Here is a 69934-nt window from a genome sequence, read left to right on the forward strand (position 1 = left end):
CTGCCCAAAGCCCGGTCTCTCCCGGGGGGCGTGTGTGCAAAAATCTGCTGTGTCCGCCAAGGATGGGGAGGGCTGGTGAGGGGATGGGATAGGGGAGAGGGTGGGCAGAGAGGGGTGCCGCTGCCTCTAACCCCCCGCCCCGCCTCGCAAAGGGGCTGCGCCCCGGGGCGGGGGCGGCTCCCCGGGGCGGGCAGCGGAGCGGGGCCGGTCCCGGCCGTGTCCCCTCCCCGCACCGCCCCCGCGCCGCTCCGCAGTGCTGCCGGCGGAGCCGCGCTGCGCCGAGCCCAGCCCAGCCCAGCCGAGCCCAGCCCAGCCGAGCCGAGCCCAGCCCAGCGCGGGGGGAGAGGGCTGCGGCCCCCGGCCCGGCGGGACCCCGGCCCAGGTAAGGGGGTGTCGGGGCTCCCCGCGGCGCTGGAGCCGGGGGTGGGTGCGGGGACAGCGGCAGCCGGAGGGAGGGGGGGGTCTCGCCGCTCCTCTGGAGCCCCGGGGCGGGCAGGGGGGAGCGGGGATGGCGCTGGGGGGGGGTCCCCGCTGCGGAAGGGCAGGGGTCGGGGCTGCAGATCCGGGGATGCTCGGCCAAAGGCAAAATCGCCTCGCAACCCTGCTCGCCTGCCCGCGGGGAGCAGCCGGCCGGGGAAAGTTGCAGCGTCCCGGAGCTGTGCGGGCGGTGGGTGACCTTCCCCCGGCCGCGGCTGCCGTGGGAGGCCGGGGGCAGCGGCCGGAGCTGGCACCCGGTCCGTGTGCGGGGCTGGCATCGCCCCTTCGGCGCCTTGCCGCAGGTGGAGGCTTGCTCTGCTCGTTTCTTTTGGACTTCGCCGTGTGCGGGCAACTTTGGAGCACGTTGGGCATTTGGGGGTTTCTAAGCCCCTGAAATTGTCCCTTGACCCTTTTCCCGGAGCGTGAGCAGCCAGAGCTGCGATGGCAGCGGGCGCTGAGCCCCAGCCCCGGGCGCCTGGCAGCCGTGGGATGCAGAGCCCATCCTGTCCCCGGAGCAGGGAGCGTGCTGCGACGGTGCTTTGGGTTTTTTGCTCCCTGTTAGGGCTCTGAAAGGGCATCGCTGCCCAGCTCAGGGCTGGCTCAAGGGCTTTGGCAGGTGCCTTCTCTGCTCCTTTCCCAGGACAGGCAAAAGTGTTGCAAACGGCATTAAAAGCTATTTGGAGTCGTAGCCTGAGACCTTCTGGGGGCAAAACAGCACCACGGAAAATAGGCTGAGGCTGCTAATGCTGCTGTTCCTAGGGACAGATTGGTTCAGAGGGGACCGGATTATCTTTCTCGCTGGTGTCTTTCTATTAATTCTGGTTTCAGGTAAAAACTGGAGCAGCAATTTAGCTTTGAGCAATTAACATTTCTTCATTTCACCGCTAAAAAGCTCCGAGTAAGGTGGCTGCCCTGAACATGGCTCTGCTTTCGGCTCGGTCCATGCTGTACTGTTCCTGGGATCTAAAAAGTGCGTGTGGATCAGCCCGATCCCCCCCTTCTTGGGAGGCTGCAATAAAAGAAAGATAATACAGGGCTTCAAAACACGGACAGTTGGCTCCAGGGATGCAAAGATTATAACAGATGAACCATTTGCTTTAATTACTGGTATCAAAAGCCCAGGCTGCAGCTTAGCCTGAAAATAAATATTGTTAATGTTGTGATACTGGGCTTTATTTGATGATGCATCATTCATCTGGTAGGGATTTAGCGAGCTGCTCGGTTTTGCTGTAGGGGCTGACTAAGGAGATCTGTGTTCAGCCCTTCCGTGGGGATCAGCCTGGGGTAGGTGGGGCTGAGCCCCACGTGCTGAATTGGGGGTTGCTGTGGCATCCCGTGGGCACTTTGCTGGGCATCCCCCAGGAGAGTAGTGCTGGGTGGGCGATGCTTGTCCGCAGCAGCCCCGCAGCCGGGCGAGCGCCAGCCGCCTCCGGCAGCGCTGCGCCGGCTCCGTGCCATGCGGTGGGAGCTCTTTGCCATCACCTGTGTGTGTGGTCTGTGGGATGGGCTTCCAGCAAAGCCCCCCTGCATCAGGCCCACCAACCCCCTGAGGAGCAACCCACCTGGGTGCAAATACCGTCCCCTGCTTGGCACTGGCTCCAGCCTGCTCTTTTACTTTCTCCTCCTTCACAGTCTTGCTTTTACGCTGCCCCAGCTCCCAAGGAGAGCCGAGAAGCACGCTGAATGTGGAAAAGGCACGTTTTATTTATGGAAGCACCCTTTGCAGCGAGGGTGAAACCTAGGAGCCCATTGCAGGACTCTGCTGCGCATCTGTGGCCGCGTGGGTACGTGCATGCTGGTGTTAAATGTTCCCCGGTATTGGAAATACCTCCCCTGGCAAGGGGAGGAAAACTGCTGAGGAAGGGTGAGGGGACTCACAGCTCCGGAGTCTCTTTTTGTGCTTAAGTTTTGAGGGACTTTTTCTGGGACCTGAAAACGAGATGGTCTTCTGTGCCTGCTGCAGGTCCTGGGGGCTGTGCTGGCAGTGGAGACCCCCTGCCTGCTCGCCAGTTCTGCTGATGGCCCTGGCCTGGTGCCCTCCTCCTACCCACAGACAGGTGACGGTGTCACTGCAGTCATTGCCAATTAGTGACAATAGGTGATGATTTGCTCCAGGTGGTCCCAGCCGAGCACTCAAGGTCTGGGTGGGGAGGAGAGCTCTGCTCCCCAAGGCAGTGCCCCCAGGGCCAGCCTGATTAATTCCTCCATTCTCCTTGAAGCTGGAGACTGGGGAGTGGCTGGGGCTAACGAGCATGATGGTTTATAACGTTCATGTGTTGGAAGAAGCCATGGCTCCGTCCCTGTTGGTACCTGCGTGGGTCTGAGCAGCATTGCTCTCCTCCAGCCCTGGGAGGTGGGTATGGACTCTCCCCTTTGGGCCCAGTGCATCGGTGATGGGGGGCAGGCCCAGCTGTGTGAAACCAGATGCTTAACGAGGGTGTGTGGGGAGAGAAAGGAGCTGGATTTAGTGACTGGGGAAGTTGGGAGCCCGGCATCTCCCAGGGTGGTGTGGATGCCGAGCCGGGTGGCCACGTGCTTGTCTCTGCTGGTGGCTGGGCTTCCCGTGGCTCTTGGGGAGGGTCGGGCTGTGGTGCCGGGGGGACCCCTTCTGCAGAGGCGTGTTGTGGGGTGCCTGGCTCCGCATGGCTCTTCTGGCCCTCGCTGAGCATCCCTGCTGCCCCCGAGGCAGGCAGGTTTGCAGCTGTGAGCATCCTTCGCCCAGGGACGTGGTCCGGGGATGGGGCATGCACCCACCCCTGGCTATCGCTGCTGTGGCGCAGCGCGATGCTGTGGTCCTCAACCACCGCTGGAGCATCTTGTGGGGACTGTCACTGCCTTCGGGAAACAGCCCCCGGCAGCGAGCAGGACCTGCCACTTCCGAGCACGCTTTGCATCGCCGGACTCACGGGTGCTTCCCAGCCTTCTCACATCGCTGAACTTCCTTCAGCTGCTGCTGCCGTCGTTGTATGGGGGTCCCTGCACCGGCACCCCTGATGCGGCCAGTTCATCCTGGTGGCTTCAGCCGCATGCCCTGTCCCTGGCAGTGCCCAAATCGAGGGCGGCGTGCCGGATCGGTGCAGCGATCTGTTGCTAAGCAGCCTTTGGAGCAGCTCTGCCGCGGTGAGAGGAGCGATGGCAACGCTGCCACTGCATTTAATAGCATCAGGTAGGCTTGGGGTGTGCTCGGGCATCACCTGGCCGGGGACCCCCAGCTCCAGCGGCCACGGGTAAGTCGTAGAAACCCAGAAGTAATTTTTCTCTTTTTTTTTTTTTTTTTTCACCATTGTCTTTCCTGCAATTAATCAACAAGAGTAAATCCTTGTGACAGCATCATAACAGTGTTTGGTTTGTGAAGGAACTGCTGAGGAAATGTCAATGTGCTGCTTAAATAAAATTGACTGTGCGCTGCTGCTCAGCTGCCTTGGGACGGATCTTTGTCTGGAGGATGACAGGGAGCTGGGAATTAAAGGGGAAGAAAAAAAGGCATCTCAGCACCTTTTGTGAGTTTAAAGGCAGCAGAGGTGTTGGCCAAATTAAAGGCATTGGCATTTGGGAGGGCTCCTAGCCCTGTTGCTCTGGGCTGGGCTGTGGTGTGGATTTAGCTGGAGGGTAGCGGAGGCAGGAGCAGCCCCGTGGGCTCCTGCGTGCCCCATGGGTGAATGCCCCATGCTGTCGAGCGGTGTGCTGGGTCGTGGTGGTCCCGTCCCGGCGTGCCATGGGGCTGGGGCTGGGTGGATGGGTGCTGTGGGGAGGCTGTGAGCTCGCGGGGTCAGCCATGGGACTGGGGCACCAGAGGATGGCCAGGACTTTCATTGCTTTGCATTTCTTGTACGCCTCTGATCTGTGGATTGCTGTCACCTGTGGACTGTGGCCATCACCATCGTTACCTGTGGGGCCACATTTAGCCTTAATTAACCAACTGGTGCCAAGCTGGCCTGGGGAGTTGCAGGGCCTTGGTTTCCTGTAAGGGTCTGGCATGGGGACAAAGGATGAAATGACCTGGGTTTAGGACTCACCAGTTCTGGGTCTTTCCTGAAAGCTGAATTTCCAGGACCCCCAGCCCTCACTTTGCCGCAATGTGGTCGGAGGGCTCTGCATCCCGTGGTCTGGTCCCACCTCGCGCCGTCTCGCATCGGAGCAGCGTTGCCGGGCGGTTGGGGTGCGCAGGTCCCCGCGGGAGCATGGGCAGCGCATGCTGCCACGGCTGTGGGTCACTCGGTGGTTCTCCTGGAGTCACAGGGTGACTGTCCTGCTGTCCCGTTCCCCAGTGCCAGACCTGTCCGGGTGTCCGCGGGCGGCTTCAGGCCAAGCAGCTTCAGTTTGTCACTTCCATGTGTTTCTGCCAGCTGAGATCTGCCTTTTTTCTTTCTTTTTTTAAAGGAAAGTCTCGAACGTGGGCTGTTTCCTGAAGTGCCATCCATAAAGCAGCTTGCCCAATTTTGCCTGAACTTTCTAAAACGATTTACATCAGAGATGAGACAAAGCGGGGGTGCTGGGTGCCCGGGGAAGTCAGGATTTGAGGGATTTTTGGTGCATGGGACCCTATGGGGCTGGGCTGCCCTCCGGCCCCTCCATCTGGTCTGCTGATTATTGTGCAGCATTACACAGCTGCTTCAGCAGTTGTTTTGGGGCTATTTACACATCTTTTTTTTTTTCCCCCCTTTGCAGGTAAATTCATTAGTACCAAACCCTGTCTGACCCTGGAGGGGAGAGAGCACACTGCTGCCTGCTCAGTCAGGGACTCTGTGGCCCCTATAGCCACGCACGTACGCACGCCATAGGGGATGCTGTGGGGTGCGTGTGGCTCCTGTGCTGGGCAAACTCCTTTTCCTGGGAAAGGAAGAGCCTGGGTGTTGTGAGATGCTCGGGGCAGAGCCAGACACAGGGAGCGCAGTGTCTGCACCAGGGCTCCAGTCGGGACCCGGGGTCCCCTGTGGCTTGCACAGCTCTCCTGGGTGCCAGGCGCTGGTCCTGGGGCATGGAGGAGGGCAGGATCTGGCCCTGATGGACTCGTGAGATGGCTGTGAATGTCACCGCTAGCTGGGAGAGAGCTCCAGCTAAAAATGGTGTGTGGGAATGCGTGTGCCTGCTGAGAAGTACGGAGGCACGGTTCCCATCCCGGGGCTGCCAGCACGTCCCGGCTTCTCCATTTGCTCTTCTCACAGCTCACTGGAGGGGTTCCCACTGGGTCCTTATCGCCCCAAAATACACACCCGTTCTCCCTGGGCATGGGGCTGGGGAGCCCCATCAGGCAATCGCATGCTCATACCCTATTTTTCCCTCCCCATCCCCAGTTCCACCATCCAGCTGGGGAGCGTAAATCGGCTCCTGTGCCCAGGCTGGCCTTGGAGCTGGCGCGAGAACCCCATCAGCCTGGTGTTTGGATCCATTCAAGTTCAAAACCTCCTGTTTGGTGATGACACGCAGAAATAATCTCTCACTTGGCATCCGAGTAGCAGTTTGGGTTATTTGTTTGGGGTCTGGCTGCTGGCGGTGAATAAGAAGCTGCCACCGATGCTCTGTCTGCAAGTGTGTTTCGCCGAGTGAATGGACAGGCTCTAAAACCTGCTCTTTCAAACCAGATTAATTGCATTAGGCTTTGTCAATGCAAAAATTACCTCATCATTGGCACTGGCAGGTGGTGTAGAGCAGCAGACTTATTCAATATTTAAGAAAGCTGCATTGCAGAGCTGAGAAGGCTGGAGAAATAGGTTGCCGGTGTCAGTATCTTTGCTGGTGGAGATGATCTCTGCAGGCACCGCCAAGTGTGAAACGTTGAGCTCACTGTAAAAACCTGATTATTGCACTGGGAGTCTTTAAAATACTGAATTTCCTGTTTTCTACCTCGGTATGTTATTTCCAGACGGCTAAACCAGTGTGTTTGGGCAGCCCTGGAATGGTCTCTCGTTGCAGATGCCCAGTCGGTGGTGGCGGTGTGGGTGCCTCTGGTGGCTTCAGGTCCTGCTGGGGGCACCTGCTGCCCCGTGTCCCTCCTGGTGCCCACGGAGCAGGATGGGCTCCCGCCGTGGGGCTCCCACTGCCTTTCCCTGCCTCCCCAGGGCTGCTGGAGGGCGAGGGGGACCTACCGGCTGCTGGCGCTGCAGCCGCCAGGTTTTGGGTGCTGGCGATGGGCCCGTGAATCGGCGCCTCTTGGCTCAGAGCGAGCGGCGTCTGTGTGCGGGATGACAGTGCCGGTGGCTCGGGGAGAGGCAGAGTGATTCATGGAAGACGTTCAATCCCTTTTTATTAAGGCATGATCAAATTCATGGGCTCTGTCATACAGAAGTAATGGAGCGGTGTGATTAGAGTCATGTGGCTCTTCCTTAAGGCCAGAAATTAAGACCTTGCTTCTATTCCTGGCTCTGCCTGGGACGCGCCGTGTTCACGCCGGCGGGAGCTGCTGCCTCGCTCCTCCCGACCTCCGCTTGCAATTGGGGAACCTCGAGCAGCCAGCACCACACGGGGACAAGAGGGACCGGGAGAGCAGGTCCTGGGACCCTTTGGGGATAGCCAAACCCTGGAAGGTCTTGGCATCCTCCTAGGGTGGGATATTTCCATTTCATTAACTAAATGCTGCTGCAGCCCATCGATCACGACTTGGATTGCCACATCCTTTTGCTTCTTGCGAGTAAGGATTTGGTGGGGGCAAAAAGCCACCGTAAGCTGTTATTTTGTTCTTTACTGTGCGCTAAAAATGCAGAACCAAGCGTTAGGACAAGCAAGAGTAGTTGCTGGAAGTAATGCAAAGTAGATCTTCAAAATCTATTATTTATAGGCGGAGGGAAAGGCTTGTGTATTCCTCCAGGAGCTGTCCCCGGGCTCTTCTCCATCCACAACAAAGCGAGACACCCGTGGCCTCTCTGTTACTAGCAGAAAGTTCTAGTTGGGGGAAGGAGTTTTCCTCCCCGCCGGCTGAAGTGCTGGTGATTACCCTCTTCACTAGGAAAAAACAGGGATTTTCCCCTATTCTTTGCAGGGCCAGGGTGGCCACTCCTGCTCTGTGTGACCTTGGGCAAGTCCCTTATCCACCTGCACCTCCCCAAAAATGGGTGCCGGCGGCATGGTGCTGCCCTTCCAGGGCACCCCATTAAATCTGCCTGCAGCCCTGTGAGAGCCCCCGCTCCCGGCTGCGGTGGGACCCTAAATCCCCGGCAGGAGTTTGCTGCTGCAGTGCAGATTGTGGAGGTGGCAGTGGGGATGTAAATGAACAATTTGCTTATTTAACTGACCTTGTCAATCAGAGCCTTCTGGTTTGGCACAGGAATAGTCGCTGTATGAAACCAGCGGAGCACTAATTACCCCATGTGCTTCACTTCCCTCCCCCCCCCCATATTTTTTGGAAGCTATCAGTGAAGCAAAGGTGATTCTCAAATCTCTGCTGACTCTTCAGAGACTGATGGAGAAACCCCTGCAATATTGCAGAGCAGAAAGTGGAGGATGGGAATTATATTTTTTCCCCCTTTCTGGGAACGTTGCGCATTTTTTCGTGGCTCAGTTTGTGATTTCAGTGGGGTGGTTTTGCAAGCTCCTGTTTTCCATCCTTTCCTTGGGACAACCTCCCTAGTGCTCCCGTGGGAGTTTTCCTGGGAGCTGGAGTTGCTTTGTGCCCTGCAAAGGTGTATTTGCCAGGTTTGGGCTGAGCTTTGGTCCTGCTGGGGTCCACTGGCAGCTCTGGGATGCTGGCTTTGGTGCTGGGACCCAGCGGGATGTGGGCGGCTGAGTGGTCCCTTCCAGTCGGCGAGGAGTCTGGGGGCAGCATCTTCCCGGGGCAGCAGGTTTGGGAGGATGAATGGACCACAGGCTGGGTGCAGCCCCAGTGCCCATGGGCCAGGCTTTGCAGAGGGGCTTGGGGGTTTTATGTTTTGGGTTTTTGGGGGTTTTTTTTAGGTTTGTTTGGGGTTTTTTTTTTGTTTTTGTTTTTTTTTGTTCTGCTGCAGGCAGGAGGAAGCAATTCAAATGCAGGTGCTGCGAGCGATGCAGGCGGGAGGCTGCTGCTGTGGGGGGATCCCAGCTGGTACCCCGTGCTGGCTCTGCTTCAGCATTCCACAGAGGAGGTGGATGGGGGGGAAAACCTGTGGATGGGAAATAGTTGAACTCACAAAAACTTCCCCCGTTGGCGGGGGGCCCTAATGAAGGGGTGATTCATGTCCTCCTCTGTGCCTTGCGCTCTCCTTAGTGCTGCAGCAAAGCCAAGCCCTTCGTGGATGGATTGCCTTTTCTCTTTTATTTCCACAATAATGACTGTAAAGGGAGGCTCGACCTGAGCTTCTCCCTTTGCAAGCAATATCTCGTGGGTGATGCTGTCTGTGGGCCCACGAGCTGCACCCTCTGCTCTTGGGGACCATCCCGAGATGGGTCTGGGTGTGACAGTGACTGACGGGGCAATCGCAGCGTCCCCCGGCAGCCCATGGGCCGGGCAGGGGTGAGGGGCTGCGCAGGAGGATGGACCCTGCCCTGCCCTTGGCTGGGGGACGCTGCTCTGCCTGTGGTGTTTGCCCCATGTGAAAGCACAGGTTTTCCCCCAGAAGAGATGATGGGATGGATGGATCCGTCCCCGCACCGTGGGCGATGCTGGTCGGCATCAGCTCGGGCTTTGCCGTCCAGTCTCTGTCCCCATGCAGTGAGTAGGGGCGGTGGGTGGAGGGGGAAAGCAACCCCAGAAAGTGGGGATAAATAAGCGCTTAGGTTCTGAATTTGACATCAATTTGTTTTTTCATAAAAATGGTCAGTTTTGCTGAAAGGAGAAGGGTTTGGAGAGGTCCCTTTTTGGTGCATCTTCTGGAGATGAGTAGGCAGAATGCCATCTTTGGGTCCTGTTGCCACATCCTCCTTCAGTGCCTCTCCAGGTTTCATTTTGCAAAAACTTTAGTAAATGAAAATGAAAAAGGAGGAGTTTTTGTTCCAGAGGGAATGTGGTTTGGGGGAGTACAGCGAGGTGTGCTGGGTTTGGGGGGGAAAATTTCCTAGTTTGTAGATTTTTCTCTGAAACGGAAACATGCTCTTCCCTCCCCGCTCTGAAGCCTCATAATTAATGTGAGGTCGGGTATCTCATTAATTACATCCGCACTGAGCACGGCTGCGTTGCCCTCCTGGGAGGGTGGCGGTTGTAGGCTTCTGTGTCTCGTGCATGATATCGAGACAGCGACTAAAGTGACATTCCTGTTCCTCTCCCTGCTCCCATTCCTCTTAATGCCAAAAATAAAGCCCTGCCCCATGTGATTTTTTTTTCTTCTTTTTCTCTCCGTACAGCGTTGCTGAAAGCACCAGGTTACCTTCATTGACATCACTGCTATCGGAGAGCACGGGCAGACGAGCAAAGTGATTGACTTCCCGGGTGTGCCAAGTCGGCGCTCGTCAGTGGAGGACCGGAGCGCCCAGCCTCGCTCTGCGTGTCCCTGGGTCCCCTCGGCAGCCAGCGATGACCGATGCGGTGGTGGGCGGCAGCTCTGACCGGTGGATGTGCCCCAGCGACAGGACCATGTCTCTCCGGGCCAGGTGAGAGGAGGGGGCCGGGGTTGCAGGGATGCTGCTGGGGAGGGACGGAGGAGATGTGGGTGCAGCCGCCCCCCGTTCCTCCTCTGGGGACATTGGGAATTGGCTTTGCACTGGTTGGATGGGGACATTTTGCCTCCTAAACCCCCTAAGAAACAGTGGTGGGGACAGAGCCATGGGTGTGCACACACCCCTGTGCTGACGAGGAGCCCTGTCTGTCTGTCCTGGTGCCCTCGAACACAGCCACCGTGCAGGGTGATGCTGCGTCCCACCACGCGGCAGGTCTCTGTCCTGGCTGGATGGGTGGTGGCAGCACCCATAGATGGGTGCTAGTTTTGGGTGCCTGGACGATGCAGGAGCGGGACGAAGCTTGTGTTCAGTTAACCTTAACACTTTGGAGGAGCAGTGGGGGTCCGTGGAGAGGGACATGCTGTTGGGGACTGCTACCCCTGAGGCGGGGAGAGCGCTGGCTGCGCTCGGGCTGAGCTGGCCTTCTCCCTTCTCCCACCTAATCCTTGTTCCCTCTCTTTCCCTGTGCCTCCCAGCAGCGAGAAGGAGCAGTAAGTATCTCACTTTTTTTTTTTTTTGGCCTATTGCTCTTTACCTGCTACTCTAACGGTCTTGAGAGTACGGGAAAAAACCTTGCCCCGGTTGCAAGATAAAAGCAATTAATTTGGGGAAGCGTTGCACAGGGTTTTAATGAATTTTAAGGTTTAAGACTGTGTGGATCTGCTCAGCCCAGGGGCAAAAGACCCAGGGAAGGTCTTGAGATGAGCAGAAGGATGAGGGGAGGAGGCGCGTTTGCCTTTTGCGTCCTTCGTTAGCGTTGCCCCTCTGCTGCCTGCTAATTTGCAGGGCTCAGTGGCAGATGTTGGTGTGTCACCAGGTTAAAGCTGCTTGATGCCCAGGCTGCGCTTGCTGTGTGAAAGGATCTTTGGAAAGGATGTTAGGAGAGGAAGAACTCCCATGTTTGATGAAACGTACCCAAAAAAAGGCCCGCTCCTGTGGCCATTGCCTCGGTACCGCAGCTCACTGGCAAACCCGGTGTTATGTGGCAGAGAGCAGGGTGCAAAATCAGCCACATCAGCTGATGCTTAACATGGAAATAATGAGAATATTTTTGAAAAAGAATTGATTTTTCTCCATATGAAACAAGTGTTTCCATATGAAATCCCCCCAAAATGGGAATAAGAGCTTCCACCTGGTGGGTGGGGGCCATTCGCAGGCTTCTTACTAGAAGAAAGCTTGGAGGATGGGGAGGTATCGTACCCCTTCTTCCCTGGGCTTGGGAATTGGTGCCTGGCTGTTGCCCACACACGCGCGTGATTGCACACACACATGTGCACGCACGCACATGATCTGTGGACGAAGCCCTGGCCCCCTTCTCCCCGCAGGCTCCCCGCCGGCTGGGCATCGCGGGGTGGCCAGCCTGACCGGCAGCGCAAGGGTGAGGAGCTGACGGATGAGGAGAAGGAGATCATCAACCGAGTCATTGCCCGGGCCGAGAAGATGGAGGAGATGGAGCAGGAGCGCATCGGGTAAGGCGGTGGTGGCACCGGCACGGCCGCGCTGGCAGGACGGGAGGGACCCCGAGCCTTGCCGGTGCCTGCGGGGGAAAGCGCTTGCTTGGCTGCTTTCCTGGCCAGCAGCTACTGCACTGCAGTGTTTCTCCTGAAAGGGAGCCTGCGGGGGATCTTTTTGAGCTGGCGTTGGTCCTTGGCCAGGAGGAACCTGTAAGCAGGGGAGGGAGCAGCTCGGCGTGCCGCTGCCACTCGGCATGCCGCTGTGTTCTGGACCAAGAATTTATAGTCTATTGATTTCCACCCCCACCACCCCCCCCCGCCCCCTCTGGTCAAGAAGGGATCATTAATAACATGTCATTTCATGGAGTGAAACTGCTGCTGCTTGCCCAGTCCTGAGCCCAAGCGCCCGTGAGTGTGGGCAAAACCATGGCTCACCAAAAGGTGTTTTATCTTGTTTTGGGAACATGGATGGATCCATCACCCCTTCCAGCTGCGTGTCCTGGCGGTTAATCGCTCCTGCCACCCAGAAAGGAGCTGTCTGTGAAGCTGAATAGGTCTGAGTGATGCCCAGCCTCGAGGCTGGCCAGGAGTTGGGACCAGCTCCTGGGGGGGTGGGGGTGCTGGTGCTGCCCCAGCCGCATCCGTGGTGGGGTACCCACGATCGCTGGCAGGTGCTGTGGGCATCCCCGGTGCTGATGCACCCTGGCGTGGAGCAGAGGGCAAGAAGTGCCCGTATTTGCTTTTACTGTGTCTCTACCCTGCCTGGACAAAGGTGCCAGGCGAAATAATGCTAATAATTAGGTATCGACTTGCTGTGCTGGGGATGGTTTTCCAGAGGGGATCTCCATAATCCTGTTTGTCAGGCGTCATGCCTTTTTTTCATTACAGAGAGGCATTTTATTCTTGCTGAGCTTAAACGTCAACTGCTTTGTTTTTCCTTGCAGGGAAAATACTCAGGCCCAGGCAGGAGCTGTGCGCTCTGCTGCCTCGGAGAACGTCAAAGCCCCTCTCGTAGCTCAGGGACAGCTTTGCTCAGCAAACAGGCGCGTGGCCCTGCAGGGCAGACACTTGGTGAGATGCGGAGAGGACCTGCCAGCGCCCACAAAGCCTCGCGCTGCAGCCGGAGCTTTAATCCATCACCCCGGCTGCTTAATAACCCTGAAATATTGAGCGTGTGTTTGCCATGCAGGCATGGGGTGCTCCACCTGCAGCACACATCTTCCTTGGTGGCTGCAGCCTGTTGCCTCCTAAGCGGTGGATTTATTTACTCATTTTTAGAAATACTTTGTTAGGAGCAGGCTTGTGAACAGCTTAGGCAGGTATCGCCTCCGTGGCGGCTGTTCATGCTGCCTGGGGCTCTGCGTGTGCCCCGTGGGTGTGCTGCTCCCCTGGGCTCGGGGTGGCTCCCGGCTGGCTTTGCCTCGCGTTACAATGTGCAATGCTTTCTCTGCTGGCTGTCTGGCAGAAACCAGGTGAAAGTAGCTATGAATGGTGGTGATTCATTCCCGAAAAGTGCTTACAAACAGCATTTCCCCAGCTTTGCGCATTTGCAGCCCGGTAAGAATTACTCTCAAACGTGATGCTCTTTGGATTATGCTTAAATCAACTTTAGCAGGGGGGGAGAGATTTTTTTTTTTTTGGTATTGTGCATTCCTGCAGCTGTTTGCAAACCTGCAGAAACTCTCCCTTTTGCTTTCGTTAGCCGAGTCGGAGGAGGTTTTCTCATCCTCATTCATGAAAAAGCCGGGCGGAGGACTTCGTGCCGTACTCGGAGTAGAGCAAGGGAAGGCTGGCGGATGTGCAGTCGCAGCTGATTTGCCTCCTGCGTGTAGGCGTAGCAGGAGCCTTGCCAACTCCTTTGTGTTTGTTGGCTTGCACAACAAGAGCTGTAGGATGTGCAGCTACAGAAATATGGGACAGCGTCTATATCAGTCTCGTACAGAATCACCCGTTCAGGAGCTGCTCGGATGTTATCCAGGATAGCTCCTTATATTACAAAATAATCCGGGTTTGCCAGGCTGGCCGCTGGCAGGGATGCAGCGGTTGTGACCGTGTCCCTTGGTCAGACAGGCTGCTCTAGGGAGATGCCCCTGGAAAGCCTGATTTTCTGCAATTTTCTGGGATTTTCTATTTCTGTAATGGGAAAAAAAAGGAAGACCCGTTAAAAACCTGGTTTTGGTTAACGTAAGGAATAGCTTAACGAAGTGAATGTGTCTTCCAAAGGGGGAACATGCGGTAAATACTTGGAGTTGTCTTAATAAGTAGATGTTTTTGAGGGGGTGCATTTGAGCTTTACATGTAATACTTGAGCAATCAGGAGCTCAGCAGCTGGGTGCTGGCTGCAAATGAACCTCCTCGTGCCTTGAAGTCCCTCCTGATTTACTGCCATCCATCTCCTCCATCTCCTGCCCTCTCATGTCCCCTCTCCTTTATCCGCCGTCCCACGAGCCCCTTACCTTGGCCAGCCGGGGCAGGGTGGGAACAAATCGATGCTGCTTGTTGAGAACTGGCATCGATGCTGTTTGTGGAATTGGACTTCATGTCAAACCCAGCTCAAATTAATCTAGCGAAAGAGTATTTTTAGTACCGGGGTGGATGGAGGCCCACGGGATATGTGAGCTGGATGCTGATGAGGATTGTAGGACAGGGACACTTTGGGTTTGTGGTTTGGTTTTTTTTTTTTTTTTTTTCTCCTGGCTCATTTTCTTGTAGCATAGAGAGGGATAATAGAAGCTGAAAAATCTGAAACAGTGATACAGCAAGAGTGTGTCGGGCATGAGTTGATGAAGGACTTCACAGCTGCCTGGGGATAATCCTTTGGGCCAGTTTAGGGGCACAGGGGCTGAAAGCCAGAGGAAAAAGGGCTCAGAGGGCGAAGCGGACCTGCGGCAGGGATGGATCTGTTCTTGTCCCTTCTCCCTCCCCACTTGGCCTGAGCTTGCTCAGGGTGTCCCTGCGGCGGCTGTGTGCTGTCTGCTGCTGTGATGCTCCTGCGGTGGTGGTGGTGATGCTGATGCTCCAGCTGTGGTCCATGAGGAGCCTGTTCCTCCCAGCTGATATGGGAGCACCTGTAGGCACTAATTGACTCCCTTATGCACCCATAATTGTGTGCCATCAATAACCCACCCAATCTGCTCTGCTGCCTAATGAGGTTCATCATGCTTTCGGCATCAAAGAAATTATCTTAAACCATCCAAAGTTAGAAATTGCCATTTCTGGAGAGCACCTTGTGGCACAGAGCTGGTTCTCCCAGGGAGGATGTGACACATCGCTCCTGGATCCGGCCATGCCCCTGCCTGGGTGCAGCTATTCCCTTCCTTCCAGTCCCCTCTAAAAGTGCAATGGTTTCACTGTCTCCCCGTGGGTCGCAGCCCCTCACCTTTCCTCCAAGAGGACCAGCTATCAAGCAGGATTGCACTTTAATTTGGCTGCTTATTGCTGGGATGACACATACATAATGCTGGAGCAGATGGTTGAAGTCACAGGGGATTAAGTCATTAACCTCAGTGGCCAGCAGTGGAGACGCTCTCTGGGGACCACAGTCTCATATTTTCTTCCTCGTATTCAGACAACACAAAAATAAAATTAGGGGCTAGGAAGGGCAAGGTAGTTGCTGGACACAGACAGAAATGTCTCCTGAGATGCCAGCTTCTAGGAGAGACGAGGTTAATTCATGGCCAGGAGACAGCTCATGTGCTTCTTGAATTTTTGTGGGGTTTGTTCTCCCCGCCCCCCCCCCCCCCCCCCCCAAAAAAAAAAACAAACCTCCTCTCTTATTTCTGAGACTGGGATGAGCCTGCAAAATAACAACCCTCCTGTAACACATCACAGGAGGCAGCAAGCACCTGGAGTGATGCCCTAGTGTGGAAGGGGATACTCTGAAATGCAGGAATCCCCCTGGCCTCCTTGGGCATCTTCCCTCCATAGTGAGGGCTCTCAGTGGAGGATGAGTTTTGAAAGTTGACCTGTAAGAGCTCAAAGGATGCTTTGCCTTTAGTTACCTGTGCACTTGTAAGGGAAGAAAATTGCTTCTAATTTTTCATCCTGATTTTAATTATGTTTTCTTTAATTTGTAGCTTGGCTTCTTTTCTTGTCTCTTTATACTGTTAAAATTAGTCTTAATTTAATATTCAGCCCTTTAAGGCACATGATTTCCCCACGGAGGCAAGTCAGTGCTTAATTCTGGAGGCACTTTGTGACCTCCTTTGTGTTTTACTTGCATTTTTTTTGCCACGTAAGCGGTGGCTGAGTCCATCCCCCCTGGTTCCTGCACGGGGCTGGGGAGCACAGATCGTGGTGCCCCAGATCAGGTCCTTCCTCGCAGGTCAGGTCCTTCTCCCGCCCCTGTGCAGCAGTTCATTGTCTGCTGCATTAAATGTCCTCCCTGACGCAGTTTAAAACCCATTAGGCACGTCTTTAGTCGTTCATTTCTGCAGAGTGGCAATGAATATTTAAACACAACAAACTCTTGCGTGCCTGCCCTGCTGTTAAGTCTTGTTTTCCGAGATCATCAGCACTTAATGCCAGTGACTCTCTGTCCTTCTCTGGGTTGCTCTGGTCCTAGCACAAGAGAAAATGCCGATGCCGTAGCACTGCGGGTTTCTGTCCTATCTAGGTGAATCCTAGATGGTCCCTCAGCCCAGCGAGCAGCCTTCACCGTGTCCCTGTGGGACCCTCCGCCTGCCTGAAATCACGGGAGATGTTTGCAGGTCTTTCTCCAAATGCGAGCCCTTCCCCTGCCTGCGCCCCTGGGTGCAGGCAGGAGGTGGCAGGGGATGTCTCCCACCAGCCCTCGCTGCCCCAGGGCTGCTCATCTTTCTCCTCCAAACCATATTTATGGGGCCAGGCAGATATTATATTATCCGGGGACTGTTTTATTGCTGTTATCATCTCAGGTGCATGTTAAGCATTTCAGATACAGTGTATCGCCCGGTTCTTATGTCTTGCTCCCATCAGTGACTAATACGTATTTCTTTGGCACATGACGGATGCTCTCCCTCTCTGCAGGGCTGTCTCCAGTAGTGGCGATGCTCCTGGGTGCTGGGCTTAGCCAGCTCCCTGCCACTGGCTTCAATTACTCCTCTTTTGGTTTTTTTTCCCCCCCTATTTTAGCAATTAGAAGCATATTTCCTGCTCTTTGAAGTTAGTCTTACAGAGGCCAGAGGGATGGGCACTTTGAAGTGCGCATAATGGTAAGGAAGATGTTGCTGTAGCCCTAGAGACATGCGACGGAGAGCGATGAATTGGATGGCTATTTTATGTGCAATAAAAATGAGAAACAAATTATAGGGGAGAGGGAGAGAACAGCTTTTGGGAAGGCAGAAAGCTTGTTCCTGGCTGCTACCTGGGCAAGAGCAGGGCATCCCTCCCGTTATTGGTTAGTGGTAGATGAACAGCCTGTGCATGGGGCTCCAGCACCTGCGTAGGGTGGTGCTGGATGAAGTTGAAGAGAAACCTGGGCTCTTTGCTCCCAATTATCGCCTTGATCAGGAGCTTCCCAGCCTGTGGGTCTTGGTGTGGTAACCCTTTCCCCAGGTCCTGCCCTCTTTCTGCCAGCTTCATGCCAGGACTTAAAATTTAACTTTTTATAGTTTTCTCATGGCAGAGTTTGAAGCAGAAAAAAAAAGCCCAATTTCTCCAGCTTGAATGGATGTTTTAATTAGGCAAATGTGCTTCATTTGAAACTGGTGCCACAGGTGTGTACTGACTGCTGAAGCTCTTCCACTGGTTTCCACAGCTCCTCTTAAGGAGCTGCTTCTGGTAAATGAGAGACTGGGAAAGATTTTGCAGCTAAATAATGACTCTCTTGAAATGCAAAGGCTTCTTTTTTTTTGCTTTGATTGTGCCATTTGTTCTAGTTTCTATAATAAGTTTGTTTGGGCTTGCAGATTTCCAACTGGAAGCTGCTTCTCTTGGAGCAGAGCTCTTGCAGCACAGGGTGGGGGGGGATTGCAGAAGATATGGGCTTGTACATGTGCTTTGATGCTAGGAAAATAAAAGTTCTGCCCCAAAATGTTTTCCCTGCCCAGGTGGGAGCAATGTGCTGTGACAAAGCTGGGTGTTGTTGGTTATTTGCTGTTGGGGGCTCTTCACGGGGACCCAGCATTGCATGTGGTGGGATTCATTTCATTTAAATAAGAAACCTTTGGGGAACAGCCAGTTTCCAGGTTTTAATTGGAATACTGCTCTTTGCTGGCCGGGTGTTTATGGGATGATGCAGCTCTCTTGAAATCACTGAGACCTTCCCTGTTTGCAGCCGGGTGTATTGGCCACGCAGCCTGGGAAGGCACCAAGGGCGGATGATGGCTTTAGCAGATGACTTATTCTGTAGGAGGAAATCACTTGTGGGTCATCTGCAAAGCAGTAAGCAGATGCTCAAGGGCAGGGATAGACAGCCACGTCTCTCGGGAATAACACCGGAGCAGGGAGTTAGGCTAGCGGATAGCTTCCCCGTTAAGAGCAAAGTGGAAGGGCATTAAAGCACATCACTGTGGTCCAGGCATGTTATTTTTCAACAAAAACTGTTTTGTCCAGGAAACGAACTAGCTCAGGTTCACAAGCAGAATTGCTCTATTTAGAGAGCCTGTAGTCATGTCACTGCCAAAACTTCAGGCGATGAAAACTGAAGGAACTTGCAAGCTCGCCTGTCTGCTGTCTGGTGACACTGTAGCTGTGAAACTAGTGATTTCTCCCGACTGCTGGCTCAGTCTGGCTCCACTGGCTGCCCGGCCCCAGCCGGCTTTCCCGCCTCCTTGCTGGGAATGGGCTGCAGGTTCATTAATAACCATCAGGAGGCACCTCCACGTTGGCAGCCGCCTTGGCCCGCAGTGTGCTCAGACCCCGGGAGATCAGCCCCCTGCATGGGGAGGAGTGGGAAATTCTCCGGTGGGTTTTAGGACGGCCAACATCTTCCACCTAAACAAGATGTTGTAATAATGCAGCTTCGGTCAGATAACGCGCGCTGAGTCACGGAGCCGCGTCCCCCCTTTGGGCTTGACTCAGTGGCTGATGAAGTGCTTCGAGATGCTCCTGTTGACTGCAGCGAGTTTCCAGTGGGGCATTTTATGAACTGTAATAGGTTGCATGTTCCATGATGTTTTATTTTTCCCCTCTTGCTGCTATTCCTTTAGCAAGCATCCATGTACAATAATGCCGTTGCGTTTCCACGTGCAGTCCACGGGCCGCTGGCCATCCTGCGAGCAGCTGGAGACCAACCACAGAGACACCTTATGTAGAGGGGAGCTTATATATTGTTTATGAGCGATTCCAAGGTGCTGGCAGCCGAGCTGTCATAAATCTGAAGCTGTCATCAGACATGTGGGAAAATGTCTTTTAGACGTCGGGTGTTTTTTATGGCACGCCGCGTTAGCGGCTCTGTCAGATTTGGGTCAGGCTGCCATGGGAGCGGATGGCAGCCCCGCAGGCGAGGGGGGCTGCTGCTCTCCACGGTGGGCTTGGGTCTCCTCCTCCCTTTCTTCATTCCATCTCCCTCCTCGCTGAATGGCATAAATAATGCATCCTTTTTCCCTTCTAGTGCTATTTTTAGGGCCAGGATTCTGGGTTAACTGAGCGTACAACTTGCCATCAGCTCCTGGGTGCTCAGCAGGCAGCTCGCTCCTGCTCCTGCTTTGCAAACTGCTTCTGCCCATGCTGGTTTGTTGGGTTTTTTTTTTGTTTGTTTTTTTTTTTTTTCCAGAAGTTGCTTAACTGGGATTTTTTTTTTTACCTTTGCAGTAAACAGATGTGTTTTTACAGTCTGTTCTCCAGTGAGCTTTTTGCATTTTACTCAAAGGGCTAAGAATTTCCATGAAGTAAATTATATGCAATCTTTTTCTTAGAAAATGAGAAAACTAATTAATTCATTCCATCCTCCTGCCAGAGCCCTTCCAAGATCTCCTCTCACAGCTCTTCCGTGGGTAGTCACTGGGACTGGGTGGAAATGTTTCCATTTGGGGAAAAAGCTGCTTCACTGATGCCAAACCACTTTGTGCAAAGGTGCTGACTTGGATGGATTTTATGCACGTGTGTGTATGTGGGAGCTGGGGCCGGTATCCACTCTCTGGCCGTGTTAGTGGAAGTTAATAGTCATGCAATATAAAGCTATAGGGGAATATAATACTCCGACACGTCCCCGAGGATGTGTCTTTTCCCCTGGTTGCATTCCCGTATCTGGAAGAGGAGAGGCTCTGCTGGAAGCTGCACCAGGAAAAGGAGCAGCTGGACCAAAGGCAGCAGCTGCCCCTCGGGAGCAGGACCCCCGCATCCCGGCTGTGCGGTGCCTTTCCTGACAGCCCCTGTCCCCTTTCTGCCAGGCGACTCATGACCCGGCTGGAGGACATGCGCCGGAGCGTGCTGGGGGACGGGGTGAACCGCTGCATCCTCTGCGGGGAGCAGCTGGGGCCGCGGGGATCTGCCTGCGTCGTCTGCGAGGACTGCAAGAAGGTGAGGCATCTCCTTGTGACCCGCTACCGGGTGCAGTCCCCCGGCCCCCCACATCCCCCCTGGTGCAAAAATGGGCACCTCGATCTTCTGGCACGTGTTTCGATTGCCCAGCATCCCTCTGCATGTGGCACAAGGGGACAACCCTGGGGGTTTCTGTAATCACCGATGTTTGTGCTGGGAGAGCTCTTGTTAACCGTCTCTCATTAACCTTGTGCTCCCGAGGGGTGGTGCTGGTGGGGTGGGACCTCTTGGTGGCTGCAGCATCCCCGCTGCCACCTGGCACTTTGCTTTCTCTGCAGAACGTCTGCACCAAGTGTGGGGTGGAGACCACCAACAGCCGGCCCCAAGCCATCTGGCTTTGCAAGATCTGCAGTGAGCAGCGGGAGGTGAGCGTGGCAGCCCGGGCGCTTCTCCTGCCCTGGGTGTTCCTCGTGCCCGAGTGGGGACACGGTCCCTGCGCTTGGTTTCACCTCAGACCTCTGAGATGGGACCACCTGCAGACTGGGGGATGCTCCCAGAGACTTTCAGCCTGTCCCCCAGCACCGTTAAAACTTGCCCAGCTACTTGAGTCTGGTTCATATAGGATGATCTTGTTTTTGATATAAAATGCTTTTATTGGTTTTGAGAAAACAAAGTCTTGGTGTTGAAGAGGCTGTCGTGGCAAGAGATCGGCTCCCTGCCACCTACAGTGTGCAACAGCCAAAGAGTTAATTCATTAGCAGGATGGGCTGTGGGGTTGCTGTGGGGCGGGGAGGTATGGGGGTGCACGTCCTCAGTATTGCCTGATGGAGGCAGACCCCGGTGATGCAGGGGGATGAAGGCTGCCAGGTCTCACCCAGCATCCCCCTGCCTGCACCCCCAGGTGTGGAAGCGCTCCGGTGCCTGGTTCTTCAAGGGTTTGCCCAAGCAAGTGCTGCCCCAGCCGATGCCCATCAACAAGAACAAGGGACCCCAAGCCCTGAGCGAGCCCAGCCCGCCGGAGCCACCCGCCCAGGACCCGAAACTCCCCTCCCGCGCACCCACCCGAGGTAGGTGACAGCGGGTGCTGACCCCCTCCCTCTGTGCAAGGGGCAGGGGTCCAGCCAGCGAGGCGTTGGGCCTCCTCCCCATCGTTTGCAAGGGCGAGCCCTAGCAAAAAGCATCCAGAGCAGTTGCGTAGCTGCTGCCTGTTTTGTAAAGGGTGCAGAAATCGCCCCGTTGCTCTCCCTGCCTGCTGAGGCTATCTCCGGGCTGTTCAAGTCGGGATGGCTGGGCTTGCAGGGATGTCCTTGAGCGAAGCAGCCCTGGGTGGGGATCTGGGGTGCCCAGCTGGGGGTTTGGGCAGTGCCTGGGTATGAACACAGTGATGCAGAAGCCTAGAAAAAATAAGAATAAAAAAAGAAACCTGGGGAAGGAGTCCCGGGTTGGCGTTGGCGGGGCAGGTGGGTTGCAGCTTCACAGCTTCTTGCTCTGTTTGTGCCCCCAAGGCCAGGTGGACACCCCGGCCGAGCAGGACTCCGATGGTAAGCACCGGCGTTCGCACCCTCCCCTATGCCGCTGCCTCGGTGCCGCCTGTGCTGAGCCCCCTCTCTCCTTCCATCCTTTCCCTGCGGTGTTTTCCCGTGGGAGGCAGCAGCGGCAAGACCTCTCCTTGCTGCTGCCACCCACTGCGCGGGGACCGAGTTATTCTGGGGCTTCCCCACCTACTGCACACGCCTGGGCTGAAACACTGCAATTGAGAGTGCTGAGCAGAATTGCCTCTGTAGGTGTTCTTTCCTGATGCTGATTGATGGGTATTTTTCTGGTTATTTAATGGCAATCCTTAGAAAACCTGCTGTGGAAACTTTAGGAGGCTTGTGGGGGGCTCATGCATGTCTGCGAGGGACGGAGCAGCCAAGCTGCTCTGCTCTCTGCTCTGGCCACGTCGGGTTTCCCCCACTGAAGCTCTTGGTGTCGGTGCCCTGCGCCCAGGCTTGTGCCTTGCATGGGTACCAGAGCAAGGTGAGGATGAAAGGGTCTTTTTTTATGGTTATACCTTGTTCCCTCCAGCACTCGCAGCCCCCCGAGTCTCTGCCTGTGTCATTGTGTATAATAGCAACACCAGCCGAGGGGGGCTGTGTTAAGCAACAGCAATCGGTGCCTCCTGCTTACAGGGGTGAAGCCATATTCCTTGCCAGGGTTCACCAATTTCTAACCTCATATATGCCCTGCGCTGCTCTGGACCCACATCCCCTGGATGCTGCTGCCAGCACTGGCAGGAGCTGGGGTCGGGGCTCCTGCTGCTCCTCGACCAGCTGTGCTGCTGGGAGTTAATTTTGAATAATAGCCCCCATTTTCACAGTTTGGCATTGGAGTGCTGAGTGATGAGATTGCCTGACCCTGCTCCAGCACCGGCTGCTCCTGGCTGGGCCATGATTAGGCTGGGAGCAGCCTGGTGGCTGCAAACCCTCCTCTTCTTCTCCCCTTCCTCGGCTGCATGGAGGAGGCAGTGGGGGGCTGAGGACACAACCCCCCCCGAGCGGTCCCCTCTGTCCCACCCTTCCTTTAGCCCAGGGTCTGTTGTGGCAGCGACAGCCCAGCTGGCAGATGGCCATTGGTGCGCAGGAGGCTTTAACGGCTGGTTCCCGGGGCTGTGTTTGATTTCCCAGTTGCGGCTGCCTGGGGCTTTGCTCCGTGTTGGGTGGGCTGCGGGCAGGCAGCATCTCAGTGGGCAGGGTGGGTGGCACAGCTTTGTGCTGAGCCGTGCTCCCTGCACCCTGCAGCACCGCTAGCAATGGGGATGTGGCCTGCGTGTCTGGGTGGTGGTATCGGGGCAAGCTGGGGCGGGGGTACCCATGGGGGGGTACCCTGGCTCAGCCGCAGCCCATGCTATGGCTCACAGTGCTGGTGGGGGGCTCCGGCTGAGCTTTGGCAAGGCTGTGCCCAGCCCAGTTGTGCCAAGTGATGATCTTCATCTTCCCATGCAGCAGTTGGGGAAACCGCTTAATTAAGACTATTTAATCGCGATGGTAGCTGGTGCCATTAACCTTCCTGGCCCCACAACAGGCTGCTTTTATTAAGCTGCCAGCTCACCTGTGAGTCAGGGAGGGTTTGTCAGGCTGCACAGCATCCTCCTGGTGATCAGCATGCTCATGATGTGCCCATGACTTTCCTAAAGCTCCCTTGGAAAATTATTTATTGCATCGCTATTTCTGCACCACAGGGCTCCTAGTTGTGGATGCTCGTTTCCCCTCCTCCCTCCTCTTCAGCATCGTGGTATTTTTACCCCCCTCCTCTCCCCCACCTGCAATGTGTTGCATTTTGCTTTCTCCTTGCGCTTGGTGACCCTGAGAGCCCAGCCAAGGATAAACATCCCATTTATGTCACAGCAAAGATTTATACCTGGCGTCTCGGGCACAAGCCAGGTGAGCGCTGAGACCTTTTCCATCGCATCCGTGGATTGCAATTTATCACCGTGAAGTGATCTCGGCACCCTGGTGCGTGCGGCTGGGATTTATCCACTGGGATGGCCACTGCGGGGTGGATGGAAGTGAGAGGCAAAGGCAGCTGTCACCATTGTCTCACTAATAAGTGGAAGATGATCAGCAAAAAGAAAATATGATCCACCTGTCCCGGGGACTGTGGAGCTGTAATGGTATTAGGGGTTTGATGGGCGCTGAGGACCGGCTGATGGATGCCTCTGGCCTTGTTTTGCTGTGGGGCTCTCGTGTCTCCTGGTGTCCCCATTGTTTGCCGTGTCCTTTGGGCTTTCCTAGCCACCGTGTGCAGGTTTGATGGTGCAGAGCCCTCCTGCTGCCCCGCAGGTGCTGGATGGCTGGCAGTCCCCAGCACTCTGGGGGTGGTGCTGCAGTGGCCATACCCATCCTCCTCCTCCTCCTGCTCATGCCCAGGCTGGGCATCACCCAAGCGGCTGCTCTCAGGGCTGGCTTTGGGGACAGATGGGTGGTCGGCGTGCGAGCCTCACTGCTGCCTTTATTGCTCTCCCCGCAGGCAGTGATGTGATGGCGGCTGCCCGGGGGAGCTACGTGGTGCCCGGCCGCAAGCCGGCCGAGGGCAGGCCGGGCCCGTGCAGCAGCGAGCACGCTGGCGGGGATGCCGACAGTCACGACTACGCTGCCGAGAGCGGGGTCAGCAGGAGCCCTGGTGAGAGCTGCGCTTCTGCACGCTTGTGTACACTTCTGTGTACTTGTGCACACTTCTGCATGCTTGGAAGGAGAGGGCTGGGGGGCGTGAAGCTGGCAGCCGTGCGAGGGTCGTCTCTGCTCTTGATGTGCAGCACTAAGTGATGCTGAGGGTTTTCATGTTGCAGAGCATCGGTGCCTGCTTCCCGCGCCGCTCGTCTGCTGTTTTACACTGCTCCATGGGGTTTGCTGATGGGGAGGTCCGGGGTGTTAGTGGGATCGAGGGGTGGCCTGGAGAGGGATCCTGCAGGGAGGAGAGGCAGGATCCTGCCGTGCTTTTCCCTGCAGAGGGGCATCTTATGGCTCATGGAAGGACATGAATTTGAAAAGCCCCATGCACAATGTGAGAGCTGTAAGCGAAGAGAGGAGTGGGCTCAGCGCTCACCAGGCTAATTTTAAGCAGAGATGAAATGCAACTGAGTTGGGACCCTAAGTAAAAGCGTTTTTTGTGCTGCTATGCGCCCACCTTGCTGCCGGGGTGGGCAGGTGCCCCACGAGGCGCTGCCGAAGGAGCAGGCGTGGGCCAGCCCTGCCTGTGGGAGCCCGTGCTTTGCTGGCAGGGGCCTGGCTGGGGATGTCGTTTCTTGTTTCATGAAAATTTGATGTGCTCCAAGCTATTGTAAATGGCTGTGATACGAATGAGTGGCTGACAGCGTTTGGCAGGGCCTGGATCCTCCCCAGGTGCCTCCAGAAGGGGAAAAGCACTTGCAGAGACCACTTTTCATCTAGGAGCTGAGCTTGCATATTTAATTGGTGAAGCTAAAAATGTTTGGAAAATATCCAAATCATCATTCCGTGAGGAAGAAAGGAATATTCAATGGCAGGATAGTCAGGTAATAGCTGGAGAGGGATGTTCAGGGCTGCCCAGGCTCCTGCCATGGGGAGCCGGTGTTTTAATTCATGTTTGGGTGGATAACCCTTGAGGGTGCACCCGTGGCTGTCTCAGGGGATGCTGTGCAGCAGTGGTCCTGGGGTGTTGCTGCTAGTCGGGCGTGCAGGGGGACGGGGGCGTGCAGGGGGATGGGGGTGTGACAGGCATTGCAGTGATGCTCCCGGGTTTGTTCGCTTTCCAGCACCCAGCCACCCTCCACGTCCACCCTCCTTGTTCCACCTCTCCCGTGTCTCCCTCTTTTGCAGGCGGATTGGTGCAGCACGGGGTCCCTCTAGTGAAACGCTTGCCGCTCCAGCCTGGGCTGCACCCGTGCCCCACAGCGCTGACCCCAAAAGCGTGCGGGGCTGAGCCGTTATCTCGGCCACCTCCATCCATCGGCCAAACCTCTTTCCTCTCAGCTGCCTCTGGCTGCCCTTCCCCGGCCGAATTCCAGCTGTAACTCCCTCTTTGACACAGGCAAAACCCCTGGGGCCCAAAACGCCGTTGCTGATTCTCCCTTCTCCTTGCAGGCGTGAAGCGGACCAACTCCCTGCAAGCCCCACGGCCGCCCCCGCCAGCTGCTGCTGGCCTCGCTCCTGGTCCCAGTCCAGCAGCACCCCCAGGTAGGATGCGATGGGGAGGCAGCCAGGATGTTCAGTTGCTGGGGGGAACACCCCGATGTCCTGCCATGGGCAGGGACCCCCCTGCTTGGGGGATAGTGCCAGCACTGGGGTGGGAGAGGGGATGGAAGGCATCGCTCAGGTGAATGCCCTAGTAATGCTGCATCTATCCCCAGCGCCACTGGCAGCGGGAAGACCGGGTCCCGGGGCAGCTGGCCGGTTCCCGGAGAGACAAGGTAAAATTTGGCTGCCTGCGAGGGGCTGGGGGGCAGAGCGCGGCGGGGGCTAACAAGGTCCCTTCCTCAGCGAGCCCACCACTGGGACCCCCGGAGCCGGCCCGCGCCGCCGCCAGGGAGGAGCGAGGAGGGGGCTACGCCATGCCCCCCGCCAGAGAGGAGAGGCCAGCCCGGCAGCCCCCCGCCTTCCCGCAGCCCCCCGCCGTCCCACCAGTGCCTGCCGCCCTGCTGCGGCAGCCGCCCCAGGAGGAAGAGGAGGAGGATGCTAATAGCTATGACTCTGATGAAGGCAGTAAGTACCCAGGGCTCCTGGCCAGAGGGGAGGGAGTGGTTTCTTTGGGAAACCCGGAATTTTGAGGAGGTGGTTGCTGCAGGACTGTGACACACGGCATAAGGTCATGGGTCTCTGACAGGGAGAGTCCTTGGGGAACGCTGCTTCCCCATGCGGCTCGGAGCCGGGGCAGGGTCTCGCAGGCTCTCCCTGCTCAGTCAGTTCAGCGCAGCTTGTAGGATCTTCAGTCAGTTTTGCACCAAATTACTGAGCTCTGACGTGTGACGGTTTAGGCTCTGTGTTCACACAACCTTCCCATTTCCAAATTTGAGTCCTGAAGGCGGCTGCCTCTTTCCATCAGAGCATCCTTTGCTGCAAGCAACGCACCTGGACCTGTCCGTAGGAAAGTCTTGGTGGCTTCAGTACCTTTACACCATGAGATCTTGGGGTTTAGTCATTTGCTCCCCTAACGAGGCAGTTTGCTGCGTGAGGGTGAGCATCTGTGGCAGGGCATTGCTTTGCCTGTCCAGCCCATTCCCACCCAGGATGGGAAGAGCTGCTCCAGGCCAGGGGCGGGTGCAGAAATCGTGCATGGGTAGGAGCAGATGGACCCAGCTGAGGTTCTGTGATCTTTTCCTGGTGAGCATGTGAAGATAAGCGTGAGCTGATTTCCAACAAGTCAAAATGAGGGCAAAACATTGAGCCCCAGACCTTGGGAGGAGATGCTGGCCACCCGAGCTGAAACACCTTCTCAAGGTGGTCCTGGGGTGGCATCGCCTCCCCAAGCTGTGCCCACAGAAGGGTTTGTACCGTTACATCCTTTGCCTGGTGAATACTAAGATCAGCTCAAGACCCCCAAGCTGCCCTCCCTGTACCCTGGGCAGTTCCAGCTTTGTAAAGCTTTGATGAGCAGAGCTCGTGAATCTGGCTGGCTTTGTGTGTGGCAGTTTGGCCGATCCTGGTGCAGACCCATGTGCTTTAAATGGCTTTACATTTGAACCTCAAATCTTTCTAATTATTACTAATCAGGGCTGATTAAACAGTTACTGGCTGGGGTTTTAATGAGGTCCTATTTCCAACTCTGCCCCCTCTGCTGTCAGCTACGCTGGGAGCACTGGAGTTCAGCCTGCTCTACGACCAGGAGAACAGCTCCCTGCACTGCACCCTCATCAAGGCCAAAGTAAGTGGTCCCCTTTTTCCCTTTCTTTCACTGATTTAAGTCCATCTGGCTCCCAGCTCCCCCGGTGCAATGGGCTGGGAGCAGTGTGGCTGCTGGCAGAGGCTGCTCCCCCAGGAGACCCAGCCCGGCCCCGCTGCTCCTGGCTGGGCAGGAGAGGTCTGTGGGGCTTTGCCTTGAGTGGGTCTGATGTTTCAGCACATCATGGCACCCACGCCTGCTCGGGGCAGAGGAAAAGGCTGTTGGCTTGCTGAATGCATTTTGTCTTTACCGAGTTGCTTCATGGGTAGCTTTTTCTCTTCCCTGGCTCTGCTTAAGGAGGATTCATGTACTGTGTTTTCTCTGTTATCTTTTAGGGCTTAAAACCAATGGACTCAAATGGTCTGGCGGATCCCTATGTCAAACTGCACCTCTTGCCTGGAGCCAGCAAGGTGAGGCTCTGCCTGGTTTGGGTGTGTTTTGGGCTGGGGATGCATCAGAGGTTTCTCAAAGCCACCTGAGGTCCCTACCCTGCATCAGGCTTTCTCCCCTTGGTTTCCCTGTGCAGTTGCTCACCACTGCTATTTTACCCAGGAGGTATCTCTGAAAAGTGATGATGCTTGCAGATGTTCTCCCATACCCGAGGAACAGCTCATCGTGCAGACAGGGATCTGCTTAGGGATGGAGGGGAGCTCCAGAGGAGGTGACGCTGTTAATGCATCACAAAATATCTGACAAAAAATATAGTTATTACCCAAGTTTGAACGATCCATTTGCTTTGAAGCTGCAGCGTGTTCTTGTTAGACCTGTGAGGAAATAACCTTTGAGTAAACTCTGACTCCCCCCCATCGAAGAAAGCCCTGGAAATCTCACTCCCTAGCCCAGCTAAGCTGATCTCGGTGGGGCAACCTTTGATGCAGGGATGACCACTGCTGGCCCAGTGTCCAAGGGCTGCTGACTCCTTGCTGAGGAGCTGCAAAGCTCTTTCCTGCAGTAGAGTTTTGCTCAGAGGAACTAAGTGTAAAACAAAGGGAAAACTTGATAATAAAACCATTGGATTGATATTTACAGGTTTACTTTATGTACGGGAACTTTCTGGTCTTGCATAGAGTAAATCAAGGTGGTGTGATCTTGGGAATTGCTTTGATTTCTGTTGCTCTCTTGTTGGCTGCTTTTTCTTTTAGTTTCTTATTTTGCATGTGTGTTTGTGAAAGACATGCGAACAATTGACAGAGCTCCTCGTTTCCCAAGCTGTCATCTCCTTTAAACCACAAGAGTCGTTACCCAGGCCCCACACAGCCTGTCCTGTGCAACTTTTTCTTGTACAAGTGTCCTTGAGTGAGTAGACCGTAGACCTCAGATAGTGTAAAAAAAAAAAAAAAAAAAAAAAAATAAAAAAAAAAAAAATAAATTAAAAGCTAGGTGGTGAAAGGGTGCCCTGGCCACTGCAGGTGACAGAGTCCCCAGTGCTTGCATAAAGGTCCACCTTGTCAGGTCGGTGATGCTCACTTGGAGTTGATGGCTTGCCGGCGCGACAGCCTCTCCAGGCAGCGGTGATGTCCTGCAGAGTCCTCCGTGCCCCAGTCAAACCACCTCTTGTGAGCCAGAGGTGATGGAGCATCTAATTTACACTCCTCTGCCAGGAGCCAAAATTTAAGTTGGGAGGAGTTCAGGGATGTAATGATGCCGTGTTTCGTTTTGATGCCATAGTCAAATAAGCTGAGGACGAAGACGCTGCGCAACACCCGTAACCCTGTGTGGAATGAGACCCTGGTGTACCATGGCATCACAGATGAGGACATGCAAAGAAAAACCCTCAGGCAAGCAGAGGAGCTGGGGTATCCCATCGGGGGGTGGGATGGGGACCTTGGGGCTCCTCGCACGGGGCATAGCAAGCCAGCCTTCCTCAGGAGGGCACGGGCAGCCAAGTGCAGGTGTTGATAGAGCACCTTGGAAATGCAGAGTTTTTGGTCAAAATCAACATGCTTCACATGAACATGCTGATTTTGATGGTCCTTTTTAAAAAGAGAAAGAAAGGCATTTTGACCCTGTCATTTAATATTAAATTATTGGCATTACTATTATCCTTATCAGCATAGAGATTTGCATATTGCATATCTGTGCATGATTTGACAGTGTCCCAGCAAAACGTTTAGATGTCTCTCAAAATCTTTGACATTTCCTTCCTACAAGAAATTTCTACCTTTTGATTTCTTGCCCCATCACAGAGCACATATTAAAAATGTTGATTTTTCTGGCAAAACAGGAGTTGTGTTTTCTGACTGCTTTTTGTCAAAGGAGAGCCAGATGGGTGGAGGCTTCAGCCACCCCTGAGTAGTGCCCTTGCAGGAGTGGTTTCGTGCTCCAGAGTCAGGTACTGCTCCAGCCTCGTTGATGTTCAACTTTCCTGTTCCCTTCAGGATCTCCGTGTGTGATGAAGACAAATTTGGCCACAACGAGTTTATTGGAGAAACTAGAGTTTCCTTGAAAAAACTCAAAGCCAATCAGAAAAAGAACTTCAACATCTGCTTGGAGAGAGTAATACCAGTGAGTTTCTGTGACATTTCTTTGTGCTACCATTAATGTTGAGGTTGCTGACAAGCTGCATGTGAGGGAGTTAGTGGTGAGCTTGGAGCTGGAACCAGCCAAGAGCTGTAGGTGCCTGACTTCACTGGCATCTTTAGGAGTTGGATTCCCACCCATGCCCGGGCTGATGTGACATGTCAAGGCCAGGAGATAAAAGCGTGGTGGGAATCCAGGGGAAGTGACTCCAGGGATCTCCCGGGTGGCTGCAGATCTGCTGGCGTTGCCAGCCTATGCTGATGTATGTCACCGTGGAGAGAGAGAGCAGGTTGCTCCTTCCCTGAGCTCTGCTCCCCAGTGCTCTGGTTGAGGTGCTGAGTCTGCTGAGGTGGAGGTTGATGGAGCAGAGGAATGTACCTGAGCCCCTTTCCACTCCTGAGGCCAGCAAAAGAGCTGGGCTGGGCTCCCGGCGGTGTGTCTGCCATAAGATGATGCCTCTCCCAGCTGCGGTCACTCATGGCAGTCTCTCTTTTTCCCTTCCCCATCCAAGATGAAACGTGCTGGAACAACGGGCTCATCCCGTGGGATGGCACTATACGAAGAGGAGGTAAGAGTCCTTGGAGGACGACATGCTCCATGTGCGATTCACCCATCATCTCTCATGCACGAGCCCCCTTTTCCCCCCCTCCATGGGGACACAAGGTTCCCTTGTATCCATCTTGTCTCATCTGTTCTGCGGTTGACAGTCTTCCTCACTCAGCCTCTGTGTCCCCATGTCTGGTCATTTCCTCTTGCAGGTAGATCGTGGCGGGGATGTGGAAGAGCGTGGGAAGATCCTCGTGTCCCTCATGTACAGCACCCAGCAGGGCGGCCTGATTGTTGGCATTGTACGCTGTGTGCATTTAGCAGCCATGGATGCCAACGGATACTCAGACCCTTTTGTTAAACTGTAAGTGGGAGCTGGGGATGGCTTAGTGTGGTAACGTGGTCATGGAGCCACCCGCTGTCCTTGGACAGTAGCTGATGCTCTGAGACCTCCTTCCAAAACCACTGGAGAGAGGAGAATGTTTGCCAAGCACCTAGAGACCTCATGCAAGACTGAGCTACCCATCAGTGATGCCTGTGCAAGGTGGTAATGCTCTGCTTGAGTGCCCCTGCCATGGCTGAAGCTAGGTGAGACTGACCCAGCCCTTAGGTCCATCCATTCCCTGTAGGTTCCCAAACGCACAGACACAACAGCCACCCCGTAGGTGCAGAGCTGGAGGACAAGAGAGGCCATTCTCCCTGGCTTTGACCCACCATGCCTGCAGGGTGGAGAGGGCTTGATGTCTCTCCATGCGTGACCAGGTGGTCAAGAGGGCCAATGGCATCCTGGCTTGTATCAGGAATAGTGTGGCCAGCAGGACCAGGGAGGTGATCGTGCCCCTGTACTCGGCACTGGTGAGGCCGCACCTCGAGTACTGTGTTCAGTTTTGGGCCCCTCACTCCAAGAAGGACATCGAGGTGCTGGAGCGTGGCCAGAGAAGGGCAACGAGGCTGGTGAAGGGTCTGGAGCACAAGTCTGGGTGAGGAGCAGCTGAGGGAGCTGGGGTTGTTTAGGCTGGAGAAGAGGAGGCTGAGGGGAGACCTTATTGCTCTCTACAACTGCCTGAAAGGAGGTTATAGCAAGGTGGGGGTCGGTCTCTTCTGCCTAGTAACAAGCAATAGGACGAGAGGAAACAGCCTCAAGCTGCACCAGGGGGAGTTTAGGTTGGATATTAGGAAAAACTTCTTCACCGAAAGGGCAGTCAGGCCCTTCCACAGGCTGCCCAGGGAAGTGGTTGAATCCCCATCCCTGGAGGTATTTAAAAGACGGGTAGATGTGGTGCTTGAGGACATGGTTTATTGGTGGACTTGGCAGTGATAGGTTAACGGTTAGACTCAATGATCTTAAGGGTCTTTTCTAACCTAAACAATTCTGTGATTCTAGAGCACGTGCCCCACTTGCTGCCCTGTAAGCCCATGTGCTTGTAGCTGGGAGCCCAGGGATTGCCCTGCCATGCCTGTCCCTGTCCCGTGCCGTGTCTCCCCTGCAAACAAATCAGCTTAATTAACGCAGACAGTGGTGTTTGCTGTGATTCATGCCAGCGATACCTTGCCGCAATGGGAGTGGGTCTTCTTGAGCAGCAGCACACCCGTCGGTGCTCTCAGCTGCGGAGGCAGGTGACGGGGGAGCGGTGCTTGTCGAGTGGCTCCTGCAAACACGGGGAATAAGATCATTTTAACTTGAACTTCATAAACTGCAACACAGAGAGGACCCTGCAGTCATTCCTGGTTGTGGTTGTGGCTGCAGATGGGTTTTCGTTGCTGTTTTCTCTTTGCCTTCAGGAAAAAACCTCTATTCTCCCCAAAAGTCATTCAATAACTCTTGTGTTGAACATTTTGCATGTCTTTTTGTAGCTGAGTGGAACTGAGTAGTTTTCCTTCTCAGTCTCTCTCTTATTTTTTATATTTTCCATCCCTACAAACAGAAGATGGTAGCTTTCCATTTTTAAATCAACTTCCAACACAGATCTAGTTAATGCCAACTCTACAATTTAGTTCTGGGTCTGCAGCCAGGCTGCAAAGGCCAAGCCCTAATTTTTCTTACATTCTGTAGGTGAACCTGCCTTGGCTGAGTATAGTAGTCTGCATGGTATTAAACACTAACGGGCTATTTTTAATCACCATCCCCCCCCCATTTCTCCCTATCTCTGTATGTGTTCACATGTTCTTGGCTGGGTATTCCAGCAGCCAGGCTCGGTGACTGGCTGTGCAATTGCCCTCATCGGCTGGTGACCAGCCAGGCTGCTCATTTTCCGTATTCCCTAACCATTTTATCTGCTCCCCACTGTCAGCCTCGGCAGGTTCCTCCCCAGCGAAACGCAGAGTTCACCTGCTTTTGCTCCGTAAAACGCCTACAACCATTTCATTTAGCACAGCTTGGGGAAAAAAGACTTGGGATGAATGCATGGTTTGGAAGGACATCAAGAGTGCACGTGCAGGCTCGCTGCCTTCTGGTGTCTGAATGTTACCCAGCTCCTCTGAGCAAGAGATGCTCCCGCAGAAAGGCTACTGCTCAGCTCAGCGCTCTGTGCAAAGCGGGTGTTTATGGATTTCTGTGTCTTGTCTGGCAATCCAGGGGAAAAAAAAAAGAAAAAAGAGTATTCAGTACTGATTTTACATTTATTTTAGATAATTTTAGAAGGTGGGAAAGGAGACTGGCTAACCCATTTCTTTGCCTTAAGTATCTTTAGTTGCTTTTTTTTCTAGCCCAAAACCATACTTTTTTTAGCTTATAAACTCACACTGTTGTTGTACTTGAGTTTTGAGCTGTTTTCTGTTGCCCCCAGTTGGCTGAAACCTGACATGGGAAAAAAGGCCAAGCACAAGACACAGATTAAGAAGAAAACATTGAATCCTGAGTTTAATGAGGTAAGGACAGATCTAATTTTTATATTATTAAATCAACTCAGCCAATTACTATGTTGTGTGGAGGAGGTGGAAAACAAGCTTCCCAAGGTTCAGCTCCTCGCTCAGCGTCCTTTCCCCTTTCCGCATCCAGGAATATTTTAGGAATGATTTTGCCACAGGAGATCTCACCAGTTCGGTGCCAGGCAGCGCCGATACACAGCAAAACCTCCCTGCTGCCTGCGCTGCCGGCTCCGTGTCACCCCGGCCAGGGGGTATGGGTGGGATGAGCATCCCGGGGCGTCCCGTGGCTGGTGCTGCCTTGATGGGACACCTGCACAGTGCTCACTTAGATACAAGGGGTGAGCTCAGCTTATGGGTTTTTGCAGCATGCTGTGGTCCTGGGAGGAGAGGTGCCGCAGGGAAGGGGCATTTGCTCTTCATTAATGTATTTTAAATATCCTCTCATTGGATTTTGAATTCAGGTTGTACAGAGAGATCATTTGCAATTCCTTAACTGCAGTTTTCTGGGTGTATTTTCCTGGGATGCTTGGGGTGACGTGGGTGTTCTCCTTCTGCAGGAGTTCTTCTATGATATAAAACATAGCGATCTGGCCAAGAAGTCACTGGACATTTCTGTCTGGGATTACGACATTGGAAAATCGAATGATTACATCGGTGAGCTGCAAGTCTCTGTGCTCTGGGGTGCGGTTTTGATGCCTGATGTAGTGCCCACTGTACAGGAGGGATGCACAGGATGCCCTGTGAGGAACCCCAGGCTGAGCTTTGAGGTGGGACCATGCAGGTTGGCTGGTACTTGTATCAGGCCATAAAATACCATACACCCACTGTACTGCCCCATCTCCAGCATCCCGTGAGGTCTTCTGTGCAGGCAGAGCAGCTGTAGTGGTTTCCACTACACTTTAAATCTAGGAGATGGAGAGAATTGCCTCAAACGTGGGGTCTTTCCCCATGGAAGTGATTTACTGGAACATCACCATCATCTCTGAATATGATGTCTCCTCTTCTCCCTTTCTTCCAGGTGGCTGTCAGCTCGGCATTACGGCTAAGGGGGAGCGCTTGAAACACTGGTATGAATGTTTGAAGAACAAGGACAAGAAGATTGAACGCTGGCACACCCTCCAAAATGAGAACCACGTTGCCAGTGATTAAAGGGAGCTGCTGCCCGAACCTCCCCAAACAGCCCATCCTCTGCCAAGCCCCTGTAGATCTCTGATGTCCGTCTTCCAGCGCAGTCATGCCTTGCTACACGCCTCTGGTCCCAGGGCAGCAACGCTCTTCTGCCTCCTCCAAGCATCCTCTGTGCCCTGTCCTCGCCTCCACCTGAAAACTAACCCAGATCTTTTGTACTCACTTCCTTTGTTTTTTTTTGAGGGGGGTCATTGAATTATCCTGGTGTGTAATTTTGTCAAGCAATAGTTACCCTCTGACTGTTCCTCTTTCTCACTAGTCTCACGCACACCGTGATAGCCTTCCTGTCGTGTGTGTGATGCTCTGTGTTCCTCCAGCCTCCGCTCGTGTGGCTCGTCCCATCACCACCGGCTTGCAGCTCCTTTATCTCCCAGCGGGATGCGCGGCCACTGGACCGGCCGTGCACTCGTCCGGCGTGGGGGGGTGTTGAGCGCTGGTGTCGGAGCATCGGCCCGTTCTGCTTGTGTGATATCGATACCTCAGTTGCAATAACGAAAAAGCTGTTTGGCTTTGGTGTGGATCGTAACTGTAGCCTGGTATCTGTGTTGTCGTGATTAGGCTAAAGCCTGTGTCACTGATGTAATCCTGCGAGTCTTGCTTGAGCTTTAGTTCTGACTTGGTACATTTGAGCAATATTGTGGTACATTCTTTGCTGAGGAGATTCACCAATAATACAATAACAAGAAATAGGGAGCCACTCTGTGCTCACAGGGAAACAGAGATTTGGGTTGGTTCATGTTCGTTTCCAGCCACCATGTGCGGTTCCTTTCGCCCGAGGAACTCGCGCACTCCGTTGCTGTAGGAGCACACCCGTGTTTCAAGCTTGTGACTACCTCCTCTTCACATCCTAGCTGCGTAGTAGTGACTAGCTGAACCCCGAGGGCAGTCCCTGGGCCCTCCTCAGACTAACCTTTCCATTGCTGACCATTTGCCGTGCCACGTGCAGGAGGGAAGCCGAGGGACAAGATACTTCCCACCAACGAGCTGATGTGTGCAAGCATTATTGCTTTGAAATACCACAAATACTGAAATTAGCTGGAACAGTCTTCCAACTTTTTTTTTCTTCAAATCTGAACAAGAACCATTGTCTTCAACCAGCGCTTTAATGATCATCTGGAGGTGTTTGATTTGTTCTCGATAGCAGGAGAGTCACGACACTTTCAGACTGATGCTGATTGGGTTTGGTACCATTTGCTGTCTCTGGACAACCTCAAGCATAGCAATGGCGATAGCAGCACAATAAGCACTACTGGAATATATTGTTGGTCAGCTACACACTGCGCATGTTGTATGAAACCTGAACCTCAGCCCCTTCGCTTCCCGCTGTTGTCCCATGACTTCCCTTGCAACCCGCTGCTGTAGTCTGCTGGCGTGCTGTTGTGTGGCGTGCTCTCAATTCAGCTGTACCGCGGAGCTGTTTCTTTTGAATTGGATGACTTATTTTCTTATTCTTGATTATTCCCCCCCCCCCCCCCCTTCCCACAGCAGAATTTGCTCTGGGCGCTGACTTGCGGCAAGCAGGGCTGTGATTTCTGCAGCAGGTGGGGGCTGTGTGCTGAGCGATGCAAATGTCGCTGCGTGATGCGAACGTCACTGCGCGATGCTAACGTCTCTGCATGCCGAGCGATGCTGCTTCTGTAGAGCAGCCCTTCCCCAGCCCAGCTCAGGGCTTACAGTCCCATGGAGGTCTGCTTTCCCCCCCAGCCCTGGCTGGGTGCTGCCGGCACCCAGCTCTCCACCAGGAGCCACCCTTGGACCACGGATGGGGAAAGCAAACCTAAACCAGCGTGGGCATCCTCTGCTCCATTCAGCCAGAGCTGGGGCAGCTCTTCTATCACCCCCGCCTCTGTCCTGTGGCATGGCCACTGCCATGGGAGCAGCTTGGGGCATGATGCACGGAAGAGTGTAATGGGAGAGGACACTCCAAAAATGCCTTTCCCCTCCCTTTCACGCAGTTCTCGCCTCTGCACCAGTAAGTGCAATGTCCCAGAGACCCCGAGCCGTGCTGCCCTCAGCGTGGGCTGTGCAGAGGACCCAGACTGAAATGACCCGGTTCTTTTGGATTATTTCCCTCTGAGTCCAGTGCTGCCCTGTGCAGCCATGCCAGGGCACTTGCTGCTCCAGGCAAAGGCGGTTCAGCTGTAGGATGCTGTTCTCATCCCTTCCGGAGTCATGGACCTGCCCAAAACCTTTGCACAGCCCTTCCTTATACCTCTTGGAGCAGCAGTTGGGCACGGTGCACTTCCAAGCTGTGCTGGGGAAATGTGTGGCTGGGAATGAAATTACCTTTAAGAAAAAGAGAAAAAAAAAAAAATAATAAATTTGAGCAATTCCTTAATTTATTCCAGGCCTGCAGCAGCCCAGCCTCCTTTGTGTGTGCAGAACAATTAAATTAAGGTTGCCTTTACCCATGTCCTGTATTGACATTCTCTGCTCATCCTGCTTTCCCGTCACACAAATGATACTCAAATCATCTCTTTGCACCCATAAAAATAAAGTGCAACTTGCCAGTCCCCCTCTCGGTATTGTGCAAACCACAGTTGTCATCTCTGTTTGCCACCCTCTTCTCAGTTTTTCTGATGGTAATTTCTGCCCTGAATGACTTCTTTTTGTTGTAAATAAAGCATGCACATATGGATTGGGAATGGTGAAAAAAAAAAAAAAAAAGAAAAAAGCCTCTTCTACTGCTGTTTGCATTCAAACTTGCATGCAGTGATTTTACAGCAAAATATCAGTTTACAACTATTAAGAGAAAAAGAAAATGTTACACAGGAACTAGAAATACTCCAGTCTTCCGCTGCATGCAGCACAACATCCTCTCTTGATGTGGTATCTAATAAAGTGAGACTATTGGAAAAGAAAATAAAAAAAAACAAAACATGGTGGGTTTTGGCTTCTTTCATTCCCTGTGGGAATACGAACCCCAGCATGGGCTGGTAGGGGTGGGCAGTTGTCCTGGTTGCAGGAATTTGTGGTGGGCTTGGGAGTGCTGGGAAGTTACGTTGGGTTCAAGAGGCTGAGGAGGAGTTTGGGATGGCAGGGTGCAGCCCCTTGTCTGCAGGGAGAGGGCCCAGCCCTGCTCGGCTTGGCTCTCCTGCACCCCTGGGGGGGGAACGGGGATGACATGAGCATTGGGGAACAGCGTGGGATAAAATCCTGGGTGCACCATGCAAATTGATCCTTTGTACACAGCCAAGATATCTGCGGGCTCCTGCTCACTTCATGCCTTGTTGGGTGCAGATGTGATGGGTGCACGCTGCTGGGAAAGACCACATCGCACGTGGTGGTTGCTGCTTTGCTCTGGCGCTTCTGCGGGTCCCCTTGAAAAGCAAACCTCCCCTATGAGAAATGAACCTCCTGGTGCCCTTCTTCATGTCCCAACCCTTCTTCCCCGTTTCCCCATGTAGCTGCAGCTCCTGTTGCACCTCTGCAGGAAAACACACCCTCCAGCCACTGCACCACCCAAGTAAAATTTTTGTCCTTTTTATTTTATTTTTGTTTTGGCATTTTTAGGCTCAATTTCCAGCAGATCATCAGGTGCAGGCCCCAGGGAAGGGCACGTTGGGATGGTGGGAGCCCCTGGGACGGCAGCAGGCGGTGGTTCTACAGGGGCTGTGCCCCAGCCCTGGGCAGGGAGACATGGGTGGTGGCCTCGCCAGTCCGGGGACACCCCACCCTCCGTGTACCCAGAGAGGCTGGTGGGGACAGAGCCGAGCCGTGGAGGGCGGCTGCATGGCGGGTCCTGCGCCGATGCCCAGAGACAGCAGCAGATGTCACTGATGCTCCAGGTATGGCAAGGGAAGGACCGGGCAGGAGGTGCCAGAAGGATGCCCACGATCAAGGCTGGCGTCCCTTCAGCGCCCTCCATCCTGGTGGTGGGACGCCCTCAGTATCACCCATCTTGGTGGTGGGACCCCCCACCCCTTTAGTAGCACCCGTTGTGGTGCGGGTCCCCCAAATGCAGTCTTCATGCAAGCTGTTGCTGAGCCTCGATAGATGACAGCCTTGAGGGGGGCGGTGGAGCTGCCCCAGTCCCATGGCTGCTCCCACACACCACAGGTTTAACCCGGGGTTTCGCCGAGGCCAGGCCAGTGGCAGTTCTTCAAGAGAGGTCTGTGGGCAGCTAAAGCCTCCTGAGGTGTCTACGCTGATGAGATGCCATCACAGTGCATTGCAGTTGGCTTGAAAATAATTGCCTAGGAGAGACCTGCAGGCCAGGGTCCACCTTCCTCCCCTGAGCCACCAGTGGTCAGCTGGACTCATCTTGCAGCAAAAACGTCAAAATGGCAAGTCAGATACCACTTTGTGGTAATTAGGTTGTACGTATACAAGCAGCAGTAATGACTGGTATAGAAAATCACTGAGATATTTTAAATTGTCATATGGTGCTAACTGTATGTACTGCTCTTAATGAAGACCTTGAGCTCTCCAACCGGTCAGGAGAAGACCTCATGTTCTCACGCATGCTGGCAGGAAAACAACCAGAGGTTTAACATACACAGCAGTGACTGAGCTGTCTGAGGTGATCTCCTCTTTGGGGGCAAACTCCAAGGAAAAGGGGAAAAATGATGCTAGCTCCTGGTGAGCTGCAGGATGTGTTGGCATGTCTTCAGAGGACAAGGAGAGGGATGGCTTGTGAGGACAATGAGCACAAAGCTCTCTGGTTATGTCACGCTGGATGCTAAGAGGCTTGAGCAGAGAAAAATGGGTCATTTTCCAGAAGGGGTGAAGCTACATGTGTGCTTGCTCCCAGTGACTGCCAGGGGTGGTATTTTAGGTGAGGTGCGTGGAAGAAAGAGCAAACCTCCATCCCGTAATTACTGGCTGCACTGAGAACAGCGGGGCCAATTGCATCCCCCTTTTTCTGCCACTAAAGCTTCTTCTCCTCCAAACCTTTAGTGGCAGGAAATAGTTGGGTCTTTGTCCTCTGAAAAAATAGTTCCCAGAGATGTCTAGCAGCCTTAAAATTGAGCTTTAACTTCCTTTTATTAGTGTTTTTCAGCATGAGAGCTTCCCATTGATTCTTCCTCTCTGCTGCTGCCTGGCGTTGGTGCGGCGAGTGGCCAGCAGAGAGGTCCCAGCCAACACGTCCCAGCCAAGAGGTCCCAGCAAATTGGCCACCCAGCTCCGGCCAAGCACCAGAGAGAGCATCCCTCCTATCCCCTGCGATTGAGATGCTGCCTTGATTAATTGTGGGCGAGGCAGTGCCAGCTGTGGTTGGCTGTGAAGTCCTGAATGGAAAGTGCTTCAAAAGAGAGAAAGAGGCATTTTGAGTGAACCCATGGGGATAAGAGAGAGTCCTTTGTTCCCCCTGATTGATATTTCTGCTCCCATTTTCTTCTCAGCCTCTCTGAAAAGGAAGCCCTTGGGTTGCAAATTGCGCTTGATCAGGACCGTTATTTGCATGTTCTCCTTTTGTAGGTAGCTTTACAGTTTTAATTACATCTCAGAACATCTGAATCAGTCTGCTGTTCCAACCAGTTTCCTTGCGTGCTAATTAGATTTAGGCCTTCAGTGCAATCAATAGATTCTCATCTCGGTACTGGCCAAGCCAGTCATGACCAGTAATTTACAGCTCTAGTTGTTCTGAAATCAATACAGATTTGCTCTTCATTGAGAGGGCTGTAAAACACGGGTGACAGCAGGCACGCTAAGCAGTTGACATGGAAGCAGGTCCCTTGCTGGTCTTGGAGAGTGGCCAGTACAATCCAAGAAGAAAAGCTACAGGACCAGTGAGTGGAGCAGACCGCTCCGGCTGAACGAGCACCGGGTTGAAAACGTTGACAAAACATTGGGCTCTTGCTCCTCTCCTGGAGCGGGAGATGCAAAATACAGCATATGGCCAAACGGCTCCTCTCCAGGATGCACACTGCTCCAGAAGATCGTGGCAGCACCCAATGACCCAACCCATGGAGCATCCTATAGTGCTCTCTTCTAACCTCTCTCCTTGGGGTGTAATTCATAAAAAGAACATGTTATGGAACTCTGATAGCATGTGCTGCATGATCCCAGGGCGTCAGGAGGGCACTGAGGGTCTCCTGCTGCACTGAGCAGGAGAGAAACCTTCCACAGCTTTCCAACTTCTGGGGAAAAAAAAGAAAATAAATAAAAGCAAACTTTTACTATTTAACATTTCACTTAAAAAATAGTGAAGCTCAACTAAATAAATCCCTCTTCTATCGGCTTTCAAGCTCAGCTTTTCAAAAAGCCTGCAGCTAGAAATCTCTTTATCTCATAGGGCACAGATAACGATGTAATTATGAGCTCAGATCAATGGCTTTCATCCCGTCAGTGCTCAGCCTAAAAATAAACTGTTATTCTTTCACCCAGATGCACAGAGCTGGGGCTAGCATCTCCTCTGGGCTGCTGGCCCAATGCAGAACCATTTATGAGCAGCCGTGGGGCTGGAGACAGTCTGTGGTGGGGTCTGGAGAGCCCACAAAGCCTTTCCCTGGGGGAAACTGAGGTTTTGGGTTGTCCTGTTTCTGCAGGGTAACATTGGGTCTGGAGCAGGAAAGACCAGCGAAGATGCCCGGGCGATGCTCTCTGCTTCCCAACCACCTCATGGAGCCACCGCCACATCCCCGCCGTGCCGGTGGCTGCAGTGACATCGCCTGTGAAATACGGAGCCACGTTTTAGTCGTTGTGTGAGTTTTGGCAACTTTCTTAGGAAAGAAAAATCCAAAGAATAAATATCAGCCTTTTTTTACTGCATGCTGCATAATAGAAATATAACTTATTGCTGTTGGAGAGTGGAGTAGCTGGCAGCTACCATAAATCCCCGATTCCAATAAACTCTGCTTGCACTTCAACAAAAGTAAAGGATGAACAGGCAAACAGTGAGCATAATTGGAACAGGGAGTGGAGTATTTTGATTAATCACAGCTTGAATATTAACAGGGCATAATGCTGATTTTCTTGTATAGGCAGAGGCCCCAGAAGGTGTACTTGCCTCCATCTGACAGCGTCAGAATAATGAATGCACTAAATGTTGTGGTATTGCTGCTAGTCTGGGATGGGTAGCCTGGCACGGCACCCACAATCCTGGCATGTGGGAACAGGATCAATGCCAGGCTCAACCATAATAAAATTGTGTACCTGCTAATCGCACACCCAGCCTGCCTGTCCATGCTGGCCAACATCACCCAACTGGGAGAGGAAAGTGGCATTTAATTAGAAACATGCATGCAGGTCTGATCTTAGAATCATAGAATCGTTAAGGTTGGAAAAGACCCTTAAGATCATCAAGTCCAACCGTTAACCTATCACTGCCAAGTCCACCAATAAACCATGTCCTCAAGCACCACATCTACCCGTCTTTTAAATACCTCCAGGGATGGGGATTCAACCACTTCCCTGGGCAGCCTGTGGAAGGGCCTGACTGCCCTTTCGGTGAAGAAGTTTTTCCTAATATCCAACCTAAACTCCCCCTGGTGCAGCTTGAGGCTGTTTCCTCTCATCCTATTGCTTGTTACTGGGGAGAAGAGACCGACCCCCACCTTGCTATAACCTCCTTTCAGGCAGTTGTAGAGAGCAATAAGGTCTCCCCTCAGCCTCCTCTTCTCCAGCCTAAACAACCCCAGCTCCCTCAGCTGCTCCTCACCCAGACTTGTGCTCCAGACCCTTCATCAGCTTCGTTGCCCTTCTCTGGCCACGCTCCAGCACCTCGATGTCCTTCTTGGAGTGAGGGACCATCACTTCCCTGGTCCTGCTGGCCACACTATTCCTGATACAAGCCAGGATGCCATTGGCCCTCTTGGCCACCTGAGCACACTGCTGGCTCATGTTCAGGCGGCTGTCAACCAACACCCCCAGGTCCTTTTCTGCCAGGCAGCTCTCCAGCCACTCCTCCCCAAGCCTGCAGCGTTGCATGGGGTTGTTGTGACCGAAGTGCATATCTCATACAGTTCATACATCTTCACTGCACTCCCACCGTCCCATGGCTTCAGGTACATGGTTTTGCTGCTTTCCAACCAATACTATTCGATCAAAGCTTAGTTGTCACACTGAGCTCATCTCAGCTACTAGGAGCCACAGCTTTTCCCTGGGGACTGCATTTCCAATGAGCAGCATTTTCTGTGCGCTCATATGGGTGTTTTAATGGATCCCTTCCGAGTGGGATGCAGCCCAGTGGGACAGCTGGGCGTTGGAGGTAGGGTGCTGGGTGCCAGTACTGGGCTGTGACAGCCCCTGTGGTGGTGCTGGAAATGAGGCCACGGCTTTCAGTTCGTCTTTCCTAAAAGCATTTGTCTGCAAAGGTTGAGGTGGGCCGTCTTTACTTGGTCTTTGCCTTGCTGGCACTTCTATTAAGGTAATTGGTCCAGATATTAATTATACTACAGCTCATCTTAAAGACTCTCAAAACTGTGAAGAGATTTGGGTTAAAACACATGCTTGCAAGTGGGCCTGGCTTGGCAGAAAGCAAGCGAACAAATAAGGGAAAATTCTGAATGAGAACCCTTTGCAAGACTAAAATTGATGCTGTGGCACCGGAGCAGCCCATGGTCCCTGCGGGAGTGGGAAGGGGCTCCCCTGCACCTGCCGGTCCCTTCCATGCTGATCCAGCCCCTTGCATCATGCTGCTGCACTGAGTCAGAGGTGGAAAACTGTGTTTTACTGTAATCTAGGTGGAGTTAATATTAGCTGGGAACAGTTTATTGCAGAACGTGGGCCTGGCAGGAAGCATGGGAGCTGAGAAGCAGCGGGACGTCGTGGAGGCTTTGCCAGCGTGTCACTGCTAGGGAAGGAAATGCAAACCCATTTTTGCATCCTCACTCCATTACGTAGGCAGCATGCAGAGAGCATCTTTTGGGTACATTTTGGGGATGCTAGGCAATAAATCAAAGCCCCTCTCTGAAGGTCACGGGCAGAGCCAGCTGCCCGTGGTGCTGCCCTCTCCTCCGGCCGTGGCTGGGCAGGGAGCAGGAGAGCTGCCGTGATGCCCTGGGCAGATCGGGCAGCGGGAGCCTGGCTCCTGCCTTCAGAGCTGAATTAAGTAGCTGGAGTCAAGATGGAAACTGCAGTTACCGGCTTTTAGAGAGCTGAGCAGGTTCTCTGAATCCATTAGGGTTGCAGAGATAACTGATTTCTCAGGTTTTCTGGCAGAGCTGTGAAAAAAAAAAAATCCCAACAAACTAGCTCCTTCCAAAAACTGTCAAAGCAAAAAAGAGTCGTCTTGATCAGGTCAAAACTGGAAAAGAAAAGCTCTGGGCAATCAAAAGCCAAATAAAAGAAAAAGAATAGCTGTTGGGTCAAAGGGAATTATCATTGAGGAGAAGCATTCAGGGTATTTGTAAACAGGATGGGCTGAATTCAAGAGAAGGAGCCTAAGAAATTCATGGGTGTCTCTATCACTCCTCTTTGTTCCCGGGATGAGGGTCAGCATTATTAATTAAGGGGCAGATAGGCAGAGCTGAATTGCTGATCGTTATCTACCTGATAAGAGCCCTGCCATGGAAACCCTGAGTGGTACAGCCAAGATCTCAAGCGCCTCAGCAAATCAGGGTTTTATTCAGCCTGCTAACAAAGCGTATTTTCCTTTTAAAATCCAAATTATTCAGATATGCATGACTCCTACTCAGCTGTGAAAGGTAGGTGGGAACTCCGGGGGCTGAATTCAGCAAGTCCCAGCGATGTGCCTTATCTCCAAAGCTCTGCCGCTCCCCAAAGACAGGGTGTTAATGAACACCCAGCTCTGCCCTCACCTCGCTGGAGTTCATGCGCAGGCATCACTTTCATCCCCAGCTGTTTGCTGCTCTCGGTGCGTATTTAATGGCCCGGCCTTGCGAACTTGCTGTGATCGAGTAGCTGGAAAGTTTTCAGAGAAGCAAGCCTTTTGAGACAGCTAGGCAGGAAAACTAGGCAGGAAAACCAGGCAGGAAAACCTGCCTAAGTGAAAGCTATTCTGCCAGTCCAGAGGAAGGTAGATCAAAACATGCTATATGTACTGAATATATAGTATTTATACCTGAGGCCCCTGAATCCAGCCTGCTCCACGCAGCAGTTTCTAGCAAGTCCTGAACCACCAGTCTTTTTTCGACCCATTTCCATATGTTTTAATGTACGAGTTGCTGCATTCCAGGCAGGGGGTTCAGGGTGACCCCGAAGTAATCCTTTCATAGAATCAAAGAATCACAGAATCATAGAATCATAGTTTTCCTCACAAGCTGCTCAGAAATGTCTTGCCACCCTGCTGCAGAGGCTCTGCTGCCCAAATAAACCACTTCTTGGTGGAGATGCTGTGCTGAGTGATGCAGGGGAGGGGGGATGCTCAGCAAAGCACGGGCAGCGGAGGGAGCAGGGGCTCGTCTCAGGAGGGGGGAGGTCTTCTCCTCTCGCCTTGGGGAGAAGCTGGGACCCCCTGGGTTGCATCTCCCCTTGCCAGGAAACCTCCCCATAGCTGGAATCATGGCCTTGCTGTCTTCCCAAAGACCAGGATTTCTCTCCAGCCTTGGCCTGTAGATAGGCTCGAAATGATTCCAGGATTTGCAACCTTATTCCTGCCCCCTGCCCCGTTTTGCATGACAAGACCTGGGTTCACCCTCATTTTAAGGCTGGCCTGGAGGGCAGGTTTTGCAAGGCTGAGCCTGCAGGGCGATGCTCTTACCCACTGGACCTGCGGTGTTGGTCAGTGCCATGGGGTCCTGGCGTACCCCGAGCTGGTCCTCACCTCCCTGCTACGCCAACCAGGAGAGAAGACATGTTGGTCAGGAGAAAGACAAGAGATGGAGGCGGCGGTGGCACAGGACACCCTTCCCATGCAGCAGACCTGTGCTGTCCATCATGTGTATGTGCCCTGCATGCACAAGGAGAAAGAGCTCGCAATGCTCTGGGCCCCCTTCCTTGGCCCTCCTCTTCCTCTCCCCCTCCCTTTGAGCTGCTTGGACACAGGGAACAGAAATACCAAGCCCCAGCTTGCTCTTCGGTGGAGGGCTTGAGCAGAAACCTCTGGAACAATGTCTGAAAAAAAAAGGAACAACATTTCCCACCACAGCAGCTCTTTAATATTAGTGAAAACAGAGCCAAGCGTGAATAATTCAGAGTGAGACGTGAGCACAGTTTTTATATGCAACCGGCAAACAGTTCGTTTTTTATGGCTGTGTTTGCTCAAAGCAGCAAGAGGGTGCGACGGGGGCTTGCATGGGTCCCGAGCGCCCAGCATGGGCTTGCCTCTGCTTGCTGTTGGCTGGGTGAACCAAATGATGGCTTCTCCTCCCTGCCTGGGGAAATACCTTTCCTCCTGGCCACAGAAACACGTGTTAACTTCTAAACACCTAGTGGTCTCCCCATCATTAATCATCTTGGCCCACGGACTGCTCTGGGCTGCAGCCACGCTCAGTGCAGCTCTCATTAGAAAGCAGAAGCACGAAGCAAATTGTGTTAACCTTCTGCTGAATTAAAAGCCCAGAAAAAGGGAAAAGAAAGCCCAGAAGGTCCCTGGTGCAGGGGTGCACAGCAGAGCTCCGGTGCTGAGCTGGCGGGTGCAGGTAACACGTCTCGGTGCCTGTGAAGCTAATCCTGTGCCAGAGCGGCTCTCCCGGAGATATAACATTATCGATTGCTTTTGTTTTACAAGCAATGTCAACGTGATAATATTTGGCAGCAACATTAACACTGAAATATGAGCTGCACTTGGGCCTTTTTAATCGTTTGAAAAATGACACGGGGATGGCATTTGTGCCCTGGCAATCTGCATACCCGTCAGATGGTGCTGCCAGCGGCGCGGGGAGATGCTGATCAACAGGCTGGGGACCTGCCAGCTGCCGGGGGGACGCTGCTGGCACCGCAGAGCCTGTGTGCCACGGGGGACGGTGTCAGCCACCCCACACCTTCCCGGTCCCTGGCATCTCTTGGTCCTGCAGCAGCCACAGGGCGACCAAGAGTGTTGCAAAGTTTCCTGTGCTCATGGAAGCAGCTGCTGGCAGATGGGGCTTTGGCTGCCTTCCCTGGGGCAAAGCATGACGGGGACAGTGCGGGGAGGTGGGGGCAACAGCTGCATCGGGGCCACCCATCCACAGGAACAGCCGCCGGTGGTGGTGGTGCAATGTTTATTTGTCGCAGTTTATCTCCTGTGTCCTCTTTTCCTAATCAACTTGAAACACTTGTCAACATCGTACGTGGGGAGCTCGGGAGAAAGGCAGCATGGAGAAGGAGGTGGAGTGCACTGACATTTAATTCAGACAAGGAATTATGCTGAAATAGAGTTAAAAATTACTGCTCTGGCACCAACCAGCCACAGTCAAGAGTGTGGGAAAGCCACGGTCGGGGGGATGCCGGTCTGTCTCTGGGGTGTGGGGCACATTCGGCCCGGGAGTATCGTACACCCATCCTTCCTTCCCCTGCCCAAACCGAAACGGTCCATCTTGCACCCTCTCTGCTTCCCCCGCTGCTCTCCTCCACCTTTGCCCCAGCAGCGCAGCGAGGATCGCACCACCACCCCTACTTACACCCCCCACCTGACAGCTCTCTTTAGCCTCAGCTGCCATCAGTGCTTGAAGAGCAGCTCCCTTCTTCCACTTCATCTTTTTTTTTTTTGCCCCTGAGACGTCCAATTCACGGTGGTTTTATTATGCTTGTTCAAAAAAGCCTTGCGGCGTAAATCAGAAACCACCGGTTTCTTTACTGGTCTGCACTGACCTCCCTGCATTTGCTCAGCGCTGTCTGGACAGCAGGAGGTCTGCAAAGGTGGGGACTAAAACCAGCAGGAGCACTTGGTGCCCCCCGAGTTTTGGCAGATATTTGGAGGTGCAGTTTCCCTGCTCCGCCTGTGGTTTGGGGAGCAGCCCTGGCAGGGTGTGCCCATCTGCACGCTGTTCCCAGGGGAGGGGACGGCATCCCCAGGGTGACAGCAGAGGTGACAACACCTGAGTCACAAATTTGGATACTCCACAAGCTCAAACCCAGGAGCATTCAACCCACTTTCCGAAGAGTAAAGCAAGGTGAGCCAGGAGCATTGCCATGGGCTTCTCCGGGGGACAACGGGAAAGGCTTGGCGACGTGTCCTTGCACGGGGGAACTGTCTTCAGCTGCAAGCCAGGGCTCGCCAGCCACCTCCAGGGCCTCGGGAACAACCAGGGTGCCAGGGATACATGTGCCCCAATGGAGACCGCTGGTGGATGGAGCCAGGCTTGGCCGCTGCCGTCCCTTTCCTTCCTGGGCACTTTAATAGCATTAGGCTGACAAAATTGGTTTTAAAAGCCACTCTTCCCAGCTGCAGCATTTCCAGCTCCATTGGGCTGGAGTGACGTTCGCCCGGCACTTAAGCAATTGGGTGAATTAGCAGCTCAGGCCAGACGCTGGCAGATGCCTGGATTGACTTTCAGTCCTTTCGTGCCATCCATCATAGGCACATCCCAATAAATCCTGGGGGATGGCTGAGAGCGTTTCGAGCAGCGCTGGGGCTTGACGACCCAGTTTGTGCCAAGATGCCACCAAGGCCACCTTGAACTTCATGGTTGCCACTAGAAATGTCACAATGGTGGCAGGGAGCCAGACCTGGGGGGACAGGACCTACGACAGGGTGAAAAGCCATCGCTCTGCTTTAGCTCATGGAAAGGTCAGTCCTTGCCTGATTGGGAATGTGGTGACCTAAAACTGCGCCTCCTTAAATGCTGATGAATTTGTGGAAGGGAGGAAGGCACACATCTGCACCGGGGGGCTTTTTAGCATTAGCGTGGAAAGGAACATTTTTAAACGTGGCAACTTATTTTTGTCTTTTTTCCTCAGCGTGGAAAGGGACATTTTTAAACATAGCAATTTATTTATGTCTTTTTCCCAGCTTTTTATTTATTTTTTTTAGACAGATATTTACCAGGGCAAGGTGCAAGTGTTGCCCTGGATCTATTGCTGCTGAGATCATGACAGCAGCATCCAGCCAGCAGATCTGGGGTTTCTTCCCACGTCGTGCCGGTGCCACAGACCAGCCGGGAAGCCAGGGACCGGGATGTGTGCCAGCCCCGTGCAGCACGGGGAGGGAGGGAGGCAGGGCACTGCCGCAGGAGCTCGCCCAAGGAACAGCTTCCCAACACGGCCGAGCACTCAGTCCTGCTCACGAGTCCTCGCTTGCTCCATCAGCAAATGGGCCCTGCTTGAGCTGAATAATTCAGGCTCTGCAGCGGCTGCTGGTCCCACCGGGCGTGCAGCACCGCCGGAGAATGCCAACGAGGCCAGTGCTGCAGAGCAGCAACAGCAGCCGCCGTTTGGGCCCAGAAAGCTGAAAACTGAATCCTTCCCCCACCCCAACTGATGCCACCCCAACCCCTGGGGCATGTCCCCTTCCCAGGAGAACCAAACTGCATTTTGAAGCCATGGGAGCCAAGTTGCACGGTCCAGGATGTGGTGCTGGCACAGCAAATCTCCTCCTGGCTGCCTACTATGCGATGCAATTGATGTCGTGGCCTTGGGGACATGAGTGATTACACAAGGTGGTTTCAGGACAAGAAGCATCCAGGGGGCTGGTGGGCAAATAGACCTTGTCCCCAGGTCCTGGTCACTGCGGTCCAAGGGGTGCCCCTGATACCGGAGGAGAGCAGAGCCACCCTGGGTTGTCCTTGCAGCTTTGCCTCCTCCTGCTCTCCCAGGGCTCCTCCCAGGCCGGGGCTTTGCCAGGGGAATGCACCCGGCATCGCGTGATGCAGATGCAGGTGTCACATCCCTGTGGAGAGGCGGCGGCCGTGGGAGAGCCGGTGGGTTGGCCCCCAGCCTGGGAAGCAGGAGCACAGAGGCTGCAGCTGAAGCAAAGCTACTTCTTGGCCCCATTTTGTGGTGCCCCCCCCACGTTGCAATGCTCCTATGAAGCTGCAGGGGTGGCGGGTTCATGACCCCCCTTCTGTCCGCTCCAGCCATCCTTGCAGGGTCAAACAGAGCCGGACGCTTCCAAGTCTGATGAATAAGTTGTGTGCCAGAATAAAATGCCTGGTGCCAGGCTGGGATGGAGGGAGACAGAAACCATCCCTGCTCCTCGCTGGGTCTGCTTCTGTGGGGCAAAGATGTGCTGATGGAGCCAGGATTGGTGTCCTGAGCAGCACCAGGCCTGTTGCACATCGTGAGGTATCAAACAGGGGTGTAACGGTGCCGAGCACCCCGCGGCTCAAGCATCCGTCCCTCCTGCAGCTGATCGAGATGTCAACATTACTGCTCCATTTTCTGGATGAACCGGGCTGTGTATGAAATAATTTGCTGAGAATCATTAACCTAATGATGGAGGCTTTCGATAAACAGCTTAGCCTGACTGTGGGGAAAATGGGCTTAATAACAGCTCTGGAGAGAGAGACAAAAAAAGAAAGTGGCAGGAGCGGTGGTGGGCTTGCGGGGGCACCAAGGGCAGAGCTGGGGGTCTGCTACCAGCCCTCCAAGCTCAGCCTCTCAGCCCCATCCCACCCCTCTCATCCATCCCAGAGACAGGAGAGGGGGAGGAATGGGGTGTGAGCACTGGGAATCCTGCCCAGCTGAGGGATTCATGGATAAAACCCCAGGGCCAAGTCCCAGCGCTGCTCCGGGGCCAAAGGGGAAACTGAAAAGCAGCTTCGGGACCCCAAATATTGGAATTTAGGGAAAACTTTGTGCCATAGAAAATGCAGAAGGTGTTTTTGGCAGAGCTGAGCCATTTTCCCTGGCAGGTTTCACCTTGCCCTGAGAGCAAGGCTTGTGTGTGCCCGGGACAGGGCAGCCCAGAAAGACTGAATTGGCCCAAAATTGTGAGTGGCGTTTTGCTGGGAAATGGTGACATTTCAGAAATTTGCTTCCTTTCAGATTTGCAGTGAAAACCCATAAAAACCTTCCTGTGGAAGAGCAGTGGTGGAAATGGTTTGCTTGAAGCCATCCCACCTCCCCAGGAGCATGTCCCAAAGCACAGTGGGTGCCACCAGGTGCCACCTCCCTGGCCCCGGAGCGACAGCAGTGATGCTGTATGGGGTGTGAAATCACGTCCACAGCCCCTGTGTTCCTCTGCCCCCCTTCAAAGGAGAGCTTTGATAAATGTCACGGCAGCCCCGCTCCCATTTGGGGACCAGAACCGAGCCCTCCATCCTCCCTGGGATGTGCAGCACTGCAGCTTTGCACGGTCAGGAATATTGTGGGGATGTGGCTCCCTGGGGCAGGGGGACCCTTGGGGATGTGGGTGCCCTGGGGCATGGGGGGCACTGAGGGTCCTGCTGCCAGCACCCGAACTGAGACCCAGGCAAAGGCAGGCCCTCGGCAGGCAGCTGCCTGCAGCTCCAGCGCTGACCCTGCGCCATCTGCTTTCCATCCCCGCTGGCACTAATGGCTCCATGTTGAATCACTGTCAGGGCTGGTTCGGGGAGGGTGCAGCAAATGCCGGTGGCTCCCGTCTCATCTCACCGGTGCACATGGGGAGCTGGGGGGGGACTGGGTGGCCCCCCTCTGCCGAAAGCGGAGCTGGACCCCTGGGATGCTCGGTGATGGGAGCCTGCTGCCTCAGCAGGGTCTTGCAAGGCTGCGGGAAGCACAAGCAATGCTGCAAGGAATTCAAATCACTTCTTCACAGTGGGAATCAGCACTGGGCAGAAGGAAGTTTGGGGAGAAATATTCCCATTTATGTACAGAAATTGTGCCAGACAAGCAGGTTTTGACAAGAAGCTATGAACAGGCAGAGGAAAGAGAAATGCCACTGGCTTTCATCTTTATGTCTTTTTGCAATTTTTATGTCTGAATTGGAATTAACTTTTGAGCTGGAAAAGCACTAACTGCTGATAATTAAGCCCAAAATGCATCGGTCTCAACGTTAGGTGTCACCCACACCCCCCCATTCAGTCCCCGGCCCTACTATTTTAAATTGATGCAATTATTCATCTTGCAGAGTAATATATTTTTTGTTCTCTGGTGCCCAGTAGACCTTAAAGCAGAACAAATGCTTTAATAAAATCGAGATGGTGCTTCCTGGAAGCCAGAGCACCAGGTTATTAAGAAGAGGAGCAGGTTTGGGAATCTTTAATAAATTATTGCCTAATATTTCTTTCTTGCAACATATCTATATGATTAGTAAATGTTTTCTGTTCACTGATTAACTTTGTTTATTTCTTAATTAGGTTTAGCGTCATCAGTCTCATGGTTATGAAATAATTGTTTGATTAATGTGCCTCAATTTACATTTTCATTAAGCCCCCAAATCAGTTCTGTACCAATTAGCCTTGCCGTAACATGCAGATCTGGGACATTAGAATGACAATTTTAGCCCATTAAGTAGCAACTGTTATATTGATTGGTGATAATGGAGCAGAGGCAGTAAATCCACATTCGGCTGAGTTACAGCATCCCAGTGGGGTGATGCTGGGGGGATGATGGCTGCACCCCAGCAGCACCCGCCGCTCCCTGCTGGTCCGGCTCCCTTTTGCCACCAGTCAGTGATTGGGTGGCTTTAATTGATTCTTTCAATTTGGGTGTCCGGGTGAGGATGTTAGATTTAGCTGCCATGTACATTTTTGGTTGATGCTTCCAGCTGGAGCGGGCGGTGGGTGAGATGTGCCAAAAGGAGAGCGCAGCCCGCCTGCGCCTTCCCGGGAGCCTCTGCTCCAAGTGAGTTTGGGACTCTCAATTAGTAATTAGTAACGATGGCGGAATTAACACTTCCCTTTCAAGGCCAATGAGCTGTGCCTTATGGGATGGGGAAGGGATGGGATGGGGATGGGAACAGGGGTGGGATGGGGATGGGGATGGGGATGGAGATGGGGATGGAGGTAGGATGGGATGAGGATGGGGAAGGGGAATGGGAATGGGATGGGGACAAAGACACAAATGGGAACAGGGATGAGGACAGGAACAGGCACAGGGACAGAGATGGGGACGCTGCCAGGTGCATCTCCCAAGGGCCAGGGGATGGCTTGGCTGCTGACCCCGAAGGAGGTGAAACGAATGCCTGGTCATGTCAGACACAACCAGAAATGTGTCTGGGGACGCTTTTCCACCGGGGAGGAGGAGAAGGTGTGGGACAAACAAACGGTTTTCCATTTTCCTAGGGGACATGCCAGCCTGCGAGGATGTGACCCTAGTATGGCTTTACAGCTAGTAACACTCCAAAAGAGCCGGTGTGAGAGCCAGTTACTATATTTACTCTCACCACAACTGTGGCTTTTTTTTTTTTAATGCTGAATTCTGCTCTCAAAAACTAGGACACAGCCATTACACGTGTCTGCTCCAAAGCTACAGTAATCTCCTGCCATCGGTCATGGCCGGGGAGGCTGTGTGCCAGCAGCCCTCTGGCCAGGGAGCAGTGGGCACGGGTTTGCCGAGTGCCCGAGTGCTCCATGGGCTCCGGATCCGGCACTGCCGGCAGCTCAGCTGTAGCGAGGGGAGGCTGGAGGGGGCAGCCACCCCTGGGGAGCCCCTCGGACCTCATCCCTTTTGTAGAGCTGGGGCTTTGCGGGACCCCGCAGCAATGCCACCCGTGCCTGGGGACCACCAGGCAGCGATGGCCACGTGTCCCTTCCTGCCTCCCACCCGCGATGCCACGGCTCTGGCCAAGGCCAGCCAGCTCAGCAGAGGGGCAGGCAGCTCAAAAACAGTTTTTTTCCTGAAAATAGGTGTGTAGGTAGGAAAGCAAGGCTGTGGCGTGAGTCCAGCCCTTATTAGACATTGGGATGGCACTGGGTGCCATCACTATGGAGCTTCTGGTCCTCACACATCTCTCTATATACATATATATAGAATCTATAGATACTTACATCTAAGTGTTTCTTTCCCTTACAAGCCCTGTTTCCACTGGTTGGTGGGCACTGCTTTGCCTGGGAAGTCCTTTCTCTTTTTCTTCCTTTCTTTTTTAAACCAGCAATTAATTCTCTCTTACCGGAGGGGAGAAGCGCACCCAGACAACAGCGTGTGCTTGGCTCATCTGTAACACACCAACGAGGAAACGCCAACAGCAGAAAGCAATAATCACGGCAGATGATACGGGGGCAAGCTCGGGCTGTGATGGGCACTGAAGGATGGTTGGTGTAAAAACCGGGCAGTGAGCACCTCCAAGCTGTACCATGCATCGGTCGAAAAAAACTTTCCAGCCCCAAAACCACAGCGTTTTAGCTGTCCTCGGTGTCCCCGTTCCAGGGCTGCAGGTCTCTCATGGGGGTAAGGTTTCTTCCATAGCTCCAATGGGAATTTCCTGCTGCAATGCCTAGAGCTACTTCCCATGTGGGCTCCAGGGTGGGAGACCTGTGGGACTGGGACCAGGACCAGAAACAGGACTAGGACTGGGACCAGGACCAGCAAGAAGCAAGCCCAAGCAGGCCTGGACTTTAGGGGCTTTCTTCTCCCTTCAGTGCATTAACATTGACAGGAATTATCTGCAGGAGTCTCCCAGGCATCATTTGGAGAAGGGCAGCCCTTGCTGAGCTCTGTTCCCGGCCAGGTGCAGAATAATAATAGTAATAATAATAATAATCATAATAATAATACAATGGCCACCTTTGAAATAAGGGGAATGGCTCTGAATGGCACAGGCAAAGCTTGTTTCTTTTGCAAGAAAGGAGAGGAGAGCTGCGCTTCTGCCAAGCAGCCGCTCCATCCCTGTGCCAGCCCGAATCCCCAACCAGGGCTGGGCGAAGCCCCGCGGGAGCCATCCCCCTGCCCTCACCCCAGCCCTTGGATGCTCCTCGCCAGCAAGGAACAGGTCAGAGCAAAACCCTCTGCTAGTGGCAATTGCCGACCATTGCCACGTGGGAGCTGCTGGGGGAGGATGGTGAAAAATGGGGATTTTTTGGAAGGTTTTCACAAGTTCCCCTATTCCAAGCAGGAATAAGGCCGGACTTGCCTCACCATGCCCCATCTTTTCCCCATCCAGCGGCATCTCGAGTGCAAACCAGGCCCAGGGAGGGAAAGGAGCATCTCCAGCTTCTGCTGCTCTGCCACATCAGCGCTCGGCACCGCCTGGCACAGCACGGGGGAGCAGCCAGCTCATTTATCAGCCAGCACTAAATGAAGATGCTGAAATCCCACAGCAAAGCCACTCGAAGCAATTTCGCCTCCGGATCCTCTCCTCCATTGAAGCATCAGGACGAATCTGCGCGCGCAGATGGTTTCTCCCTTCCTCCCCCGGCAAACCACCTGCGCTGCCTCCCCTGCAGCAGCCCCCGCGCCACCTCGCCTGCCGGCGGGGAAGCCGATGCCACAAGAATATGGGGACCCATTCAGGTTGGGAATGACCTGACCCACCGGCCACCCTGGGGACGGACCAAAACCACCCCCAGGGCCATGGCCAGGAGCAGCCCTGGCCGCAGGCAGAGTCCCAGCGCTTCTGGAGGGGGGGACAAACTGGTCGCCAGCAAATTTACAGCCCTGCTGTACGCCCTCTCTATCTGTGATTGAAGATCTGCAAAGCTGCCCTCTGCTCGGGCCAGGGCCGGCCACTGCCACGGGGTGGAGGGCAAAGCATCTCCTGTGCCCCTGCCCCAGCCCTTCCCACATCCATCACTGTCCCCCGGGGCGTTTAATCGTGCATGACCTGTGCTCGAGACCCGCGCTGCCTCAGGACTTGCTGCAAGCATGGTTCAGCCCCAATGATTTATTTCCCCACATCCCAGCAGCTTGAGTCCTGGGTGCACTGCCGCCGTCCCCTCTGTGCAGAGCGGGTCCCCTGGGGTGGGTGCTGCTGGGGGACCACAGGCAGGTCCATGCAGACCCTCCATTGGGCATGAAAATTCCCTCTCTCAAACACTTTTGCCCCAAAAGTCAGAAGTTTGTGGGGCAGGAAGAAATTCTCACCCTGGAGAAGCTGCTTGCCGGGGGTTGCGAGAAAGGGTTTGGTGATGGCGGCTATCGTGGCACCACCGTGGCACAGCCACAGCCTGGCACCCATGGCTGGTGCCCACTGCGCTCCAATGGGCAGTTTGCAAGATACGAAACACATGAAAGACAAAACCAGATCCATCAACTGATGGAAAGAAATTAAAATTAAACCTCTCTTTGAACTTTAACAGGTGATGCTGTGCTGGGCTGTGCCATCACGTAGGCTGCGGGGACATGGACTGCAGTGCTGCTCTCAGGATGGCTCTCTGATACTCATTAAGCCTCAGGACACCCCGGGAGGTATATTCATCTGCATTTTAGACTGCACTAGCCCAGAAAAATTAAGTGCTGGGCCCAAGGTTGCCCGGTGGCAGCCCCATCAATTGCAAAATGCCCCATCGATTCCAAAATGCCCCATCCTGGTGAATTTTTGCACCACTTCTTGCTTTGTATTTAGGGGGCAAATGGCCCTCACTGAGGGTGCTTTGGGGTTGGACTGCATGAGGACGGTGCTGTCCCATGGGAGCCTTGTCCGGGGTGCCTTGCACCGTGGGGTGCGATAGCTGAGCCTGTCCCTGAATGCAGCCGGGGGGGCCGGTGGCAGCTCCCGTCTCGCCGTGCACAGCTGGAGAGCCCAGATGCCCACGTTTCCTCTCCTCCCTGGCGGCAGAGCTCCCCGGGGACCACCAAAGCCGGCTCCCATCTGCCCAGCACCTGCGTGGGCAGGACAGGGCCGGTGCCCTGCGGCTTCCCCTGCTCTGCCCCTGCACTGGGGGGCACCGGCCACCCCCACCCCCACAGCCGTACCAGCGCTCAGAGCAGCATCTCCCACCCCATGCATCCCCCCACCACCTCCCACCCGCGCCACCCCGTTAAGCCCTCCTGGGGCTGTGGGGCTGTCAACCCCCTTCCAGTTTGCACGGTGGGGGCACGGCCAGATCTGGCCAGAAATGCGTCGCCCGCAGAGCCCCGCAATGCAGAGCTGCTGCCCACCCCCTTGCATGTGCCCCGAGTTGTCCCCTCCTGCCCTGAACCATCCTCTCCTGCCCCAAAATGTCCCCTCCTGCCCCAGGCCAGCACGGCAGCACAGTCGCAGAGTGTTGGCTTTTTATAATTTATTAGTAGGGCAATCTGATTTGTGCCCTTCTCCCCCGGGACCTGCTGACAAATGAGATGTTGTATTTCAGGAGTTTATCCTGGGGAACAAATAAATAAACAGAGAAATGGAAACCTCATGAATTTTTTAAAGAGCTTATCAAAATCTTTTTTTTCCCCCTTTTTCCGAAGGCAGAATGGCTGAAAGGGGAAATCTCCCCTCCATCTGCATTCTCTGCACTTCTTTTCCCTTCAATCTCTTAATCCTCTTCCTTCCAGCTTTAATCTACACGGTTGCCTCTTTCTTGTTTGGTTTTTTTTTTTAATTAATTCCCACCCACTCCAAATAATCACAAAAACAATGCCAAGATGCCAGAGGCCCATGTCCATCCTCCCGGCTCCGCGGCTCCGGCGAGTGTCCGCAGAAGCCTGTCTCAGCATTACAACATCCCTTTTTTCCTTCTCTTACCCTAAATTGACCCCCTTCATTTGCAGCCGCGGGGCATTTCTTGAGCTTGCAGGCAGCAGGGCTTGGGCAGCCATCCCTGCCTGCACTGGGAGAGCAGGTTCCTCCTGGGAGACTCGCATCACCTTTGCTGGCATCCTAATGAGTTAATTAAGAAAAATCAGGGCAAAAGAGGTGCAAGCCCTCAGGGGATGGTTACTGGGAGATGCAGTCTCTGGGAGATGTGCACGGTGGTCCCAGGGGACCGTGGCCACGCAGCTGCTTCCCAGGGGGCTGGGGAGATGCCAGCATTGGGAAGGACCCTCGAGCATCTCGTGGCTGCTGGAGGGGGACCATGGTGCATGGCTCCCCATGTGAAAAAGGCAGCAGAGCCGCTTCACAATATTCCTCCCCAGCTGCCAAGGGCTGGCCCGTCCTTTCCAGTGCCTGGGATGGTGCCAGGGACGTGAGCTATGCTTGGGGTGTTGCAGCTCACACACACCTCCTGCCTCCGACCCCCTGCAGACCCCAAACCTCACCCCTGCATGCAATTAAAAACCACTGGGGCAACCCCGACTTGCCCCCATTTCAGTTCCTTTGGCTTGCTCCTGCCAAAGTTGTAACAATGCAAAATGTAAATGACAAAGGAGGAAAGGCATCCGCATTGCCAGCAGAAGCTCATTAATTTGCAGCATTCGTTATTTCTGGGCTCGGTCTCTCTTTTCTGCCCTGCATTGCTCAGGTTGGCCAAAGAGGAGGCAAGTACCGCGAGCATGAGATTTGCTGAATATTGACTTCTAATCAGCTGCTCCCTGATAACCCGGCCCAGCTCCCCCAGGCATTGAAACCTTCAGGAAAGATGGGATTTCAGGCACATTTTCCACCCCCTGGGAGGTGGGAGCCCCTGGATGAGCACACTGGGGGCTCAGTGAGGTTCTAAATAAGTAAATGACTCAAATGAGGGTCCTTATTCTGCCATTCCCTGCCACCACCTTAGTAATCCAGTGCCTGGCAATGTCTGCAAGCACCAGCCTCATCCTCAGGAGGAAGGCAGAGCCTCATGCCATGGCCCCGGCACCGGCAGTCAGAGATCCCCGGGGCTGGGATGCTGCTGCAGCATCACCCACCTGCAAAGGCCTTGGGCTCCAGCATCCCTGTCTCCGTTGGTCCCCCCCTGCTGCTGCCCTGGGGATGCCAGGGACCAGGGGGAGAGAAAACCCTTTCAGCTGCACCCCTGCACCCCCTGGGTAAAAAATTTGCTGCTAAAAAGTTGACATTTCGAATCACAAAAGGACCAATATGTGGCTTCAAAACCAAACTTGTTTTCCTGCATCCCGGCTCATTAGTGGCATAGAGCAAGAAAGCAACAAGCGACCCATTTAAATTGTAGATTCTGACCTTTATGCTTAAGATCTTTTCAGACATCCTGTTTACAGTTTTTTTGTGCTGGCACTTCATACTCCTCAAAATGAGATTTTATGCAGCCTTTTTTACTCTTATAATGCACCGCATCCTGCTGACGAGCCCTCCTGAGACAGCCTGGGTAATTAGAAGTTTGTGAAAAGACCCATAAATGAGGGCTGCAGCCTGCTGCCTTGGCGGGGAGGAGGGGACGGCTGCTCCAGTGTCCCCACCACTGCGGGGACCTGGTGTTTGCCCTGAGCCCTTATGCAATGAAAGTCACACCGGTGCCAGGAGTGCCAGGAGTGCCAGGAGTGCCGGGGCACAGAGCGCTGGGGGCTCCACTCCCCTGGATAAGGCTGGCTGCAGAAACCTCAGCAGTCACTTTTGGCTCAAAACCCAACGCCCCTGATGTGGGGAGTTGTTTGGTGACATTAGTACTTCAGGACACTTAAGGCCATGTCAAAAGTCCCCTGGCAATAACCTTGAGGCCTTTGGGGTGAAAAGCACCCTTAAAGCCCTGCAGAACTGGGTCTCTCTGGTGCAGCATTGCTGGGAGCAGCTCAGGCTGCCGAGTGCCATTTGGAGTCGCTTCGTTTACATCACGGTCAAGAAGGGAAACCTAACTGATGTTTCAGAAGGATCCCTGATCGCTCTTGGGGCAAACCTAGTCCAGAAAAAGCAAAATAAAAGAGCCTTTGAAAGTTATTTTTGCGAGTGCGATTTTAAACTGACGACTCTAAATTTTCCCTCGCACCCATCAAAATGGCTGTTGAGCAGCTAATCTGCCAGAGCCGGCCAAATTCTTGTTTCTCTGGCCTGTGCATGCTGCAAAAACCCACAGGTTGGCATTGCTCAGCTGCTTCCCTCGCGCTGCCCCTTGCCTGCCTGCGGCACCCTCCATGCATATATATATGTATATATATGCCCTCCATGCATATTCCAGCCCCGAGCTCCCCAAGGCGCAAGACAGGGTTTAAAGAGAAACCAGTGAGGTATTTGCAGGAAGCAAACTTTGTTCCCAGGGATGCTTGTCCGAGGGAAGGCACCGTGCATCCCATTAGGAGACCTGGAATTGCAAACACCTTGCTGGGGAGCTGCCGAGAAGATATCCCTGATTTTACAAAATGCAAGACAGAATTGCTGGTTTTGTGGGGCAAATGGGACCTTTTGGAAGCAGGGAAAGCTGTCGGGTGGTGGAACCCACCGACCCAGCGTGGGGCTCTGCGGGCAGGGCACTGCCTGGCTGCTGCTGCTGTCCCCTGCAGGTCTCATCTCCCCCCAGTCCCCCCCAGTCTCCCACAGCACTGGCCAGAGGGAGGGAGTGCTGCCGGGGCGTTTCCATGGCCAAACCCAAGAAACCTAGTACCGGGAGGATAAAAATAGTACAAACAGCTCTTCAGCCCCCAGCCTGGAGCTGAGGCAGCGCTCACCAGCCTGGTTTCCTATGGAAACGAGCCCCTGTGGTCCGTGCGCCTGCCTGCGCCTGCCTGCGCCTGCCTGCGCCTGCCTGGGGCAGTTTCGGATGGTTCCCTTGCACATGGATGCTCCCGCGTCCACCATAAACCGAGCTGAGGCTGCAGTTTCCCTCGGCGGGGACAGTAGCAGGATCCATCCCTCCCCTCAGCCACTGCTTTCCTGAAACTCCCGGCCTCCCCACCATTGGCTCCGGGAGCGGGAGCTGCCGGCGGGATGCTGGGATGCACAAACCCCAGCAAATCGCAGCCACAAGCGGCCCCCATTGCGGGCACATTGCTCGGGGTCCCCCCCGCTCCCCCGGGGGCCAGCGGGTGTGGCACCCGGAAAAACACTGCCCTCCGAGCCCGTATCCCTCTCTGCAGCAAAGATGCTTGTGCGAGAAGGGTCCGTGGCCACTGGAGGTTGCTGCCTTAATCATGTTAAGGGAGGGGTATTTTCTCTAGATCCCTTTTTAATTATCTCCTGACCTGGAGGGACTCGGTGTGTGCCGCGGCCCGGCGTGCCGGGGGAGCAAGAGGCAGCTCAGCACGCTGCCGCCACGGCGGAGGCAGCACCGGGCAGGCGACGGGGCTTTCAGCTGCCACCAACACACCCTAAAAATCCCCCCCCAATGTTTAAAGTTGCCAATAAAGGGGAGAGGGAAAAATCCCTTTACAACAGTAATTTTTCCTATTCTCAGAGTCGGGAAGTTTTCAAATTAATTTTTCATTGATCTGACACAATTATCATAGAATCACAGAATTGTTTAGGTTGGAAACAACCCTTAAGATCATCAAGTCCAACTGTTAACCCAGCGCTGCCAAGTTCACCGCTCAACCATGTCCCTAAGCACCACGTCTACCTGTCTTTTAAATACCTCCAGGGATGGGGACTCAACCACTGCCCTGGGCAGCCTGGGCCAGGGCCTGACAGCCCTTTTGGTGAGGAAATTTTTCCCAATAACCAATCTAAACCTCCTCTGGTGCAACTTGAGGCCATTTCCTCTTGTCCTATCCCTTGTTACTTTATATATATATATTTGTATTTATATATATATTTATATATGTCTGTGCATATATATATATTTTTTTTTTTTTTTTTTCCCCCTGGCTAGCCCCATTCAACAAATCTCTGGCTGGCCCCGAGTGCGGGGGCTGGGAGCAGCGCTGGGGCCAGGGCTGGGTCCCGGGGGGGACCAGAATCACCCTCCGCACCCTCAGCACCCCTTGCCCTTGAGCGCACCGGTGGGGCCGGGGCTGGCCGGGAGCCGCTTCCCGTCCCCATCCTCATTCCCAAACAAGAAAAAAATAAGGAAAAAAATAATATATATATATAAGCGGAGGGGGGAAGGGGGGAGCTGGGAGGCGGGAGGGAAGGGGTTAAGCGCAGGCAGCGCTGCAGGCCGGCGGAGGGAGCGGAGCCGCAGCGGAGCTGGATGGAGACGTTAAGTAACGGCGGGCGGGAGCGGCCCCGGGCAGAGCGGAGCGGCAGCCGCCGGGCCGGGCCCCCCCCGCGGCCGGCATGAGCGGGGCCCCGGCGGCGGGGCAGGGCCGGCGGTGCGGGGGCCCGGCGGGGGGGGCCGAGCCGCAGTGAGCGCCCGGCGGCCACCCCCGGCCCCGCCGCTCCCGGGGGCGGCCGGTGGATGGAGCGGCGGCGGCGGCGGCGGCCGGGCCGGCCTGGGAGAGCGCCCGGTGCGGGTAGGAGGCGGCGGGGATGGAGGGGGGGGGCTCCGCCGCGAAGTTGCGCTGCGGGGAAGGGGCAGCGGGGGGGGAACGGGTTAAAAACGGGGGGATAAAGGAAAAAAAAAAAGGCAAAAAAAAAAAGCGAAAAGCTCAACATACGAAGCGGCGGGGGTGGGGGGCGGCGGGACCCCGGCGGCCGGCACCGAGCGAGGGGCAGGGGGGGGTCGGCTCGGTGGGGATGTGCATGGGAAGGTGCGGGCTGGCTGTGCGGGGAAGTTAGGGAGGAGGCGGGAGAGCTTGCCGGCTCGCCAGGGGTTAAGGATGCTTTGCAGGAGTTGTTAGTAATTCTCGCCCTGGCGGAGATTTTTTCGCTCTGAATTCTGCTGCTTTCGGAAGGGTTTCTTGCTTCGGAGAGGAGCGGGAGGCAGGCAGGGAGAGAGCTCTCCTCCTCCTCCCGAGACTTTGTGCAGGAACATCTCGGCCAGGGAAATGGGGAGAGATGATAATCCTCCCAAATACACCTCCCCTATCTGTTTTCTTCTTTTGATATCCATGCTGACAACTTATTGGAATATTTTAATATAAAGTTTAAAAAAATGTGTGCGGGAAAAGCAGAGGCAGTTGGAGAACTGCGTGAAGGTTACCTTGAGCTGAGCGTTACAAACCGTTTCTTGCGTGAAGGCAGGATCAAATAAAGTTTCTCGGCAATCCGGAGCCGGGAAGCACAGTCCGGCAGCAGGGACCAAGCCCCTGGCCCCGGGGTGCCCCCACCCAGCCTGGCCCTGGCCCACCTGCACCTTCCCACCCTGCGAGTGCCGTAACCTTCCCCTCTCCGGGGACTTGTGCCGAGTTATCCTTTATCACCGGCTGCCCCTTCCCTGGGCTTGGAAAACTGCTCGCCTGGCAGGGTGGTGAGTGCCGGCTGGCCCTTGCTCCTCCAAGCCAGGGTTCATTAGCAGTTATTATTATTTATTGTATGCGGTGCTTGTGCACAGGCCTGGCGGGGAGCGGTGTGCGGCCAGGGAAAATTCCCCATGGGGTTTTGTTCAGCTTTTGGATGGCTTTCCCAGAGCCCTGTGCCCAAGGAGGGGAGCCCAGCCTGTGGCGGCAGGGCTGCAGGCGCTTGGGTCCGGCACGGCTCACCCCTGCCCAAATCCCCCCCCTGGCTTTAGGGTCCCTGATGCACGGGGTCCCGGCGCTGCCCCTTTGCAGCCCGGCTGGGTGGACGGGGAAGCCCCCATGGTGCCCTCGTCCTCTCGCAGCCCAGCCAGGGCGTGCGGCTGTTTTTCCTCTCCCAGAGATAAAAGCCTCATCCTTCCTGGGGGATCTTTTCCCCAGCCCTGGCAGCAGACCGGGGTGCCCACCAGCCCCACAGCGCCATGGCAAGCTGCCCTCGCTCTCACCCTTGCAGCTGCTCTCACCCTGGCCACCAGCCCACGGGCTCTGGCCAGCCTGGGAGGGGGTTACCCCATCGCGGGCTTCCAGCCGCACCGTGCTCTGAGGTTTCCTTCACCACTATTTCCTTTTTGTGCTCACTGCAGCCTCACGCTGGAGCCGAGCCTCTGCCCGCCACCATGTTCCCACGTAGCCCCACGCAAGGCTGGGCTGGGTCCCCAGGGCCACCCCTCAGCACCCCCAGCCCTCCAGCCTCCCACCCAAGGTCACACTTTCCAGGGCTGAGGCAGGATCCCCTTCTCCCACCTTCACCCCCACAGGGGATACAGCCTCCCTGGGGGTTTAGCATCTTTCCCAGCTCGGTCCCTGCTGGCCAGCAGACCCCAGGAAAATCTTTGCTTCTTCTAACCTCCTGTCTCCCTTGGGACTACCAAGTCCTCAATCGCCTCGAGCCGTGCAGGGAGCTGGCTCTGCTCTGGGGTAGAAATCTCTGTGCTTCGATACCTCTTTCGTGATGTGCCGGTCCCTGGGACAGGGGGGCGAGCATGGGGCAGGGGGACCTGCTGTTCAGCGCTGCTCAGCGAGGAGTGAGACGTCCACCCCGCTGCGGGGGACATCCATTGCCCCAGGTGGGATGGGGACCTCTGGGACCTGGGGGGAGCAGGGACTGGCTCTCGTTAGCACGATCGGCCACGTTAGGCAATGTGGGGGGACCCAGGGGAATACGTCAGAAGGCTGGGATGTGATCTGCAGAGCCGATTGCTCTCTCTGTGGATTTGCAGTGATCTCTGGGCTCACCCTTGGCTGGGCAATGCCCACCGCTGCCCCCGGGCTGTGCGGGATGCTGCCCCTGGAGCGGGTCTGGGGGTTTCCATCTCAGCTGGGTCATTTTGGGAAGCACTCCAGTGTGACGCTCCAAGAAAGAGCCTGTGGTGTGCTGGACTTTCCGCGGTGAGCTGCGATGTGCACGGTCCGGCAGCACTGCTGTGGGAGCTGGGGGGAGATGGCCGCTGTGCAACGCCTCCGTCCCATGGGGACAAGCAGGGGCAGTCACTGTCCCCTGCCCAGGCCACCCGCTCCCAGCCCAGTCTGTCCCCTGTGCCGGGCTGGGCTCAGGGTAACCCCGGTCCCTCCTGGAGCCTGCAGTCTTCATGGGAAAGGCAGATCTCTTCCCAAACTGGGCCTCCATCTCCCACGTGCAGCAGGATGCAATGCTGCTGGGTGTGCAGGAAAAGAAAGAAATCAGCCCCCCTGGGAAAGGAGGCTTTATACCAAGGGCTGCAAGAAATAATCTTTCTCACTATATTAATTTAAATAGGCTGCAGAAGGCATTGTCTGCTGCTTGAAAAGCTGTTTTTCTTAATTGCCCCAGCGCTGCGTATAATCCCAGATTACCAAGGGCTGAGTGAAGTCTCCGTGGCAGAGACGTGCAGGAGCTGAGCGTGGGCTTTACAGGCAAATTAGTTCTGGCTCTTCCCCGTCTGGGAGGCCCATGGGGATTAATTGTGGACCGAACGTGCCAGGCCCTCCTGTAGCACCCATGGAAGATGTTTTGGTGGTGCTGAGCCACCCCCCCGGGGAGGGTCACACCTCCCAGCTCCCTGGGATGGCCCCCATGGACCCCATCATGGTCTCTATGGGATTTAGGCTGCTATGTGTACCACGAGGGGCTGGTCCTGTGGGAGCTGCTGGTAGGGTGCATCTGGGTTTCCCCTGGGGGATCTCCCTTTTGCTGTGGCAGCTGGGTCTTGTCACCTCTTGTGAATTCAGGAGCCAGGACTGGCTCCGGTGCTCAAAACCTCGGGATAAAACTGTGCCACTTGGCCACTCCGATTTGGCTGCGGGGTTTGTTCCTCATCTTCAAGCACAAGAGAGAAAAACAGCAGCGTTGTGGCTTTCTCTGAGGTAAAGAGCCCACAGGCTCTGGATGTGTCGGTGGCTGCGATTCAGGGTTGCTTTGCCACCGCGGCAGGGCTGGTGCAGGTGTCCGTGCACGCCGAGGCAGCCGTGCCCTGCCATGCTGTCCCCTCTGCCTGTGCCAGGATAGGGCCCAGCCAGCTGCAGGAGTGGCTGAAAGCTTTGGGGACGATGAGCAGTGCCTCCTCCAGAGCCGCAGCCCGCATGGACGGACACGGGGGGCCGTGCGCCCACCGGGGGCTGGCTGCTGGGCTGGCTGCCCGCTGTCTTCCCCGCCGCAGGACAGCGGCTGGCCCTGCCTGCTGCAGCGCAGCTGGCGGTGCTTTCCCTGGCTTGGCCAGCCCCGGCACTGCATCTGAAAGAGGCCAGCCCTTATATCTTAAACCTCATCCTTCTGGGCTGCTGGAGGTGGCTGCAGGCAGCGCTTGGTCTGGGGGGGGCTTTGCTGAGCCAGCAGCTGGCTGGGATCCAGCTGTGTCTCCCTGGGGGACAGCCCCTGCCTTCCTCCTGCCCTCCTCCTCCTCCTCGCCCAGTTTGAAGCAGCCCCGTGTGAGCACGCATCCCCTCTGGTGCATGTCTCAGCTTGCTAAGTCTTATTGAAAACCGTAACTGGATTTTGCAGACTGGGCATAAAATAGCTCAAACATAATATGTATTAAAACTCATTAGGTTAAGCCCATTTACAGATACACAGTGTCATCTGAATGACGTTAAATCAACTTTTTCACAGGGCTTAAGTGCCGAAAGGGTGCCATGGGCAAGGATGGCAAGAAGGGGGAGAGGGAGCACAGACCCCGCGGCGGTCCGGGGAGCATCCCTTAGTGTCATCGAGACCTCTCTGGGGTGACCTCTCCCAAATACCACTGTATGTCACCACCGACACAGGCCTGACACTGTTCACATCCAAATGGAGCTCCCGTTCTGGCCTTGCAAGGAAAAACGTGGAAATAACAGGGAAAGAAAAGTTTCTCGGCGTTGCATGTGGGGCTGGGGTTGATGCCGGCAGCAGGGATGCTGGGGGAGGGATGCCGGGGGCCGGTGGGGATGCAGCAGGCGAGGGTTGTGCTGGGTTACACGTTTCTATTGCTGAAAGCAAAGACGGATCCTGCCCGCTCCCCAGCGCCTGCCCTGTGCGTGGCTCTCCAAACGCAATTAGCCACGGTAGCAAACGAGGGAGCTCCCCGCTCCTTCCACAAACACGCTCCCGCCCTGCCAAAGGAAACCCAGGTACTGGCAGATGGGATAATGCTGATGGAGGGAGATAACACCCGTGCTTAGGGCTGTTGCAGATTAATTAAAATAATAATAGTGGTGTAGTAGGGTGTATTTCAGCAGCCGGGATTCGGATACCAGGTACAAGGGGATTCAGATACCAGGTACAACGGCTGCAGCATCTCTCCTGTGCCGGCTCATTTAAATCATCCCACTGATTCCCCAGTATCCTCTGCCTGCCTGAATCTCCAGAATACACGGCTATTTCCTTCTCTGCCTTCGGCATTGTGGCGTGTGCTTTTTAAATGATTCATGGCTTAAAACAGTTTTCTTTATGAGCCACTTTCACACTTGCAAGGGGAATTCATCTGACAAGAGCCCTGCAATGAGTTTTAATGTAATTGCATGTGGAGGAACAGAGTGCCAGGCAAAAAAAAAAACCTTTTCAGCTCTGCTTGGGCTGTTGTAAAGCAAAATACATGGGGAAGCGAGCGGAAGCAAGCGGAGCCCGGTAAGCTTTTGCATGCTGCAGAGGTGGGATTACCTGGAAATCAGTGGCCTGAAGGCAACTGCATTTCTTTGCTTTCAGGGGCTGGACAACCCTCCTGCACCCCGGCTTGGATTTGTTTTGCGAGCCCCTCATCTGCCCCGTCGTAAATCCCTGCCCCATGCCATCTGATGGCTGTGGGGTCTGGGTGGGGACCAGCATCCCTTGGGTGGGGGTCTGGGGCATTTGTGGGAATTTGTGATCCTGGGTGGCTCGACAGCAAATGTAATATTGAAAAATGGGACTAAGTTTGCTTAAAGCAGGTTGGTTAAATAAAATAGCCCTTCTGGGACGTGCTGGGCTTCTCTGCGTAGCACTGGCCGGTCATTCTCGGTGCGCTGAAATAACCTGGGGCAGGATCCAGCCCATCGCCCCGGGGTTTATTTATAACTCAGCCCTTGCAGAAACGGGGCTGCTGCACGGCAGGTTTCATCCTCTGGGGAGTGGAGGGAGCGCTAATAGGAGGCTGTGCAATTAGCATGGCCCCGTTTCTGCAGATCTTGAGGCCTTTTACAGACATTAATCAATTAGTCCAGGGCATACTCATCCCTCCGGATGAAAGGATCTGTGATACATCCCAAGCTCGGTGCCTTGTGCCCAGCTGGGCTTGTGGCTGCAGCTTCCCCTTGCCCTGGGCAAGTGCTGAGACCATCAATAAATCTTCTCCAGAATATTTAAAAATCAGTTTTTGCCCATAAGCGAGAAAGTCAGCTGCCTAATTTCAGTCTAAACCCCTCCATCGATTCCCAGCGAGGAGGAAGATTTACAAACCCTCCACCATGCTTAGAAATCCTGCACAGAAATCTATCAGCAGATGAGCAAGTCCCGCTCTGGATTTACAAATCAGGGCAATAAATCGCAAAAAAAGAGTTTTTTTCCTTTGCATATCTGGGTGGCTTGGCCTACAGAAGGGATTTAAAAGCTCTCCAGGGAAGAACATGCCTGGGGAGCATCTGCCCTTGGCGCAGGTCCCTGGGGCGAGCTGCTTCCCTGGGCAGGGATGGAGCAGCCACCGCTCACTTCAGCACCTGAAAGCTGCCGACTCAGCTGTTTTTAAGCACACCTGAACCTTTCCTGTGCACCCCTCCCAGCGGAGGGGATGCACAAACATGTTTCTCAGTGAAATTAAGGCAGGGAGCAGCTGAATAAATAAACTTTGCTTCGATTTAAAGGCAGCTGACTGCTCGGCGCGCTCAGCTTGCCCCTGGAAGAGGCAGCCGACGGGTGCTGGGTGCTCGAGGGGACCATCAGATGGTCCAGACGTGCCCTGCTGTGACAGAAACCTCGATTTTCAGTGTCCCAGTTTAGCTCAGTTTCATTCCCAGCAGTAATGGTATTTAAATTCTGCCCGATGTGTCTCGTTTGCTGCTTCTGTTTTAAAGAGTGCGAAAGGGTGTTTTCACCCTTTTCCATTTTTCCTTTTTCCATTTTCACGGGGCTGAAGAAGATGGCAGGTTTACCTGGGAGCTCGAGTTGCCCAACTTCTGCCCAGGCAGCAATGCCAAGCTCCCACCTAGGGATGGAGGCTGAAAGGCTCGAGGGATGCCAGCACCAAGGGTGGCCAGTGCCCCTGGGTGTTCGTGCTGGTGTCACTGGTTGGTGCCATCACCCGCTGCCTGCGCCGGGGAGGCACGAGGGTGTGAGGCTGCAGGAGCTGCTCTGTGGTGGCAGCAGTCACCCGTTGCTGGCACCCTGTGGAGCCGAGGGTGGGGATGGAGGCACACGGGGCTTTCTGAGAAGGCATGTGGTCCCCACACCAAAGTGGGTGGCTTTTGGGTGACAGCAGGTCCAAGCAGCATGCCGTGCACTGTGTCCTTGGCCGCCATGCACTGGGTCCTGCACACCGCCGCATTTCCAGGTCTCAGCAGAAGCATTTCAGGGAGAAGTTGTGCTGTGCACCCAAGGGTGCTCAGCAGGGTGCAGGACCATGCTTCCCCCCATGCCGGGGCTGCCCTGAGGTGCGAGACCGAGGTTAGCGCCGGTGCCGCAGCCCTCCGGCAGGACAAGGGCCCCTGGGCACGTCGCCCTGGTGTGGTCATTAGACTCCATCCCATCACTCTGTATTTTAAAGCCCTATTCTTTCCCTGTCCCTCTGATAAGCAATGCTAATGATGTGATGAAATTGGATAGTTCGGTCGCCTTTTCCTCCTAATGGAACTCTTGTGTTCGTTAATTTGCTGTTTTTAATGGGCTGATTGTTCTCCTGTGCTGAGGGAACCACGTGAGCCCTTCAGTGTGTTTTGCCGTGGTCAGATGTGAGGTGGTGCTTGAAGGCAACTGAACCTTGGTGCTCAATAATTGCAGAGTAATTTGGAGACAAGACCCAAATGTATAATTTATCGGCGCTTCATTCATCCTGGTCACGAGCGGTCTCAGAGATGCTCACGCCACTTGGCGGAGCCCCCTCGGGACCTGTGCCCACTTTCCCGCACGCTGGCTCTGTTTGGCAGGGGGGAAGATAAACCTTGCAAATTAATGAGGATTTCCTCGGCCCTGCAGCAAGTAATTGCAGAGCCCCAAACCCGCGGGACAGAGCTCGCCTGCTTTCTGCTGGCCTCGGTACTGCTGCCACTGCAGAGGGAGGTGGGCCAGGTGCGGAGCGATGCTCAATCGGGCATCCCGCTGCTGGGACGAGGATTTCGGCTCTTGGCAGGAGTGTGGTGATGGAGGTAGGCGAGAAGCCAGTCCCCGCCCCGTCCCCTCCATCCCGGCTGGACCCGCTGCCTGCTTGTAACAGTGCAAAGTGCCTGGAAAATGTCCCCACTGGGCTCTGCTGTGCTTTGGCTCCAGGTGCCGGGGGGTCCGGAGCAACAGGGAGGGATGCTCCAGCCCCGGCGCTGCTGGCAGGGGGGAACTTCCCAGCCACACAACTCCCTGGGACTGGAGCCGTTCCCTGGGACCCGAGCAGAGCCCCGCTGACAGTCGCAGCTGGGAGCAGCTGGGCACAGTGGGTAATAACTAAGTGAGAACTGGGCAATAAATCTCCTCTGCACCCTGGCTGTCCCAGCGCCAAGGCGACAGACGTGGCTCCCGGCCTGCAGTGGTTTTCCTGACAGCCTTTGTACCTGGCTGCCCGCAGCCGCTGACGAAAGCCCAGTCTTACAACGCTGCCTGCTGCACTGCACTGGCTGGTTAATGTCCCTTGCACTGGCTGGTTAATGTCCCTGTTAGCTTCGTTAGTTTGGCTGGTAAAGTGTGTTACTACTGTCCTCTAGCCACGCCGCAGGCTGGGCTGGCACCAGCAAACCCCTGGCAAGAGCTGCCCCGCTGCCCACGGGAGGCAGAGCCTGGACAGGCAGTGCGGGGCGCAGGCAGCGGAGGGGTGGGATACAACCCCTGGGGGATACTCGCCGTTGCAGTGTGGGACGGAGACCCATGGAGTCCAGCCGAGGTGGCTGGTCCTTCCATCCCAACGCTGCTGCACTGGCGGCGTGGATCCATCCTGGCAACATGGGGAGGGCTGCTGGGGTGCAAGGAGCAGCGTCGTGAGGTGCTGCCAGCATCCCCCATCCCGGATGGCCACCAGCAGGGTGGGGCCCCCCCAATCAGCTCCCCGATGTCCCAAGCCTCTGCCAACATGGAGAGCATCAGTGCCAGCTCTATTTGCCGCACTCGCTGTTTGTAAACCGTAGCCAGC

At 54.7% G+C, this 69934-nt stretch overlaps 1 protein-coding gene across 1 annotated transcript; it reads left to right on the forward strand.

Moving 5' to 3' along the window:
• Positions 1-9895: 9895 nt before the first annotated feature.
• RPH3A (rabphilin 3A) lies at positions 9896-34373 on the forward strand (the record flags this gene model as incomplete). Its single annotated transcript, XM_082324700.1, has 20 exons — positions 9896-9972; positions 10515-10529; positions 11364-11507; positions 19805-19934; positions 20234-20320; positions 20797-20962; positions 21401-21436; positions 23904-24056; positions 25496-25588; positions 25762-25821; positions 25892-26113; positions 27193-27272; positions 27626-27700; positions 28959-29068; positions 29669-29795; positions 30322-30378; positions 30569-30720; positions 33143-33224; positions 33782-33878; positions 34243-34373. The coding sequence occupies 20 exons, from the start codon at positions 9896-9898 to the stop codon at positions 34371-34373; spliced, it is 2094 nt and encodes a 697-aa protein (XP_082180826.1).
• Between the last annotated feature and the right edge of the window lie 35561 nt (positions 34374-69934).

This window comes from Platalea leucorodia, assembly GCF_965183815.1.
Source record: "Platalea leucorodia genome assembly, chromosome: 12".
NCBI classification, from domain to species: domain Eukaryota; kingdom Metazoa; phylum Chordata; class Aves; order Pelecaniformes; family Threskiornithidae; genus Platalea; species Platalea leucorodia.